The following is a 72,089-nucleotide window of genomic DNA, read 5'->3' as shown; positions in this document are numbered from 1 at the left end:
CTGAACAAATTGTGGTCTATATACGTTATGGAACACTATTATTCTATTAGAAACCAGGAGGAATGGGAATTCAGAGAAGCCTGGAGGTATTTGCATGAACTTATGCTGAGTGAGATGAGCAGAACAGAAAAACACTGTACACACTACAGGAACATGGGGGTGATGATCAACCTTGATGGACTTGTTCATTCCATCAGTGCAACAATCAGGCACAATTTGGGGGTATCTGTGATGGAGAATACCATCTGTATCCAGAGAAAGAATTGTGGAGTTTAAACAAAGACCAAAGACCATTACCTTTAATTTTTTTTAAAAAAAGGTATCTTATTATGTAATTTTTCTATCTCTTATATATATATATATATATGTATATATATATATATATATATATGGAAAAAATATGTGATTTCTCTCTCAACACATTCAATCTTGATCAATGTATAGCATGGAAACAATGTAAAGACTTTCAGGGCAGCTAGGTGGCACAGTGGATAGAGCACTGGCCTTGGAGTCAGGAGTACCTGAATTTAAATCCAGCCTCAGAAACTTAATAATTACCTAGTTGTGTGGCCTTGGGCAAGCCACTTAACCCCATTGCCTTGAAAAAATCTTAAAAAAAAAAAGACTTTCAGACTACCTTCTGTGGGAGGTGGGAGGAGGGAAGTGCCATTGGGGGAAAAATTATAAAATTCAAAAAACAATAAAGATGAGATGAAAAAAAGTCAAAAAATGAATTGTAACTGTGAGAAATAGATGAGCTCATCCATAGAACATAATGTATTATAAACCAGAATATAACAATATTTTGTTTATAACATTTAACACAGAAAGACCCAGAGAACTCAAGCAATGGATGGCAGCAGAATCTAATGTTTCAGCTAAAAAGGTGCCTGAGTGATATAATAGTGAACCATCTCTGCAATAAGGAAGACCTCAGTTCAAATTCAATCTCAGATATTTACTAGTCATGTGACCCTTGATAAGTCATTTAAATTGTTTGCCTAAGACCACTATAGCAGAAAATGGCAAACCATTCCAGTATCTTTGCCAAGAAAACACCATGGACTGCATGGACCAAAGGCTCATAAAGTCAAATACAGCTGAATTACAGCAAATAAACAAATTTCATGTATATTATATATAAGATGGTCAAGAAAGATAACTAGTGAGCTGCCTAAAAGTTTCTGTTTTGAATGTTCTCATTAAAATTTAAAAATATATTTTAAGAAATTGTTTTAAAATTATGCCCCTACTTTGAATTCTTATCTTTGTTTAGTTCATTCATTTTAGCTAACTTTAGTCTACAAATTTATGCTCAGGTCATGGGATTTTATGGTGAGAATTTTATCTTTAGGTACTGGTAATAAACAAAGTTATAAATGATATGAGCCTGGAAGAGGAGCTCCTCAAGCTGCAAAATGTCCAATGTATGATAGGGGAAGCGTGAAGGACAGCTACAGGTATCTGCAGAACAAATGGCGCAGCTGGGTCAAATCAAAAGGAAAGATCAGATGCTGATTTGACTGGTGATAAAAGGAAAGACCAGTGCTATAAAGATCAAAATTGTACAAGAACCTGGAATGTAAGATTGAAGAAACAAGTTAAGCTGGATGTGGTTAAACAGGAGATAAAAAAGATTAAATATCAATACCTTGGGCGAATTCAAATAAATAGGAATGGGTTAATTTAATTTAGATGTTCATTACATATACTACTAAAGACAAGAATTCCTTAAGAAATGGAGTAGCACTCATAGTCAATAAATAGTTGAGAAAAGAAGTACTACAGTACAATTTCAAAAATGACAGAATTATAACTTTGCAAATCCAGGGCAAACAATTCAATACTATATTAAAGCAAGTCTATGCTCCAATCCCTGGTGCCAAAGAAGCCACATTGATGTCTTCTTCCCTACAGAATATCAAGGGCATTGTTTTCAAATTTTCCTTTTTTAATTCTCCCAGAATCTATCAAATCATCTCCCTGATCATCATACCATACTCTTCTCTATTGTTTCATCAATCAGTGGGCTAATGCAATTAAAAATTTCAATCATCATGAGCCCAAATTCAATCATATTCAATTAAATAAATACTGATTCTGAAGTTGGGGCTCTGACTGACTTCTGGGGGAGAACCAAGATGGTGTTGCAAAGCTAGGAAGCTACTAGAACTTTTGCCAAAACAATTTTTAAAGAAGTCTCTAAATAGATCCTAAAGTGGCAGACCTCACCCAAAAAGCTCCCCATGAAAAAACAGTGAAACAATTTTTCAGCTAGCTATCTTGGAGGAACTTCAGGAAAAAGTCTATTGAATTGGTTAAAGGGGAGTATAGCAGTGTAATTGGGAGAACTGGGAAACCAGAGAGAGGTTTTTAGCCAAAGCACAGCTAAGGTCCCTGCTCAGCTCTGCCAGCAGTAAGGGTCCCAACCCCAACTCAGAGAGTAAGATTTTAGACCCTGGGAAACTGGTGCCAGGTTGAGCTATCTTAGTACAAGGAACAAATTGGGAACACTGGAAATGCCAGAGTAGAAAGGGACCAGAACCCCAGTCCCCAGCAAAAAAAAAGCTTGGGACTATACACCTTATATACTACAGGAACAGAGCTCAACTGATAGAATGACCAGAAATTTTTTAAAAAGCACTGAGCAATGACAGCTACTATTCTGATAGGGGTGATAAAAACTCCATCTCAGAAGAGGTAAACAGTGACAAAATGTCTACATGTGAAGCTTCTAAGGAGCTGAAGAAAATAATGAGAAAGAGAGAAAGAAAGAAAAAAACATAAAACAAGTTTTTAAAAAGTGATTATAGTATATACTTTGCTCTGCATTTAGGCTAGCTAGGTTTTTCCCTCTGGATGTGGATGACATTGTCTTTAGCAGGGTCCTCAGTATTGTCCTTGATCTTTAAACTGCTAAGAGCAGCTGCATCCATCATAGTTGATCATCTCACAATGTTCTATTAATGTCTGTGATGTTTTCTGGGTTCTGCTCACTTCACTCAGCATCATGCAAATCTCTCCATGCTTCTCTGAAGTCCAGCTGCTCAAGATTTCTTACCGAACAATTGTACTGTTTTAGAAATGAGTCCTTTATCAGAAATACTAGCTGTGAAAAATTGGGATAAATATAATATTCTAATATTATATTTAATGAAGGATATAATATTATATTAGCATCCACATCCAGAGAAGGAAATACTATGGAGTCTAAAGACAGGATAAAGCTTGCTATTTTTAATTTTCAAAATTTACTTTATGAATTTTGTTTTCCATTTTTTATTTAATTCTTCATTCACAACATGGTTAATATGGATATATGTTTAACATAGTTTTATATATATAAAATATACATTTGTTCTTTCTATTGGAGGAAAGGGAAGGAAGGGAAAAGGAGAAAAATTTGAAATTCAAAACCTTTCAAAAATGATTATTGAAAACTGTCTGCGTATAGTTGGAAAAAGAAATAAATAAAATATTTTTAAAAAAGAAATTGGGGCTGTGAGAAATGAAACTAAAGTAGGGCAATCAGGACCTAGTCCCAGGACATAAGAAATTCAATGGTTTGGTCAAAACATGTTAAAAAAAAAAAACCACTGAGCTCATCACCCAGTTAGAAGGAATAATTTATTAATATCGGAAGCTTTGAGGCTAAGTGATTCTTTCCTCAATCCTCATGGCCCCCAAGCCTCATGTAGGAACAGCCCAAGTGAACTCTTCCCTGGATAGTTTGGAATCTTTTCCCATCACTTTTTGGCCTGCAGAATTGTACAGCTTTCCCTGGATTCCCCAACTTAATTTATCATTAGAAAGTCAATTTGAGATAATGTTTATTGCTTCTTGTTCCCAGATCACTTAATGAAGCTCAATCTAAGGACAAAGATCACTTTATAGCTCTGAATTGAATCCCATCCCTTTAGCACCAGGGATGCTACAATCATTCTTTCATAGTCCTGGACAAAGAAACATTTTAATTCACAGTAACATAAAGCAAATATTAAACATTTGAATTTTTTCCTGAGGTGGCACATTTCAAGCATACCCCACTGAAAGCTTAAAGAAGATGATCAGATAAGAGTGGTTTTGTTTGTTTGATCCTCCCCCACCAGGAGACACATACACAATCAAGTCTTGGGATGTAGATATCCATTAATATAATTTAATGCATTAAGTCAGTAAGAAAAGTAGACTTTTCCTCAAAATTAATTAGTCTCCATAATTAGAAATGCTTTTTTCTTAAAAAAAAGAGAAAGAATGTATTCAATTCCTATCCTAGCCATATAACTTGGGTTATATTTTGCTGACAAACACCACAGTCAACCATGCATAGCTAATGCTCAAAGATATATTAATTACTTCACTTAACAAGCATGCCCACAGACATCAGTAACTGCATCACAGAGAATGGCTGAACACAAAAAAAATCTCTTTATTAAGATGCTATTTATCCAACTGAGTTCCTGCCTCAGTCATATACAGCTGTCAAGAAGTCAGAGCCAGGTTGGAGTCAGAGGGACTTGAAATGGTACAGGTTCAGGTAAATTTGAGTTTATAGTGTCATTCTTTCCTGTTTATCTATCTATCTATCTTTCTATCCATCCATCCATTTCTCAATCTTTCATTTTCTCAGGCTGCATTTAGTTCTTTCAAGTCAAAGGTAATGTACCACTTCTAAAAATTGCCCTGCTTCTGTCTGTGACCCTGTTACATTTTAGACTAGAATTTTTAAAGTGGCATAAAGCTCAATGGCAAGACGGTGGGTGTCAAGTTCAATTTCTCCCTTTGACTGTCCTGCTGCTTCCACTTCTACTCAGCCTTTTTTTCTGACCTTGAAAGTATGATTCAGACTATCTAGTGAGACTTCCTCTGACCTTCTTTACATCTCAAAGTTCTTGTCTAGATACCTATCCTCTCCTGATTCAGAAGCCAAGGAGTCTCTACTCTTTGCCAAGGCTAATTCTTCTCTTATACGGTCTCTTACCTCCTCCATCTATGCTTTTTTTTGTTTATGCACTTCTAGGCTCTTTCTGGATCTGTTTCTCTTCCTCTGTCTATATCTGTCTCTCTGTTTCTCTCTTAGGTGCACATTCACTCTCCCTCTCCAGGTGTTGCAGAGGCTAGAGCACTAGGAGTCAGGAGGACAAAAATCCAACCTCAACCACTTGATTAACTGTGTGACCTTCAGCAGGTCACTAAACCTTGATTGCCTTACACCAGGGTCCTCTCCAATCATCCAAATTCATCTCTGGCCACTGGACCCAGATGACTCCAAAGGAGAAAATTTAGGCTGGTGATTTAGCACAACACCCCTCACTCCAATCAAATTCTAGTATTCTCCATGGCATTACCTCCCTGTTGTCATGGTCTTCTTAGAAAATGGACAAACAGCATCATAATCATTAAAAAAAAGTTCTTTGTTTTACTATTCAATCAAACTGCTCTTCCCTATCTTCCTCTTCATTTCAGAATTTCATCTTTTGGGGAAGTTAGACTATATTCTCTGACTAAGCTTTCATCATACTCTCATCCTACTTGAATTATTTTTCTCAATATTACCAACAGTCATAGCTGCCAAATTCAGTTTCCTATTTTTGCTCATTATTCTACTTCATCACTCTTAATCATCTTTCTTAGGCTTCCACTCTTAGCAAATTCTAGGTTCTCTTGACTCTCACATATCACACTAGGTCTCCACTGACTCCCAGTCTTCTCTTCTTCCTCTATGTTCAAAATTCTCCTAGTCTTTCTCTATGCTATCTCTTGAAAATTTCAATCAATCTCAAGTTTTCAGTTTTCATATCTATATGGTTGACTCTCCAACATAAGATCTTCTCTCTGAACTTTTCTCTCAAGTTCCTGACTCACACATCCAAATGCTTTTCATTATCTTTTTATGACACCGCAACTCCAACATGCATAAACATTAACTGTTTAAGTTTCTGTATGGACACCATTCTCTCAGACACTAATGTTCATAACTTAAGTCATTCCTGTCAATTCTATCTCTTATGTTTGCCTCCTCCTTTGCATTCCTATTGTTATCATTCTAATCCGTGATGTCATAACTTTTGAGCTAAAGATTTCAATTTAACAAACATTTGCTAAATACCTATTATAAGTGACTGTGCTCACAATTCAGAATTCTACTATACAAAAAAAAAATCCTGGCTCACAGAAATTCCTTTTTTGTGGGGGGGGGGGTGTGAAACAAAGTCATTTAGATTAACAAATATAATATAATGTCAAAAAAGGGAAAGCATAAAACTGGGGGAAGGTGGAGGTTGGTGACACCACAGTTTAGCCTGACATGAAGATCTCAATTCTTAGAGGTTGGAGATGAAGAGCAAATCATTGCATACTTGGGGGACTAGTGGTCAAAATGTAATATTGACATAGAGAAGACCGGTATGTGGACCAGAAGGGAAACATCTATCTATCAAGGAAATTTGACTGAAATGTAGGAATATGTGAATGAAGGAGTAATATATGGAATTCCTGGAAGGAAATATGGGAAACTTTATAGACTGTAAATGCCAAATTGAGGAGATGTGATTTTATTTGAAAAACAGAAGGGGACCACCATTATTAGGTGAGAATTGATATAATCAGTCATAGTTAATTTTCACACATCTACTATTTTGTCCAACTAATCCATTCTTTGTTTTACCATATTTATGTTCAGACATGACCATTTCATACCTCTGCTCAGAGACCTTCCATATTTCCTTCTTATGTATCAAATAAAGTCCATGTCCCATAGCTTTGTTCAGGCTATTGGATTTGGAGTTGGCAGACTTCGATTCAAATTATGACTCTGCTACTTCACATAAAACACTGACTTATATTTTCTTTCCTGTCAATTAGTACCTGCACCAAATCCTAGCTCAAAATCCAACAATCCTCTTTGACGCTATCTCTAACATTCCTTTTTCATTGAATTAATATTGTATTTCCACAGTCCTCATGTGGCTTTGTTACAAAGTCACCCAGATATGTGGCATCACAAGATCACTGTGCAAGGCTCTGGAAAGTCTACCAACTACACCTCTTCATTTAGGACATCTTCTAGGAAGGCAGTAAGAACCCTCCACCTAGAATCCTAAGGAAGCTTCATTGCAGAAGTCCAAAATTTCGTTGAAATATGTGACAGATTCAGTGAGAAGTTATAGTGCTCACAGATGGGTTTGTGAGTCCATATTTCTTCTGAGGTCAATATGATTGTTCTAACACAACACTGCCTCTATGCTTCAAATTTGGAGATTCTGTAATGGAGAAGAATCCTTTAGGGATTCCAGTGTCCAGTTCTAGAAAAGGACAAAATCAAAAGAAACACCTTCTCCACCTTAGAAAACATTTCCTTTATCCTCTCTTGTTTCTCACCAATTTCAAAATATCTATCATTTTCCCTGTAGAATTTGACCACTTTCTTCGATGTTTATAAAATCCAGGCACATCCCTGGGTAACTATTGGGTCAAACACTATTTTCCCCTGACAACTGGGGGCAGGAGCTCCCCTTGGAGCAGGTGCTGATTTGCATTGGTACAGGAAATTTCCTCCCTAGGATGTCCCTATAAGAATGAAATCACAGTTATGATAGCAATGAATAAATAAATAAAATATAATAGGAAAGGGGGAGAAAAGGAGAAAACTATCAACCTTCACTACACTTATCTCAGGGCAACAGCTGGCTCCTTGTAATTACCATTCACTGCTCCTAGCTCTACCCATAGGAAACAAGCAGAATAAAATCTAATCTCTTTTAGAAGAGAACCTTTCAAATAATTCAACTAGACATTCAATCAGTCAATCAGCAAGCATATATTAAATGTCTACTGTATGTCAGACCATGGACTAAGTGTTGTGTGTGTGTGTGTGTGTGTGTGTGTGTCTATACATACATAGCAATTTCAACCCTTAAGTGGGGATTGCATTTTTATGGAGAAACTTCTCATTCCCCACTCAAGTCCACCCTTTTTCTTCAACTTATATGCACATGGACAACTCCAAATTTACTCAGCATTTTATCAACCTCCTTAGGATGTCCTGAATCTCAATCCTGTATTTTTACAACATACAATATGTAAAACAGTTTGTTTCTCTAGATGTGATCTGATCAGGAAAGATAACATGGGGTTCACACTACTGACTAAATTGGTATGATATGAAGAGCAAGATGGGACAAGGCCCAAAGAGAAATGAAATCTTTCAATCCCTTTGACCAGCAATTCTGGTTCTAGGCCTATATCCAGAAGAAATCATAAAAAAAAAAAATTCACTGCCACTCTTTCTGTAATGGCAAAGAATTGGAAGTTAAGGGGATGCCCATCCATTGAGAAATGACTAAAAAATTATGGTCCATGAATGCTATGGAATATTATTGTTTTTTATAAGAAACTATAAATGGTCAGAATCTAGAGAAGCATGGAATGATGTACAGGATCTGATATTGAGCAAAGGGAGCAGAACCAAGATTACAATGTACACATTAACAATAACATTGTGAGATGATCAGCCTTGATGGATACAGCGCCTCAGCAGTTCAGAGAACTAGCACAACTGTATTAGACTGGCTGTGGACAATGTTACCCCCATCCAGAGGAAGAAAAACAAAACAAAACAAAACTCTTCAGAATCTGATGGATACTTTATAAAAATGATCTCTTATCTATTTCTTTCCTTTAATCCTAATCCCTTATACCTAAAATGACTAATCTGTAAACATGTTTATCAAAAAAAAAATATATATATATATACAATATTAACCTAATTATTTGCCACTGAGGGGAGGAGGGATGGGAAGGAAACTTTATAATTTTGAAATATACATATGCATATGGATGAATGTCCAAAAAACTTTCAAAACATGTATTTGGAAAAATAGAATATCAATTAAAAATAAAATAAATAAATCAATTGGTCTGATATGGTGGAATAGAATATCAATTAAAAATAAAATAAATAAATCAATTGGTCTGATACGGTGGAAAGGAGATTCTTATTCAGGTCTAATGTCCCTTTTTGAATCCTATAGAGTAAATGAAGACATAGTTACACAGCACAGGTCATATTGATGAAATAGTATTTCTTGTTTTGAAAAAGTTACTAGATGAGTACAACCTGATATTTCCATGGATTTAGGTTTAGACAAACCATTTAACCATTTAACATGCTTTCACATTATCTTTGTAGAAAAGATTGAGAGATATGGTCCATATGTTTATATACATAAGTGGATTAGAATTAGTTTAGGTACCTAAAAGTTGGGAATGGAGTGTTTGTGTGTGTGTGTGTGTGTGTGTGTGTGTGTGTGTGTGTGTGTGTGAAGGAGGCCTTGAAATTTTGTATTTTATGCCATCATTTTATACCAAAGGCTTAGTATTATTTTACAGATGAGCAAGACAGTGGTTAAGCAACTTACCCAGGGTCAGATTTGACCCATATCTTCCTGATAATAAACTCCAGCACTCTATGCATTATGATACCTATATGCAGAATATAAGGTAGTTTGGGAGTGAGGGTAATATGAATAAAGGATTCACATAGTTGTTATGATTCAGCTGCTATCAATTTAAGAGGTAAAAAGGGTCCTTAATGAAGTTCCTAGTGGCTATGAGTTTGCATCTGTGCAGTTGACAGGCAAAAATGACAAATCTCAAATTGGCAAGTGACCAAAATGAGAGAGAACCGGAAAACACACTGAGTGATACAAGCAGGATCTAAAGGAGTTTAATAAGCTAAAAAAGAGATCAAATGAAATTGTGATATTTTCCTATGACTGGAACTCATCTGCAGCATTGAATTCATTTCCAGATGCAATGTTTCAGCTTGCATCCAGCCTACCTTATGCCTTTTTCTTGTGTGATCTGGACTATAATGATCTTCTTCTAATTGCCTTCTTTGCCTGAAAATCTCAACCCTCTCCAATTCATCACCCAAAATGTTTTTTTTTCTAAAACAATTGGTATCCATAAAATGAAAAATATCTAGTGAAGGATAGCCAAGATGGCAAAGAGCCTAAGAAAAATTTTCAGGAGCTAGGGGGTATTTAGCTTATGGTAGTCATACTAGGAGGAAAGTTATATAAGAGAAATGACATACTTCAGTGGAAAGATGTTTAGATATTTAGTCAGAAAATTAGTGTTCAAATCTGCATGTCCTTGGCCAAGTCATTTCCTCACTTGGGGCAACAGTTTTATAATCGAGAAAATAAAAACAATATAGTTAGAAAAGAACCTGAGGAAGATCCAGACTAGATGGGCTTTCCTGGATGACTCTGACCCTTCTGCTTTGAAAGGTTAAGAAGTTGAGATAGTAACAGGTGAAAGGGTGACACAGTAGGCAGTTAGCTAAATCAGATAACTTGATGTACAGTCTTGTAAAAATATCTTCACTTCTCTGACCACACTTAATTATTGAAAACTGGGTTCCTTTCAATGGACTATATAATCTCCAAAGAAGGGATTTCTTTTCAGCTGCAACTCACTGTTGCCTATAAGAGTTTTATAAAGTTAAGGTCAATTTAGTATCGTGTGCCAATCTCTGCCTTTCTGGATGCTTTGTGGAGAGTTTCCTCCCATTTAGAAAGTTCTATGTCCATATATACCGAACTAATTCCATTTTATTTATGACTTTACATGGTACATTAGTATGTTGTACATTTACTATTCTTAATTAATATTAGTAATTTGAGACTTCTTTCCATAGCCTGACTGTTAAATATTTACTGTTAAGTGGAGTGAAACTGCCTATGAGCCTAAAAACCACAGAATATTCAGAAAGCAGGAATCCATGGGGTTTTGCTTAAATTTGATTTGATGCTGGCAAAATACTTAGCACTCCTTTGATGGGACTTCAGAAACCTGGGCCAGAAATAGTCATCAGCTTATTCTCTTTCTCTTTCTCTGACACAACCATTCCCTTCTATCCTATCAGATACTGCCATGTCATCTTCATTCTGTCTCCCACATTTGTCAAATTAATCAATCAATCAATATTTAGTCAGCATCTAGTCTGCTCCAGGGAGGGTGCTAAGCCCTGGGACTAATAGAAGACCCATATTTCTCACATCTGCCCCTTTCTCTACAATCCTTTAGTCTCTACCCTGACTCAGGTTTTCAACAGCTCTGATCTAGACTATAGCAATAGTCTCTTCGTTGGCTTCCTTGCCTGAAAATGTCAACCCTCTTCAATCAATCATCCACAGAAATTATTTCCTAAAGAAGAGGTCAAGCCATATTTGCCTCCACTATTCAAAAAGCTCCAATTGTTCCCTTTGACTTCATATAAAAACAAAATTCTTTAGTATTTAGCACCTTTAATGCCCCTGCACCCACCTACCTTTCTGGATTTATTATATATCACTGCCTTTTCTATAATTTTTGATTCAGTTAAAGTGGTCTTCTTGCTTGAAACTCCATTTTTTCTCTCCCCTTCTCTGAACTGACTGGACTGCTTGTCTACCTTGCCTTTGTTTTGTGATCTCTGTTCCTTAGAATCAAGAGTAGATTTAAAAGCTCGGTTCAAGTGTCTCCTTATGCAGGCAGTCCTTCCTGACCATCCCCCAGATTCTTCATCCCCTCAGCTACCAGACATTTTGATATGTCATAGGTCAGTATAAGAAATAAAATGGGAATCTTGGGGAATTTTGTGGAAGCTGTAAGAAGATAAAGGTCAGCAGATGATACAGAAAAAGTTTAAGGAACTCAGAAATGCATTAAATATATGTCTAATATAATATATCTTTTTGCCATAATAATTTAGAATTCTGTGATTTGAAAAGAGGATCAAAAGACTTTACATGGATTTTCCATATCATGAGAGTACCAGTGCCCCTAACACTGTGATGTAGAAGGGATGAATGTAGTATGCCACTTCCCCTTCAAAAATACCTTTTAATGAATTTAGTTCTATTCTGCATGTGTGTTTATATGTATGTTGGAGTGTATGTAGGTATGTATGTATATGCATGCCTATATAGGTCCATATATGCTTATTCATGTGTATATATAGGTGTTTATATGTATAAAACACATATTACATACATACCCATACATATCTACCTACCTCCCTTTATCTATTTTTCATATCTAGATTTCTCTTCTCTAAATAGGATATAAGCTCCTCAAGGGCAAGGAGTGTTTCCTTTTATTTTCTGTACCCCAGCACTCGGTACATACATGTTTTATTTTCTTGATTCATTCATCGGTACCTTGCTTCTGATATTTCTTTGACAGTTAAGTTTAGCAACTTGACCAAGCAGTCCCCTTGGATTACGAGAACTTCTTTGGCAAGGCTTCCGGAAGGTCATGTCATGTGTTAGAGACGAGGGTGTGGGGTCAAATGGGAGGAAGAGTGGAAAGAGCTAGTCAATGCATCATAAATTCTTTCTTGAGTCCTGAAGATATTTTCATACATTTTCAAGGACCCCCTTATCATTTACACATGACTATTTACCAGAATGGTAATATATAATTTAATATATAGATAGATATAGATATAGTAATATATAATAGTATATAAACTCTAGGTAACTGCTTGTTTCTCTACTGGAGTCAGTATAATCCTGATGGAGTAGGCTATGGAATGGGTTGGGATATGTGCTAAAGGGACAAGGCATCAAAGACAAAGGGAACTCTAATTGAAGATTTTCCTTAAGTATACTTAGACATATTTACGGAGGTAGACTGGAATATAACTCATATAACATGCCTTCCACTGGTCAATCTGTAGGTCAGAGAATTATACCAGTGGCTCATGAGCAAGAAGACGCCAATAAGGGGGGGGGGGGATTTAAATGACCTTCAAAATGCATGCAATCAGAATAGTTTCAATTTCCAAAGAAAGCAGCCTTTATCAACCTGATTTTTTTTAAAAGTGAAAGATAGGGAAAGATTCAAATAAGCTTCACACCATTTCTGAAAACAATTAGAATAAAAGTCTATGGTATCGCTCAGAAGAAAAAGAATGTGTGTCATTTGCTGTCTCATACTTCCTAATGCTTTATGTAAATAACTTGTGTCATTGAGGCATCCTGAAGACTTATAGAACCATTTCAACCAGAATTCTTCAGTTAATTTTTGATATAGTGCTAGATGAAGTTAATTGAAGCCTATGAGAGAACTTAGCAGAACTGGTTTGGTCTCTCCCCCCCACCCCAGTTTTAGAAATTGATGGAGAGGATGAGGCTGAGACATATTGAAAATAGAGGATTCAGTTATCCAAGGAATAAAGCACTTTGGGTGAAGCTAGTATGCTCTCCTGCTTGAGCAATGTGGGTTTGAGTTTCAGGTTTGGGGGTTTCAAACCTGGGTTTGAATCTCAACTGCCATTCACACATTGCCACCATCTAGGATCTAGACCAGCTTTGTCCTGGGGTCAAAGACCTCTTCTGCAGTTCTAAGTTGTCTTGGGTTGGGAAGATAGCTCCCCCTAACCTTCTTTTGCTTTGAAAAGTTATTTTTTAATGTATTTTTCAGGACTTTTTTGGCAAGGCAATGGGGTTAAACGACTTGCCCAAGGTCACACAGCTAGCTATTTATTAAGTGTCTGAGGTAGGATTTGAACTCAGGTCCTCTTGATTCTATGGCCAGTGTTCTATCCACTGTGCCACCTGGCTGCCCTGAAAAGTAATTTTTTTAAAGTTATTTGAAAGGGAAGATTGAGAGAATTCATCTGGTTACTACCTCTCTCCCATCATCTTTGCTTTTCCCCCACAGTATTTTTTCTAAAGTACACACCTTACCAAATCATACCTCTATTAAATAAGCCAGTAACTATCATCTCTAGAATCAAATTTCAGTTATTCTGTTTAGCTTCCAAAATGCTTCAAAACTTTTTTTCTTCTGCCTTTCCATTCTTTTTCCCTTTTCCCACATTCCCTTAATAGTTTATAATCCAGTGATACTTGAATCCATGCTATTCCTTATTGTTCCTTCCTCTGATTCTGGGTGTTTTCACTGGGTGCCCATATGTATAGAACGTTCCCCTATGCACTGCCCCCTGGCCTCCTTCCAGACACAACCAATTTCTATTTTCAGCAGTAGGTTTTTTCCCAATCCTCCCAGTACATTCCCGCTCATATTAATTCTCATTTGCATCATCAATATTTTGTGTGCATAATTGTGTATATGGGTTTGTATATGTGTGGACTTTCTTATAATTTGAAGTTTTTGAGGACAGAAACCACATTTTGTGTGTCCCATCTCCTCCAAATTGATCACACTTTCTGGTCCACTGGAGTAACTTAAATGCAGGGCAACTGGTTTTCAGGTGAAACCATGAAGGACTAATCCTTGAGTCTAGTTTTTCATCTAGTACTGGATCTTCATATTGGGAACATCGCCTAAATCATTGCCTTGTCATATCTCTGCCAAAACTACTCAGTCCCTAGCTGTATTCATCCCCCACTGCAACACAATCCAATTGGTTTATTTACCTTCTCACTTCTCCAAACACTTTACTTCATTTTCTCTATTAGCTTCACTTTCATGACCCTCATCTATCATCTCTGTCTGACAATCACCACATGTAATGTTTCCCAGTTGCCCTTTTAGCAAAGCTTCCCTAATTACACTCCCCAAGTCCCTGTCACTTTGATCGTTACCATAGTCACTCTATACTCATCCTTTCTAGGTTTATGCCCTGAGAGTCAATGGCAGAGTTGCTTAATCACTCAAGTAATGGTTAGATGCTAGTAGTATGTTAGGTCCTATGGATGAGGAAGAGAAAGAGGAAAAGGTAAAGGAAAATGATGGTGGTGGTGGTGGTGGTGGTGGTGACGGTACTGCTGGTGATACCCATTTTCCAGGATAATTTCAGAGTTGTGATTTCTTTAGTGTAGGGGATTTTGACAGGTTAGTTGACTTGTCCAAAGTGTCTGGTTATTACAGAGGCAGTATCTCAGCCCAGATTCAATAGATTACTAGGTCATCTCTCTCTAAATTTAGATGATTTCTTACAGAGAAGTACTCCATCACATTCATATACCATTACTTCTTCATCCATTTCTCAATTGATGGGCATCCCAGAGACTTCCAGGGCAGAGACAAGATGGAGGCATGAAGCTAACATGCTCCCAGAGCCTTTCCCAAGCAAAGATAAATAAAGCCTTTCCTCTGACATTCAAGCTCTGAATCCCATCAAGAAAAAGAGAAGATTCAAAAAATTTTCAAGGGAAGACACCTTAGAAGACCTTCAGTGAAGGTCTCTCTCTTTGGGGGGGAAAAGGGGAAGTAAAGCCAAGCAAGGCTGGAGAACAAGAAAGCTAGTGGGAGGCTTTGAGGCACAGTGCAGTCCCAGGCCTGACAGCTTGACAATGGCAGAGGTCTCAGAAGCTAGATGGCAAGCCAGCAGGGAGGGTCCCAACCCCAATAAGGATCTGAACCCTGGGAACACTGGGGTAAAAGACAGGATTGGTTCAAGAACAAACCAATGCTAAGTCAAAACCTGGACATAAAGAAGGAAACTCAACTCTGCAAAGGCAAGGCCTAGACAACAAAGCCAACATCTTGGCCAACAAGCCAAGGATCAGACCCAAGCTCCAGCAAAAAAAAAAAAAAAAAAAAAAAAAAAAAAAAAGCTTAGATCTATACTCCCTATATCACAGGAACAGAATTAAAACAACAAAGATGAACAGAAAAACTGAAAGAGCACTCACCATAGAAAACTACTTTACAGAAAAAGATGATAACAATGCCATGTCTGAAGAAGAAATCAGTGAAAAATTACTCACAAGGGAAGTATTAAGTCTATAAATTGGACTCAAATACAAAAGCTCATTGAGGAGCTTAGAAAAGAATTTAAAAACCAAAGAAAAGAGGAAGAAGAAAAATGGAAAAAAGAAATGAGAGTCATGCAGGAAAATTATGAAAAATTGCCCAAAGAAATCAACACTGTTAAAAGTAAAAATAACTAACTGGAAAAGGAAAACCAAAAGCTAATTGAAGAAAATAAAACCCTAAAATTTAGACTTGAACAAATAGAAACCAATGAATCTACAAGACTGAAGGATTCCAGTAAATATGGGCTTGGGCAAGCCACTTAACCTCATTGCCTTACCAGAAACCTAAAAAAAACCATCAAACAAAATAAAAAGGATGGGCATCCCCTCATTTTCCAATTCTTTGCCACTATGAAAAGAGGGCTGTAAATATTTTTGAACATAGGGAACGTTTCCTAATTTTTTATCTCTTTGGGATATAGATGCAGTAGTGATTTTGGAGCATGTTTTATTATTAGTTCTATGGAATCCTCCTTGGTTATGAAAGTGACTAGCGTTCCTAAGTTTTTCAAAGTTGTTTGTCTTTACAATACTTTTGTCTTTGGATTGTTCTGGTTCTCCTCATTTTGCTCTGCATTGCATTGTACAGGTCTTCCTGGGTTTCTCTGATCCTTCATCTTTTCTTACAGCACAATGAAAATCCTGTCCTCATTGTATGTCCTCATTTAGAAAGTTTGGGGATTTATTTTCTTGGAATTTATAATTAATATGCATTCCCTCTCATTGCAGTTTCCCTTTCAATACTTGTTTCCTATTCTCTTTTTAAGCCAAACGGTTTTCCATATCCGTATGTGGGTGTGGTTGTCCTTTTTTACAAGATCAAATTGGCATGCAGTTCAAGTGTCTGAAGCTTTTTCAACCTCATTTCTTATTTTTTATAGAATTTTATTTCTGTGCCCCAATTGTAAGATACAAATTTGCCTAACCATCCCCCCTTTTCCATTCAGTCTTTTAAAATAATAAAGACATATTAAACCACTTCCAGGTTTTACCTGATTAGATTCCCTGTATATGATGATGGTAGGATTCAGAGGAGCTGCATGAATTATCTATCTCACATCGGAATGTCAGCAACTTGTTCCTGCTTAGTCCTTTGGAGATTGTTCTTGTTCACCATTTAAAGATTAACTCTTAAAAACTCTTGACTCCTGTGTTTGTATCTCAAAGCTTTATGCAGTGATTCTCTTTTCATCTAGGTTTTGTTCAATTCCAGTTCCTCTAGAACAACCTCACCTTAAGATTAAGGTGTTGGCTATAAACTTAAAAGCTTCGGGTTTTGGAATGTTATTTTCCAAGAAAGTAGTGCCTGCTAAATCACATGAAAATCTGGTTATGTCTCCTTGGTAATTTTATTTTTTCCTTCCTAATTAGTTAGAGGATTTTTTTAACTTGGAAGCTCTGAGTTTTAACTACAATAGTCTGTGTCTTTTGTGGCAAGCAGTTAATTACCTTTCCTATTATTTATTCTAATAATTTTCATTCTTTATCTGATTTTTGTTCCATTATTGAATTCATTGCATTTACAAAAATATTTCAGCTCTTTTTAACATTTTTGCTTCATGTTTTCCTTGAAATTCCAGTTGAATTTGTACCCATGTTGTGTCTCTGTCTGAGGATTTGTAAATGCTTTGGTATCATTCTAATTTTCTAGGTTTGTGTCTTGAGAATCTTTAACATTATAATAACTTTTTATTGGGTGATTATTTTGTGTATGAGTTCTTATCCTTCCAACCTACTCTATGACTTCAGACTTTATATTAGGACCAACCTCTGCATCCTTCTGAAAAGACTGACTGGTCTGGTCTGGTTCTGCTGCTCATTTTGGGGGGAAATTAAGCGTTGTTTTATTCCAGGATTAATATACCTCAGACTGGAGACCTGCAAGCATTCAGTACTTTCAAAGTAGTCTGATCCAAGGGAAATTCTGATCATTGCCCCATGATCTGAGCCCTGCAATTTCCTAATGTGGGCATGGTTCCTCTGGGATTTCTGTGTTTGCAATTTCTAGAGTCTGCTATTGTACTCAAACACTCTTAGCTAGTTGGAAAATTCTGCTAGTGTAGAATGGAATAATTGTAGGCTCACTAAAGTTGAAATGAACTTGGACAAAGGAGAATATGAGGTATGTGAACTAGCAAAACTATTTCCTCAATTTAGTGATGCATTTGTAGGCAAATATGAAGAGGCTTTAGACTTCCTCCTCTGCAATGCTTTCTCAATAATTTTAACATCTGGCTTTGTGTTTCTTGCTACCTTTGTGATAAAGGTGTTCTGTCATCATTTTCTTTGGAAGTTTTAGGATGTAGACAGTCCTGAAATACTGAAAAAGAGTATGATTACTAATTTATCTCAACTCTCCTGCTCCTCCCTAACCACAGGTTTGGAGTAGCCAGGAGTTTTTTCCTAGGATGTTTTCTCACAAGGCAGTAATGAAACAGTAGCATGGGTAATTGGTACCCAGCTCTTGGCAAGGCAACTGTCAGGAATCCCAATTGCTTTTTTCACCCTAATAAGGGCATGCATCAGCACACGCTTCATTGTGTTTCTCAATTTTAAAGGCTCAGAAATAGTTATTAACAGTTCCATTATTATTATCATTAGAGCAGGAAGAGAAGGGGACAGTCAGCAAAGAAACAAACTGTCACTGAGCCTCACCCCTAAACAACAGTGCCTTAGTGCCAGAGGGTCTCTTGAGTCTGGCTGCTTGCAGCAGTTTCCTGGCTCCCATCAACATTATGCCAGGCTGTGGTAGAGATAGGTATGAGAGGAATATGAGAGAGAGATACTTATCTCCCCCTTCTTCATGCCAATGTTCAAATTATAAACCAGGTCACAGTTTATTCATAATAAGAAAAAAATGTTAAAGATAGATAGATGATATTTATATATACACATATGCATCTATATATACATATATATATAGAAAGAAGAAAGATTTATAGTAGATAGAGCTATATTCATCTCTTTATCTATCATCTATTCATCTCTATCTATCTGTTGTTATTGAGTTATTTCAACTGTGTCTGATTCTTTGTGATCCCATTTGGGGTTTTCTTGACAAAAATAATAAAATTGTCACTTCCTTCTCCAACTCATTTTACAGATGAGGAAACTGAGGGAAATGGGTTTGCATAGCTAGGAAGTTTTTAAGGAAAGATTTGAACTCAAAGAAAAGGAGTCCAAGCCTGACAATCTATCCACTGCACTATTGCCTTATGGTACATACATACATACATATAATACATACTTATATGTGCCTAGATATACATTTCCATATCTGTATCTATATTTCAAATGTGTGTAATTACAACCAAAGATGAGTACCATCCTTTTTTTTTAGAATAGACAATATTATTCAAAACATGGAGGACAGATTAGTCCTAAACTCATTAGGCTAAAGTGGTTCTCTTTGTTCTTAGTTCCTGAGATGTGCACATTCATGAGCATCATTCTAGACACAAAGATGAAAGAGGAAGTAATTAGCAATGCCAGTCCCAACCCTGATGAAGCTTATAATTTTCGAAGAGAACATGTAGACTTTCAAGATCTCAGCAATGGTCCCATGGCATCAAACAAAAAGATACTGAGATAACAGGAAAGGATTCCAGTGTTCTCAAAGATTCACTTGCCATTGCCCTCAAGTCAACAGATCGACTGGCCCCACTCCAGTGACTAAACAGCTCACAGTATGGCTCAATATGCCCAAATTCCCTAGAATGCACCCAACCAAGGGAACATATGACTAGTTGTTCAGGAATTTAAGACTATGGAACTGTTCAGTCTAACTAAAAGGACTCTCCTGGATTTCTTGGCCTCTCCTTCCATCCAAGTCCACCTTCCTTATAACTGAAGTTTACAGCTAAAATCCTACTTTTATCTCCAGTCTTAGTTTGGGGAAGTGGCACAACTTGTCTCATCCTAAAGTGTTAATATAAACATGAACTTGACTGGATTACCACATAATTATAATCCTCTGTGCTTGGAAGAAACAGTATTTGGACTGTATTAATAATCTTGGTCTACCTAAATTTGGTTGACTTTGCCTGAAGGCCAAGGTTCTACATACTATGTTGAATGAGGGTGAGGAGAACATGGTATGAGAGTGTCATTAAGAGCAGGATTTATACCATATACCAAGATAAGGTTGAAATGGATGCATGATTGAGATATTAAGGATGTAACCATCATGAAATTAGGAGAGCAAGGAATAGCTTACCTATCAGATTTATGGAAATTAGAAGAATTTATGAACAAACAAGGTCTAGAGAATATTATGAAATGTAAAATAGATAATTTGGTTATATGAAATTCAGTGAATGTCATTGCATGAACAAAGCCAATGTAACCAAAGTTAGAAGGAAATCAGATAGATAGGAAACTTTTTTTTACAATCAGTGTTAGTGATTGTAATATAGTGAACTCAGTCAAATTTGTTGAGAACAGAAGCTATTCCTCAAATGAGAAATGGTCAAAAGATATGAATAGATAATTTTCAGATGAAGATATTAAAGCTATCTGTAGTCATATAAAAAAGTCTAAATCACTATTAATTAGAGAAATGCACATTAAAACTACTATGAGGTACCAACTCACACCTATCAGATAATGATTAAATGTTGGAGGGGATGTGGAAAAACTGGGACATTAATGCATCATTGATGGAAATGATCCAATCAATCTGGAGAGCAAGTTGAAACTATGTCCAAAGGGCCATGAAACTCTGCATATCCTTAGATTCAGCAGTCCCACTACTATGTCTCCAAAAAGATAAAATGACCCACATGTATAAAAATATTTATGGCAGCTCTTTTTGTGGTAAAGAATTGGACATTGAGGAGATGCTTATCCACTGGGGAATGACTGAACAAATTGGGGTATATGAATATAATGTAATACTACTTACTATAAAAAGTCATGAGCAGGTGGATTTCAGAAAAAAAACTAGAAAGACAATGTGAATTGATGCTGAGTGACATGAATAGAACTAGGAGAACATTGTATACAATATCCAATATAGTGAACAAAGACAGTTTTAAAAGATGTGGAATACAAAATGCCATCCACATCTAGAGAAAGACCTAATAAGTTTGAAATTTGTTTTTTTTTACTGTTTTGTTTTTCTTTTTTGTGTTTTTTTCCCTTTTTGTTCTGATTCTTCTTTCATAATATGACTAATGAAATATGTTAACATGATTGTGCATGTATGATCTAGATAAGATTGCTTGCTGTCTTTGGGAGTAAAGAAGGAAAGAAAGGGGGGGAGGGAGAAAATTTTACAAAACTGAATGTTTAAAACTATCTCCACATATAATTGGATAAAATAAAGTGCTATAAGATAAAAACTAAAAAGAAGTCAATACTTCATTAATAAAATCATTTTAAAAGAGCAAAAATCCATGCTATGTGAGCAACAGAATAATCAAATCAGCATGTTTATCTTAGAAAAGAGAAAACTTAGGGAAGGAGAAATTACCTTGTCTTCAGATAAGTGAAAGGAAGTTATGCAGAACAGTGACTGGGCTTGTTCTGTGCTGCTCCATTGGTCAAAACTATAATTAACCAAAATAAAAACCACATTTATGGTAGACATCAACTAGTTAGAATGTGTGGACAAGATGGGGTAAACCTCAGAAGAAATTGGATAAGATAGTGACAATCCCAGACTCCATGAAGACTATTGGAAGGGATAAAACCAAAGGAAAAAAGGATCTTCTTTTAATACACTCTAAGGTAACATTTGGAAGGCAGCAAGCAAAATGTTGGATAAAGTGGCTTCAGTAAATATAAACTGACTTCAAGTTCTGATCAGATCTATTTAAGCTCAAGGAATGTAAGACATCTGGAAAGATAGTGAGATCCAGACTGTGGATGCAAGCTTAGGAGTTTATATTTTATCCACAAGGAAACTGAAAACTACTAAATACTTTTGAGCAAAATAATAACCTCCAATCCCCCTGTCATTTTGGTAGAGGAAGTTTTATCAATTCATCTATTGTCTCATCCTGAGTTTGAAGTTATGGTCTACCCTGTTATCCTTTTGCTCAGGAGACTATAGTAGCTCCCTATTCACACAACTTCCCTTCATGTCTGCTATGTTCCAGTCAAGCTGTTCCACTTTCTGTTCCCCAAATTCAGCATCTGGTCATCCACTACTATCTTTCCATAATCTGTCTCCACCACTAGAAAGACCCTCTCTACATTGCCCCCTCTCAGAATACCTGGTCCTGTTCAAGTGTCAGTTGATGCACCCCTATGGGTTCTTGTCATCATTTTTCCTGATATTCTCTGGTTAGTAGCAATGTTTCCCTATTAAGACTATCTTAAATTTTGCCTTCTGCCTTCTGTGTGTAGCACTAAGTTTCTTTCTCTCTCTCTCTCTCTCTCTCTCTCTCTCTCTCTCTCTCTCTCTCTCTCTCTCTCTCTCTTTCATTGTTTATAGCCTAAGTGTCCTTCAGTTAAAGTCCCTGGAAGGTCAAACATCTCAGAGGCTGATTCAAAAGAAAGGCCCTCCTATGGATGCAGAATTTTCCAAATAGGACAAATAATTGAATTCAGATGTTTATCTTCAGTACTAAAGAATTTTAAATCCCACCAAACACATATCATAAGGATTACACAGATTTTTTCCCACATATTCTGTTCATTGATTTCTACAACAACCCTGAGTGTAGGTAGGGGTAGCTAATGTTTTGTCCATTTTTGAGAGTAGTAAGTAATCAAAACAACTTTGGGCAATGTCACAACAGAAAAACTAGGTCACAAACTTCATGACTTCTGAATTGAAATCTTGCACTTTTTCAACTAGGTCACAAATAGGAATCCCTCCCAACTTGAAGGAAATAACCATTTAGTCAAAAACATTACTCATAATGACACCCATAATGACATGGGGGGGGGGGGAGCAGATCCTTGTCCACAGAAATGAAGACAACTTCAGTGATCCAGACCATTCAGACAGAGAGGAATTAAAAGCTTTTTCCCCATTCCCACTGGATTCTGGGTCCCTTTGGGTGGAGATGATTGTTCTTGTTGAGGTCATCTTAGGGGTTGGGGCCTCTTTATTTTCATCAGTGGTTTACATCATGAAAAATTCTCTAAGAACCAGAAATAAATTGAGGTGACATTTTTACTTTGATCCACTTTCCATTTTTCAAAGAAAGGAGCTTGTCTCATAAGTCAAGTTCAAGTTTCTCTACTGATAATACTCTGAGTCTTTTCATCTTTGTCATACAATTTTGTGTTGATGCTGACCTTTCACCAAATGATGATCTGAATGCACAGTGACAGTTAATTTTGAGATATTCCCACATCAATATCCAGACATTTCCTCCTGTCTGATAAGATTTCATCCATTTCACTGATTTCATGATGCTATTTAATGCTCATTTCCAGGACTTTCTGGCTTGCTTTGTGAAGAAAGTATTCATGTCATATTAGGCCTGTGGCTTCTGAGCTATCGACAAGCTATTAGGACTTTGAATTTCTTGATCCCCACTCATATTTTGATTCTTTTCATCATCATTCTTTGTGTCTTTCTTCTTAGTAAAAACACTGAATAACACACTGTTTTACTTTGGAGAACTGGTTCAACATTTTAACAAATTTCTGTTTTTTGTTCATTCTCTCCAACATCATGGCTGCTTAGAAGATAATTATTTACCTTTAACCTGAAAAGGCTATAGGCCAAGACCAGCATGGAGGGAGTGTTGGTGCAGGATCTTCTGTTGCATATGAGTGCAGATGAGTAGACTCTGAAACTGAGATGCAACAATGGATGGATTAGTTCTCTGCAGTTAGTGCTAAATTTGGTCTAACAATGAACATCAAGAAAACCCAGGGGCTCCATCAGCCAGCACCACACCATCCAGATATGGAACCATCAATGACAGCAAATGGAGAAGTTCTGAGTACTGTGGACAAGACCACTTTCCTTGGCAGTGTCCTTTCTAGGGAGGTACACATTGACAATGAAGTTGACACTCACATTGCTAGAGCTAGCTCAGTGTTTGGGAGGCTCTGAATGAAAGTGTGGAAGAGAAGAGGTGTTAGACTAAAGGTCTACAGAGCCATTGTGCTGACCTCACTGCTCTAAGCCTGTGAAACCTGGACAGTCTACAGCACCATGGCAGGAAACAGAATCATTTCCATTTAAATTGTCTTAGGAAGATTCTGAAGATCACCTGACTGGAGAAGATACCAGACATGGAGGTCCTTTCTCGAGCTAAACTGCCAAGGATTCCAACATTGCTACAGAGAGCGCAACTATGATGGGCTGGATACATTGTAAAAATGCCACACGTACCCTTGCCAAAAAGCCTATTTTTATAGAGAATTCCCACAGGGCAAGCACTCAGAAGGGGGTCAGAAGAAGTGATTCCAGGATATTCTGAAGGCCTCATTGAAGAACTTTCAGGGCTGCCCAGCATGGTGTGCCCTCATCAGTGAAGGGACTGTGCTCTATGAGGAAGGTAGAATGGAGGCAGCTCAAAGGAAACGTGATATCCATAAGTTTAAAGGACCCACCCCAGGGGTTCACATGGACTATTTGTGCCCAACTTATGGTAGAGCATTCTAAACTCATACTGGTCTGATAAGCACTGGTCGGACACGTTGTCTTTTATCTCAAACAATGATGTCATTTTCTTTCCTCTTCAATAACGAAGGACAAGAACCAACCAACCAACCATTTACCTCATATTATGTTTGCTCAGTTTTTCAGAGGAAACATAAGACAATATCAACTGGTTTTCCTAGCAAAAATTTAGGGTTACCTTTTATCTTGATCAATTTACTTCTTATCTAAGGAGACTCTGTGAACTTACCATTTATTTCTCCTTTCAGGCTTTATTTATAATCAGCATAGCCATGTGATTGTAGTTTTGATTCTAAAATAATGAATCAATTTGTTTATCTTTGGAGGAAGAATTCAAATTCTGTTCTGTTAACTTCCATTAACTAACCCAGACTCCATGCTTACTGAGGTTGCTGCTCCTATAACACAGACTTCAAAACCCCAAGTCACCTATTAAAATTGAACTTTTTAGAAAAATCTCCTTTATGTCTTTCTTCCTCCCTTTTCTTTCTTTCACCCTCTTCCTTTTCCCCTATTTCCTTCATCCTTCCCTTCCTTTCTTTCTTCCTTCTTTCCTTCCTTTCTCCTTCCTTTTCACTTTTAAATCATGTTTTACTTGGTTTAGGGTATGCCAAGGAAAGAAGAGTCCTCTCTCAATGCAAATTCTTACCCTGCTCCACAAGAGTCTTAGAGATTTCTCAGGGATACTTAGAAGTGAAATGACTTGCCCAATGTCCCAAAGCTAGCATCTACCAGAGCTCAGACTGAATTCCTATCTTTCATATAGCAAAGGAAGCCTTCTAATCATAATGCAAAGCAGCCTCACTTAATTATCTATTTCTTACCAATAATTAACAGATCCATAAGAACTGTTTCCCTGGTCATTCTTTCACTATTTCAAAGACTGAAATTATCATCTAATTAACTTTCTCTTTTCCTCTCTTTTTCAACAGACAGAAAATTCTAGAAGCCCTGAAAGGTTAAGTTGCTCCTCACTACTGTACTTATGCCTCAATGGCCTGTTGTTTTTGTGGTTGCTGGTGTTTCTGTTGATAAAACCTGCTTCTTTGGCTTCTCATCTTTATTCCAAGTTCTGAGTTTGGCAGAACTATGGAGAGGGCAGGGTGGCATTTCTAAAACTTCTGAACTAGAAGAAACTTTCAAGATCACTGGGTCCCACTCTCATTTTATAAAAGAGGAAACCAAAGATTGGAGAAGTAAAGTTATTTGTCTCAACTCTTTTAATACTGACTTCCTTTGATCTTACATGAGAGTACAATTCTCTATTTGTTAGCCTCACCTATGCTCATACTATGGATACCAAGATAAAAATCATTTTTTCCCATGAATCTCTTGAAAACTTTTACCCTTTAACTCCAAGGAGTCAGTTCTGCCTTAGTTTATATATCTCACCTGCTTTTCATGGATACCTCTGAAATAGGATTTTTGAGAAGTTCTGACCTGGAAGGGATAATAGAGATCACCCACTTCAAAGTTTTCTTTTAACAGAAAGGGAAACAGAGACTTAGAGAAAATCATTCATCAAATATATACATGTTGATTTACTGCAAGCATAAAAAAATGAAGCCAAATATAGTCCCCATGTGCAGTGATCTTTCCTTTGGAACAGAGCTGTCAAATACATGGCCCACAAAATTCCTCTGTATAATCTGACTCATTAAAGTGTTACTGGGAAATTTTTAGCAAAATAAATAAAACTGCAATAGAACATAGATAATATCAATAGTTGATTTTCTAAATCAATGAGTAGCCTTCAAAGAACCTTATGTAGAGTTTAGTGAACTCTGTTTCTATCTGAATTTGACACCACTGCTTTAGAGATACTCTCTGTCCTTCTGTGGTGTGGCTTTAACCTCTCATTATCTAAAAGTTTTATTAAGAAAAAATTTTGAATTTTAAATATACTTTGAAGGCAAGGTATTCAATTTGCTTTATCATTTCTTCTAAATAAAGCTGTATATAGGTCTCTCTCCATTTACAAATTTCAACAAGGGTCTCCATGTTGGAGTTGAGCCCAGGACATTCCTCATTCCCCATCTGACATTTTATTTCATACTCAGAACTTCATCAATATGCTTCAGCTGCCTTCTCCTGTAACTTCCCCTAAAGTCTTCTCCCTTTGGACTATCCCTCTGTTTCTCCCATTGGTGAGCTCCCCTTGTGGTTTCCATTTTAGGGGACTGGCTAAACCAGTCTTCCTTTACTTCATCTTTCTGACTTTTGACACTTTTGTACTATGCTTGCTGGAATTACCCTCTCTCCTCCCACCCTCTCTTAACCCTGCAATTTGGATTCACCTTCTTTGTGTCTTCCATTTAAATGTAAGCTTCATTTTTCTTGGTTTCTATTCATGTCCCTAGTATTTAACACTCACAATGAGCATTTACTAAATGTCTGTCATCTTTCCTTGACTTGCCCTCCTTTAATAGCTAATATTGTTGGGTGAGGGGCTGTTCTTCCCTTGTTTGCTCCATTTCTTCACTATCTCTTCAATCCTTACCTAACCTCTTCTACCATGGTTTCTATCTTGACTATAAGATTGAATTTCTCGGCAAACTCACCAAGAATATTCTCAACAGGAAGGAATTTTTGTTTGTCTTCATTGCTTTCGTTATTGACCCTTCCTCTGCATTTGAGATTGTGATGCTCCATTCGGTCTTTATATATCTATGTTCATTGTTTGGAAGTATAAATATGTTCTATGCATGTAGATCTGTAGTAAACACATGTGCATATATGTTCATCTGATGATGTGTACAAATATTTTATATGTATCTATATACATTCATACACATGTAGGTAGACTTTTGTAGATAAAGATTCCTATTTCCATAAACTCTATAGAGGTAAACATCTATATCCAACTTCTTTAGCTTTATCTGTCTATATGTAGATCTATGAATGCATATATAGATCTATATCTGTAGATATTAAGTTATAAAGATTTATCTACAAATAAAGATATGTTTTTATGTAGATCTCTCTCTCTCTCTCTCTCTCTCTCTCTCTCTCTCTCTCTCTCTCTCTCTCTCTCCTGTATATCTAAATCTATACATTTTTTCCTCAGGCCATAGATGGTAATTTGCCACCTTTTATCTGGGTGAAACTCTGGTAACCTCTGGAATATATCAACATATTGAGTACATCATCAGATATGTCTCCCACCTTCCCCCATGACTATTAGTCAAAGCTGAGTGCTGGAGGATGAGGCAGAAACTGAAGAACTGATTTTATTTTAAACACATGTTGAAAAGTGATATTTTTAGAATCCATTGCTGACTTAAAAACAAATACACTATTTCAAAATATATTCAGTTGACTTCTGCTATTTTTCCTCCAGAAAGCAGGGCAATCAACCAATTAAAAAAAATAATGAAACTTCATGACATATAACAGAAATACATGATTTTGAACTTTGACAAAATAAGTTTAGGGAAGACCTGATACTGCAAAGACTTGATTGACTATTCCATTTAGAAAAAAAAATGTGTGAAGGAAATCACAATATTTTTACCAGGAAAGTAAGTATAAATCAATGGCTTTCAAATACTACTGAATAAAATGGAAAAGAATCAAGTTTTGTGATAATTATATGGAAAATAAAAAGTTAATAAGAGATTCAAGAATTAAATATAAATATAAAATGAAAATGGAAGACCCAGGCAACACTCTAATTCTCTAAATAATTTTATAGATGAGAATGTTGAAAACCACAGAAACTCAATGACCTTAACAGGGACATGCATGTAATAAGAATCAGAGAGGGGATAGGAACTCAGATTTTCGCAAGTCCTCATGACTTCCTGTCTATGTCCAATAACATTCTATGCTTTCTTTATGTATGGATATTTAGTCTTCATTACCCAAGGAGAAAGAAATAAGAATATTCCTGACTTCTTTCAAGACTCACTTCAAATAACAGATATTCTGTAGGAGGTCTTCCTGGTCTCCTAGTCACTTAAATCTTTTTTTGTCTAAAGTTAGTTTCCTTATCTTCCATAAGCATCTTGTATAATGAGTTATAAAATAAAACAAGCATTTCAATAACGTAGTATAATAAAAAAGAGGATTTTACACAAAACTGCAAATCTACCATGCACAATATGCTATTCCTTCAAATACAGAATAAAATTATCATGTACTTTTTTCTTCTCTTCCTCTTGCCTTAGAGATGGCTACCATTAGACATTATTGATTTGTATATGTGGATTTGTGTAAAACTTGTATATATTTTATATACAAAAATTTATATATGTGTACAAAAATAAAAATGAATCTTTAAATAAATAAAATTAAAATATATGTACATAAATATATATATGTAAAACTCATAACCTTAAAACTAAATTCTACACATATTTCTATTTATTGGTTCTTTCTCTAGATGCAGATGGTATCTTTCTTCAAATGCCGTTTATAGTTAATTCGGGTGTTTATAATAGAAAAACACTGATTGACTCAAAATCATTCTTAAAATAATATTCCTGGTATTTTATATGTTGTTCTCTTGGTTTTATTCATTTTACTCTTCATTATATCATGCAAGTATTTCCATGTTTCCCCCCTGAAACCATTTAGCTCACCATTTCTTATAACACAGTAGTATTCTAACACATTTACCACAACTTGCTTAGCCATTCCCCAACTGAAGGGCTTCCCTGCATTTTCTAATTCTTTGCCACCCACAGAGAGTTGCTTTACATATTTTAGAACATTGAGGTTCTTTTCATTTTTTCCCTATTCATCTTTGGAAAGAGAACAGGTAGTGGCATTGTTGTGTCAAAGAGTATAAGTAGTCTAATACTTCTTTGGGCATAATTGCAGATTGCTCTCCAAAATGTTTTGATAATTTTAAAATTCCACAAACAATGGATTAGTGTTCTAATTTTTCTGTATCCCCTTCATGATTTGTCACTTTCTCCTTTTATAATTTTAGTCAGTCTGGTAAGCATGAAATAACTTCTCAAAGTTATTTTAATCTGTATTTCTCTAATCTATAATAATTTAGAGTATTTTATATGTTCTAAATTATTTTGATTTCTACATTGGAAACTACCTGTTCATAACCTTTAACAATTTATCAATTAGGGTTTCAATGACTCCAATTCCTATAAATTTGACAAACTTCTAATGACTATTTGTGAATTTCCCTTAATCTTATTTTTACTCCTATTTTCCTTCTTTTACCTCCTTCTGCCTACCCTTATTACCTTATCTTTTCCCTTACCCTCTTCTTCTTCATTTAATCACCGTTCTAATATCATCTCTCCTACCCTCCTCATCTTATTCTATACAACCTTTTAAAAGTCCCTGTTCATTCTGTCCCCTAGTTTTCCCCATCTATTTTTTTTATGAAATAATTACTCCTTTTGTACCTTTGCCTACCCAGTTTTGGTTTTTAGAATCACACCCATTAGGCACAACTCAGCACAACCTTTTTATTAAACTATCCTAGTGATGATAGCATCTAAGGATAGTAATAGCATTTGTATATATCGTAAAGGAACAGCTTAAACTTTATCAATGCCTTGCAATTACTCTTTAATGATTTCCTTATACTTCTTACAAAGCCTTTACCTAAATTTTCCATCAAGTTCTAGTTTGTTTTGTTACTGTTGTACAAATACCTGAAAGTATTTCAGTTCATTGAATGCCCGCTTGGTTTTCATGCAGAACTATGCTCCGTTTTGTTGAATAAGTACGTCTTGGATGCAACTTCAGCTCCTTTGCTCTTTGAAATATCAGGTTCTGAAACCCAGATCTTTTAGGGTAGAAGCTACTCCTTGTTGTAAAAGCCTTGTGTTGTTTCTTTCCACGGAATTTAAAATGTTGCTTTTTTTGTTATTGTTGTTGCCTACAATATTTTCTCGTTAACCTGAGGTTTTTGAAACTTGGCTGTGACATTCCTCTTAGTTTTCTTCCTAGAATTTCTGGTGATAATCAGTGGATTCTTTCAAATTCCACCTTACTTTCTTGATTTAGAACTTCAGGCTGCTTTTCCTTAATTTCGTGTAATATTGCAGTCAACTTGCTTTTTGTTAATCATCACTTTCATGTAGTCTAACAACTCTTACGTTGTCTTTTCTCAATCTTCTCCTCAAATCTGTTGTTTTTCTAATGTTTCAGATTCTCTTTTACTTTTCTAGTTTTCGAGCAATTGCTTTCTTCCTTAAGCATTTGTAACTACTTTGCTAATCAATTTACTTTCTTTTCATAATGTTCTTGGATTGTTTTGATTTTTCCAATTTTTTACTCATTTTTCTCTTATTTCATTTTTTGATTTTTTAAGGCTACTTCTTTTTCTTCTGCAACCTTTTTCCTATTGGTTAGTTTTATTGAATTTCTTTTCCTTTTTTCCTAATTTTTCTTTGTTCTCTCTCATTTTTTTAATTCCTTCAAAATGTTTTCCAAGATTTCTTTTTTGGGCTTGTGATCATTTGATGTTACTCTTTAGTCTTTAGGATGGGAGTGAGTTTTTTAATCTTACTATATTCTTCGGAATATTTACCTAGATATAAATTTATATCAAAGTAGTTATCAATGCTCTAGTGCTTTTTCATTTTTAGAAGCTTAGTAGTATTGTTATTTCATATTATCAAGTTTAAATTTGTGAGCTATGTTGCCCTGTGTCTCAGGCACTTCTTAATTCTGAATTCTCCCCTAGGCTACAACTATAGGGACTCCCTCTTCCCTTTCCTAAGTCCCAGCCATGCTGTTCCTAAAATGTTCTTGTTTCCTGTGGTACCCTCCACTTATTAGACTTGTGCTTGTTCCTCCGAACCCACAGTCATAGCTGGGGTCATGTCTGGTCAGTACTGCTAGGCCTCACTTCTTCAAACAGCAGGATACCTTCATCCTAAATTGCCCTAAGTTGCAGAACAAGATAAGGTAGAATTTGAAAGAATCCACTGATCACCTCCAGAAAGAAATTCTAGGAAGAAAAATAGCCATCTGCTGTTTTGGAGATAAAAGGCTGTAAGATGAAAGTTTCTGCTGGTGTGAGCTAAGTTTCTTAAGGTGACATTTCTTGAGGCTGTGAATGATGTGAAAGTCGAGTTAAGTTTCTTGAGTCCTAGTTTGCGTCTCTCAAAGTCTCCTGTTTCTTCATTCAGTGGAGTCAGTCTGGAGGTGTTTATAATTCACTTAGGTGAATTCTCAGTCTCTGAAGTCTTCTGTGAAGTCATCTTCTTCTCAAGTTGTTCTAGGAGGACAACTGCTCCATTCCTTTACGTTTGCAGGTCTCCATTCATTTCAAGAATATTTTTTCTGTTTGTGAAAGAAATATCAAAAGCCTGAATATTTCTTCCCTACCCTCTCATCTTCCCCAAAAGGCCCTACTCCTGACTATGGTCATATCACCATCTCCCACCAATAGGGAGACTCTGAAGGTAGACCATTCTTTTTCTTCCTAGTATTATAGCATATTATCTGGTATGTAATACAAACTTAATAAATGATTGTTGACTGATGGGTTAGCAAGAGATAAAATCTGCAAGGAGATTAAAAAACCCACCCTGACCATTAGAGCTGGCTCGCCAAATAATAAGAACTTGATGGTCTAAGCAAAGAATGGATGTCGATTTGATGCTTTTTTTTTAGTTTTTTACAAGGTATTAGAGTTAAGTGACTTGCCCAAGGTCACACGGCTAGGTGATTATTATTGTGTCTGAGGTCAGATTTGAACTCAGGTCCTCCTGACTCCAGGGCCAGTTCTCTATCCACTGTGCCACCTAGCTTCCCTCTAATTTAATGCTTTTTTTGTTTTGGTTTGGGGTTTTTTTAGGTTTTTGCAAGGCAAACAGGGTTGAGTGGCTTGCCCAAGGCCACACAGCTAGGGAATTATTAAGTGTCTGAGACCGGATTTGAACCCAGGTACTCCTGACTTCAGGGCCAGTGCTTTATCCACTATGCAACCTAGCTGCCCCCAATTTAACACTTTTTAATGACGATTATGAATGCTAAAAAAATTTAAAATGGAGATTTGCTCAAACTAATACTATATTCAATACTATTCCAATTAACTTAAAAGAGGTCATTCTTGGTTTCTTTGTCTCATCTCTCTCTTAACTAACCTTAATGTTTATCTTTCATTTTCGAGGAAGACTCTGAGGTCAGGGAGGTAATGCCATAACAAGCACTTGAATTGGATTTGAGTGAGGGGGGGCTGTGCTAAGTCACCAGTCTCACTTTCTCCTCCAGTGCCATCTGAGTCCAGTGGCCAGATGTGAATCAGGATGACTGGAAATGGCTCAGTCAGGGAGAAGTGATTTACCCAAGGTCACACAGCTAATTAAAATCAAGTGTCTGGGACCAAATTTGAACTCCTGTCCTGGATCCAAGATCAGTACTCTATCTACTGTACCTCCTAACTACCCCATTAGCCTTAATGATGGAATAGGTTGACACTGTGACCTGGAAAAAATGGAAAAGTTCTCTCAGTGCATCCAGGGCCATCTCTAATCATATCTGACCACTAGACCTGGATGACTCCAGAGGAGAAAGTGAGGCTGGTGATCTAGCACAGCCTCTCTCACTTAAATCCAATTCATGTGCTTGTCTTGACATCATCTCCCTGATGCTGTGGTCTTCTTTGATTCAAATAACAACCTAGCCTTCATCTTAATGGGTGTTGCCTTAGTTTAACTGAGATCTATTGAAGACCTTACCTTAAAAAAGCCAGAGTCCCCCACTACGTCCAGAGTCATCTCCAATCATCCTGATCCATATCTGACCACTAGACCTGGATGACTCCAGAGGAGAAAGTAAGGCCAGTGACTTTGCACAACACACACACACACACACACACACACACTTGCATATCATGGCATCCTCCCTGATGTGGAGAATGAAGGACACAATCATTAGATTTTAAGTGCTTAAAGAACAGGTATTCTTGTTTTCATCTTTATGATGCCATGCCCTAGCATTGAGCTTTATACATAACCCTCCTAGTGATATGATTACTATGGAATCATTATACAGTATTAGTCAACTTCCCTATGAGTGAGCAAAGCCCTATGTCTCCTCACCAACTCTTCTAATTCTGCATCAGCCTAATGGAATTCAACCTAACCTAATCTTGCTTAGTGGAATCAAGCTCTTTGAGGGCAATGGCTATATCATTTTTGACTTTGTATTTCACTCTTAAAAAGTCTTGTTGAATTTTATCAAATTTGTTAAATTTAGTTGGACCTAATATTTTAGAAATCTAATTTTCTTTGCCAGTGAGTTTAATTTTTAAAGAAAAATTCTCATTCCAATCCTTGTCAATCAAACCAAAAAAAAATTTCAAAAGGCAGGACTTTGGTCACCATGATTTTACAAATAGTACACTTGCCTTTATGGTAGGTTTCATAATCAATCCACTTTCATTGATTTCATCAAATAAAATTATTTTTTTTTACATGTCTGAAAATGTCATTTTGACATTACCCTAGTGCCTGACTCGGTTGAGAAAAGCAAACTATGACTACAAAAATTTAAGTTTTTAGGGAAATCTAGGTCAGATATCAAAAGAAAAATTCATCTTTTCTTCTATAATACCAGCTACAGATGGAAATCAATGGGTTCTTCTCCTTAATTTACTATTTTGAGCTTCAGAATTTTGAGAATAATGTTTTGTTTGGAAGATGCATTGTAAGCATTATAGACACTCCCAGGGATACAAAATCACAGAAAATACAGACATGAGAAAGAAGACCTAAAAGGCACTGAAAGGGAAAATATCTCTGTACCAACAATCCCCAAAGCCTCTTTAATAAAGGATATTTAATATAATTATTAATGAAGCCAAAATCAGGATTCTAAGCCATTGTATCCAGGTTACTTCACTTCTTTCTCAGGACACTCAGACTAACCAGCCATTGAATAATTATATGTAAGACTGTTTTCATTAGATAATGTTTCCAGGAGGGCATTTTTAGTGTCTCCCTACACACACACACACACACACACACACACACACCACAGACCCACCAAGGATATAGGAAATCCCTCACAGGCAGCAGTAGGAAGAGTAATGGATCTGAAATTTAATACTAACTATGACAATGACTTTTCAACCATGGAAATGGAGCACTTCCCTTTTCTGAGGTTCAGAATTCTTGTCTGAAAAATGCTAATAATGCTAATCATTTTACCTAGCTTACAAGACTATTATGTAGCTCAAACTTGTAAAGGCTTGCAAAGTGCTGATTAAAAAGAAGCTACCATATGAATTCATATGCTATTATTATTAATGGTAAATTAGTCAGATTATTTATGTTCACAAAATAGAGAATATATACACCTAAATGCAGCCAGAATGTAGAACAGTTTAGATATATTCAAGGGCAAGAGGGAGAAAATGAATGTTTCCAGGTTTAGGCAGACTTGGCCATCTCATGTTTCTCTTTAATCCCATGGAACTGTCTTGATCTCATGAATAGAGACCAATTTTTGAGTGACGAGTCAACAAGTCCCATTCAAAAGGTCACAAAGAGAAGAATACAGAGAGTGACCAGAGTACAGAAATAGACATGTCCAGTTCTTGGAGAAACAGTGAAATTAGAGAAGGTGAAGTAGTATGGGTCAGCAAGAGCAGGTGTAAGACTTGGGTTTATTTGATCCCACCCCACATGAGAGAAGGCAACTCACGGTTGGCACAAGTCATCATTCTTGAGACAAAAAGAGTGATACTCAATTGCCCATTCTCATTATGCCCTTCTCTCTTTTCAAATATAGGAGGAGCTCAATGCTTTCCTCAATATGTAGGAAACCTGTCTTTGTTTCTCAAAGTTGCCTTTTAAAGCCCACTTTCATGATATACATGGCTAGCTATTGGTTTTTATCTATTTGCCTATTATCCAAATGCAGTGCAATAGGTCCATAAAGATATATTCAAGATAAGAAGTTCATTTTTTTGCTGTCGTTATTTAGTCCTTTCAATTGTATCAGACTCTGTGACTTCAATTAGAGTTTCCTTAGCAAAGATACTGGTTTGCCATTTCCCTCTCCGGCTCATTTTGTAGATGAGAAAACTGTGTCAAATAGATTTAAGTGACTTGTCCAGGGTTACATACGTAGTAATTGTCTGAATGCAGATTTGAACTCAGGACAATCAATTTTTCTGACTTCAGACTGAGAAATCTATCCATTGTGTCACCTTCCTTTCTAGCTGAAAAGAAACATACCATTGTTATATTTTAATAGAAAAAATAAAAACAAAGCAAAAACCCATATACATCTGGGAAGTTGGAGCTATGATGGAGAGAATCATTGATTCATGTGTTATAAGTTCACAGATAGAGACAAAAATTTATAAAAAGGCCTCACCAGAAAAATGAATCAAGAACACCAGGAAGACATAGATGGGGAATTTGTAACTGGCTAGACTGGTTATGGAAGTATGGCATTTTTTAATTCCTATCTTTTATTGATTATTTTTTTCCCATTAAAGGTTAGGTTCCCTTAAAGCTGGACAAATTCTGAAAAGAAACTACAGCTAGTAAAAAGGAGTAATAAAACAACATGAAAGAGTAGTATACAATAGGAAATACGTTGAATAAAAGGAAGTCAACATAGTACCATGTTATTAAGAGAAATACTGCCTTCTCTTCTCCTGATATACTCTGTGTGGGTCCTGAACTCTTTGACTTTGAAAGGTGATTCACATCTCTCTACAAACACAAGACCCCAGAACTGCGTGGTCTGATAGAATCTCTAAAGTTGCCTAGTAGCATCTTTACAGAGTTTTGTATCTGGGTAAGATGCCTTTCCTGCACTGCAGACAGATCAGCTCTAATCCTAACAGATACTGGGAAAACTAAGTCAGAATCAGCCTTGGCAGAATCTGCCCCTCCCAGTTCCAGAATGTTCCTTATTTGGAGTCCAGATTCCTTATATTGGAATGCATTTTTCACTTATGCACAGTAATATAGCTTCTCAAACTTGGGAGAGGTTAGAAAGCTAAAAACTCCTTCAAATAAAGCATCCAAAGAGGTGCTGAGAATTTAGGGTCAGGATGGATATGATTCATTTTAGGTAGCCAACAAAGCTGCAGCTTTGCAGTAGTTAAGCAGTTCTGCCAGATATTATAAATAAATATGGTATGAAATGGAGAAAATTCATAGAAGATATAGGAAAATAATAAACTTTTTAAGGTATAATATCTCTCCCCAGTTTAATGGAAGAAACCAACACTGCAATTGCTAAAAAAAAAAAGTTTAAATTACAGTAATTAACTCTGGCATTGCATGTAATACCAAGAAAAAACTTTCTTATTATACATGTTATGTTAATTATAATTTAGAAGGTTTTAGGAGAAATTAATTATACTTTTTATATGGCTCTGATAATATTCAAAATGTTAAAGATTTGAGGATGTTCAGGAGACTATCTCATGAAGGTTCCAATTAATAAATGTCACTATTACATCCTTTTATTGAATGGCTTTGGCTTCCAGCTCGATGTTCTTTTGACATCAAAAAGCACCAAGTAGTGACTTCTAAGCTTCTTGGAAGTTCTAACAAGATACAGGAATTTTAAAATAGTTATTAAGGATGTGACTCATAACAACCTTTTGCATATATACATTGTTATGAGATTAACAATCTCATCAATTTATTTCAGATGCTCCCTTCACTGATAATTATGTATCCCTGGTAATCAATCCTGTGGAATCTTGTTTACATCCTTGTTCAATCTGACACAAGGCAACCCACAATGAATAGAAAGTCTTCCTTTTTTCCTGACAATGGTTCTTTTATATTGACATTTATCTAATCTAAATGTTATCTAGTCTAAAAATAGTAGTTTTCAATGCCCAGGTTAACTTTTAATTTGACCCTAAAACACACTCTCTCTCTCTCTCTCCAAGTGACAGGAGCTTACAATGTGCCAAGATAGTCCACTTTATTTTTGGAGAGCTTTAATTTCTACTTCTTGTCTGACATCAAGCCAATACCTGCCTTTTTTGCATTTTTCACCTGCTGCTTCCATTGTTATTTGGGGCCAGTGAAAGAAACATAAATCTTGTTCATGAGAGCCCATCAGAATATTACATAGTCATTCTTTCCCTCCTCATACAGCCTTCTCTTTTCCAAGCTATACATATCATTCTTTTAGTCTATGCTCATTTGATATAGGCTCAAGGAATTTCACTATCTTGCTTGGCTTCCTCAAGTCCTTTCTGACTTATCAATGTCTGACTCCAATCATCTTGCCAAGAGCTAAAGAAAACATTCTTGAATTGAGTTTCTGGAAAGTTGCTCTTATCTTCCATTACTAAAATTTCACATAGTTGGACTGGGTCACAGCAGTAGAATTCAGTGTCATGGTCTTTGATCTACATTACTGTGATAGTCATCAGATCTTTTTGTTACCTCATTACAAATTATTTCAATATACTTTTAGTGTTCCCTTTCTCTGTGAAAGTCTGTGTGTTAAGTGCTATGAAGGTTGTTGAGCAAGAATTAGTCACTGTGCTACAAGAGGAAAATAATTGTGCCTTTTATATGGTTCTATCAATTTAAAAATCAACATTTAAAATGTTGAAAAGTATGAGTATTCCATCTCTTTGTGGAAAAGCAAAGTTACAAGATGCTCCCCTAAGAGAATATAAGTAAGAAGTGAAATTACATCAGACAAAAATGAAGGGAGAGTAATCAGTCAGAGAAAAGAGAAATCATCTAAATATGATGAATTCAAAGAAGACTTTAGGTCACTCCAATCATATCACTCTTCCAAATTGAGAAGCAAATCCAAAACTCAAATTTAAAATAAAGCCTGAACCCTAAAAGGACAGAAAAGAACCATGAAAAATGACAATTATGAAGGCTGATTCCATCTGGAGATCACATTCTTTTCATAGCTAAATCCTTTAATGTCATCAAAACTTGACCCATTTGACTCCTTTGCAAATCTCCACTAAACCCCCAGGTTATTAGCAAGCTTTCTTCAAAATGCTGTGGTTTAGCATTCATTCATGTCCAACTCTTCATGATGCCTTTTGGGTTTTCCTAGTAATAAGCTAGAGTGGTTTAACATTTCCTCCTCTAGTTCATTTTATAGATGAGGAAACTGCATTACAAAGGCTTAAATGATTTACCCAGAGTCACATACTCAGTGAGTTCTGAGGCTAGATTTGAACTCAAATCTTCTGACTTCAAGTTCAGCGACGCATCTTCTGTGCCACCCAGCTATGAAGTAACTACTTTTTGAAAACTAATCTGTTTACAAAATATTTCTTCCCAACCCTCAGACCATGAAAACCAGTAGCTGCTAAGAAATCTGAGCCTGGGGTATTGCAAAAGTTGTCTCTGTATGTCTAGTTCCTAGGTTAATTCAATAACAGCATATGGTGGGCAATTCACTGAAAATTAGTTGATTTTTATGTTGCCCTTGTAGATCTGGTTTCTGCTTCCTTTTTAGCTCCTATTGGATGTACTATTTCAGTATTTAATTACCTGAGAGGATAATAATCTCCACATATAATGCCCATTGTCACCTGCTTTTCATTTTTCTCACTGTCCTAAAAGCCCAGAAAGGTTCTCATTGACCATTGTATCTAACTCATACATGAAACTAGTTCCTATGCTACCATATTCAACAAGTGGTTGTCATCATAATTACCATCATCATCATCTTTTTTCTTCTCTTCCTCCTCCTCCATCTTTCCTCTTCCTTTTCTTCTTCCTCCTCTTTCTTCTTTTTTCCTTCTTTCTTCTTCTCCATCTCCCCCTCTCCTCCCTCTCTTCCTCCTTCTTTCTTCTTCTCCTCTCCTCTCTCCCTCCTCCCCCCAATTGTGTATGTGAGTACACATTTTAGACCATGAGATTTACTTTTGTTTTCTTCCTTGACTTTTTTCCCTTAGGAATTTGTAAATTTGCCCCGTAGAAATTTTCTTTCTTTGTTGTTGTTTCTATTGTATGTGACTTGTGTGATTTATATAAGCTAGTTCTCTCTCCCCTGTTTTATTCAGTTTTTAACTCTTTTTGATCACATTTTTAAAACACTGGACAGTTCCATTCTTATCAGCCTTTATTTGGTCTACTGCAACTCTTACCAGTAATCTGACAACTTGGAATCCCATGTATTCAAAAGCATACGTTGTATTGAATAAATTATTATCATTTAACTATAGGATGACATTCACATTAGTGATGAATTCTCACATGTCTGGGATGGTTCTGTACCTTCCTATGTTAAGATAAAGATAAGGAAGGATTAAATTATCTTATGGGGTCTTTTTCAGTATTCTCCCTCCAAAAGATCTGTACTAACAATTAATTCCCTAGACAAGCATAAAAAAAGCAGAAAAATGTCCATTTAGCAAGAAAAAAAAATAAAATAGATTAAGATGCACAGTGATGGTTGCAGTGTACCTGCCTGGAAATCATACTCTCTTCTGTGAATAATACTTAAAGAAACAGAAGGGAGGGAGAGAAAACAGAATTGTAAAATGGATTTCTAGGCCAACCAGAGCTCCTGAATCATTAGCATTTGTCATGAGGAAAAGAGAAACGCATCAGCAATGACAGCAAGTGGCTTTCTGCAAGTCAGCTCTCGTCTGCTTCAAGTTCTCCCTCAGTCCTTAGGTCACCTCCTCAATTTTTGATTTGACTTTGAGCATTATATTATGGCTTCCATCTTCAAGGCCAATAAGAACAGATGTGATCCACAGAGCCAAGTGCTCCCCTCAATTAGTAATGAGCAGAGCAGGAGATTGTGCAGTACTGCTGCAGTTGGAAACATCAAATCTCAAGGAAAATTATGGGGAAATGAGCAACAAAAGATTCCCTGATTGCAAATATAGCCTTTGATCAAAATTCTTGTGAATGAATTATCATGAAATCACGGCAACTCTGAGTTAGAAGGGACCTCAGTGATTATTAAACCAAAGCCATACCTGAAAAAGGATCCTAACTATACCACATTCAGCAATTGGAACAAGACTACATTTCATACATTCAGCTTATTATCTAGACACCAACATTAATATATGAAACTTTCATGAAATGATCACCTATAAAAAGTGAATACATTTCATAAGGCTTTCACATAATATCCACCTGAGTATGTTAAAGTATATTAGCCTGTTTTAAGGTAACACAACATAATTCTTGAAGCTACTAATTACAGTTCATATCCATCTATTTTAGTAATTGGTTAGTGTATTAAGATGTGGGTGAGTATAATCAAACTTAATTACTCAACTGTGGGCTGAAAAGTTCAATTGCTCCAAAGAAAGACTTCTTTCTTTTCTCTTGAAAATTTGAGCTGGCATGGAATGAAAAAGTCTCTATGTTTTATATGCAAAAAAAGAAAAGATACAGAGAGGATGTTCTCTCTTTGATAATGGCTTTTTCCCCCTTAATAACCTGTTGTCTATGTAGAAGTGTAGTATCTTGTATTAAAGACATTTTATTCTGCCTTCTTAAGAGGCCTAATACTTACTCTACCAAACACTCGGGGGAGGAGGTTAAACTTCATTAAAAAAATGTGATAGCAGAATTAGAGGACAATTAACTAGCTTGCAACAACAAAAAAAAAAACACATAACCAAACAGCAGGCAAGTATGTAAATTACCAATTCATTTAAACTATTACTGATTAAGTCCTGAGCTTGGAATCAGGAAAAGCTGAATGCAAATCCAACCTCAGACATATACTGGAGGTGTGATCCTGAACAAAGTACTCACCCCTGTTTGCCTCAGTTTCTTTTTATTTATTTTTTTGAATTTTACAATTTTTCTCCCTAATCTCCCTCCCCACTTCCACAGAAGGCATTCTGTTAGTCTTTATATTGGTTCCACACTATACATTGATCTAAGTTGAATGTGATGAGAGAGAAATCATATCCTTAAGAAAAATAAAATAAAATATAAGAGATAGCAAAATTGCATCATAAGATTACGGAGTTTTTTTAAAAATTGAAGGTAATAAACTTTGGTCTTTGTTCAAGCTCCACAATTCTTTCTCTGGTTTCAGATGGTATTTGTCATCACAGATACTCCAGAACTGTCCCTGGTTGTTGTAATGATGGAATGAGAAAGTCCATCAAGGCTGATCATCACCTCCATGTTACTGTTAGTGTGTACCATGTTCTTCTGGTTCTGCTCATCTCACTCAGCATCAGTTCATGCAGATCCCTCCAGACTTCCCTGAATTTCCATCCCTCCTGGTTCCTAATAGAACCATAGTCTTCCATCACATACATATACCACAGTTTGTTAAGCCATTCCCCAATTATTGGATATTCACTCCATTTCCAATTCTTTGCCACCACAAACAGAGTTGCTATGAATATTTTTGTACAAGTGATGTTTTTACCCTTTTTCATCATCTCTGGGGTAAAGACTCAGTAGTGGTATTGCTAGATCAAAGGTATGCACATTTTATTGCCCTTCGGGCATAATTCCAAATTGCTCTCCAGAAAGATTGGATTGCCTCAGTTTCTAATCTGTAACACAAGCTGGAGAAGTATCACTGCCAAGAAATCTCCAAAAGGGGGTCACAAAGAGTCTACAAATCTGTGGTGCTAATCTCACCTTTGTGAAACCTGGATGGTCTATCAATACCATGCCAACAACTTTAATTGTTCCATCTTTATTGTCCTGGGAAGATTCTGAAGATTAACTGGCAAGATAAGTTACTGGAAACTGAGGTCCTCTCTTGAGTGGAAATGCCAAATATTCAGACTACTATACAAAGCACAACTCCAGTGGACAAAGCACATTGTTTGAATAGCAAAAATATATCTGCAAAAAAAAGACAATTTTATGGAGAACTCTTATAAGGCAAGTGTGCACATGAAAGTCAAAAGAAGTGATTTGAGAATTCTGTAAAAGTCTACATTATCTATAAATGGAAGAAATCTGCTGGAGTGAGAGAAAATTGAACACTTTATCCATGAATCCTGCAGGATATAGGTGCCTCACCCAGCATGAGGCACAAGGTGGGGTAATTACATCAGGTATTATATAGTCTTTAAAAACTCCTTTCCCTCCTACCTGGATTTTTTTTATAGGCTCTCAGAATTTGAGTTATAAGTCTAAGAAGTCCGCCTATCCCATGACATGTCCCTAATATGATTCTCCTCCACATCATATGATGCATGTTATGTTGATGAACCCCAATTGTCACAAGGGGGTGTGTGGGATAATATTCAATTACCTAATTGTGCAAACTCAGTTACATTAGGTCAAGATCTCTAGGTCACTCTCTAGCTCACTGCATTAGTTAAGGACTAGATTCTTCTAATCTTAGGTTTGTCATCTTTGAAATGGGATTAGGAGAACTCTCCCAGTTTTGTGACTGGATGGAGCCATTCCCTCTTTGTAATGGATTTCAAAGGGAGCCTCCCACTGTGAAGACCAACTATACCCTACATTCCTCACAGTCTATCATAAGAATTTTGGAATCATTTATGAGACATGGGAGTCACTGGCACCAGACTACCCCAAATGATGTGCCCACATCAAAGAAGGAACTGTGCTCTCTAAGTAAAGCATATTTGGTGTTGTTCAAAAGATACAGTAGATGGACAAATTTAAAGACATTTCCACACACACAACACTTAAATAGAGTATCTGTGCCCAACCTGTAATAGTGTCTTCTGAGCTCATCTGCCATAATACCCAACATAGTGATATCATTTTGGTCCTCTTCAAGTGTATGAAGGATAATAATTAACATCCCTGTAATTGGTAAACATTGAGGATGAATATGGAAGCAGATGGAAGTTGGAAGGTGGGGGTGAGAAACATAAGGGTGCCTTGGTCTAGGGAGCTGAAACCAAGCAGAGCGGCAATTAAAGAGTGAAGCTAGCTGCAAAGTCCAGATTCTGTTCCCTATAAGGGAAGGCTACGGGTGGGGTATGGGGCTCCCCAGTTCAGCCTTCCAATCATAGGGGAGAAGTTGAGAATGTTGGGAAGGTGTTGAGTATCTCAGGATAAGTTAAATAGCATATGCTGTCTAACTCTGTTTCTCAATAAATGTAGAAGTAAGTAAATGTAACATATATGTAGATATATATATTATATAATATCGATATGTGTATGCATGTGAATAGACATATAAACAATAAATATCCTAAATATACACATACATAGGAAATTATATATGAAGTAATATTTATGATATTAATACAGACATATATGTATGTTTGTTTATATAATAGCACAAAGCTATGTAAAGATAAGGAAAGGACAATAAGATCCATCGGGATTATTAGTGAGAATGAGCAAAAAATGCCTCATTTACGAATTGAAGTGAAGATATGCCTTGAATGAAAATGGAAATTTTGCAGGTTAGCATGGAAAGAGATTGTATTTCTGATTTTTGTAGACCACTTGTTCAAAGTCATGGAGGTGAGAGATGCAGTGATATATATGGAAAACAGCCAATAGACCACTGTGCCTAGAGAAAAGAAATGGGGAAGATAATTATTGCTATAATACTTGAGATATGGGTGAGAGTTGGACTGCATTAGATTCTAACATGAAATCCAATGTCAAGGCATCTTGAGAGATGGAGAGATATGTTAAAAAAAAAAACATTTGATTTTAGGATCGACTTTTACTGATTAAAAACTACAGAGAACAGAGCAGAGGTGACAGAGAGATGGCAGAGCTGGGAATCAGGAGTCAGGATTCCAAAGCTGCCTTATATGCCTAATAGCAAGGTGACCCTGGGCAAGTCACTCTATTAAACTTAGATGATGATGTCACTCACCTCCATAGTACTATGAGGATCAAATGAAATATTATATGTAAAATGCTTAGCAAATATGGAAGTATTATATGACTTGAGCTAACATTGGCAAGAAAGAATGGTGCAAAGGACAGTGTGCTAAATATTTCCAGTCTTAGAATGAGTATTCAAATCCTAGTTCTTTCTGGGTGACCTTGGACAAGTCACTTAACCTGATTCTGCATATTCTCACCAAAAAAAAAAATTAGGTTGATTCCCTGTCAGGTTCCCTGCTTCTACAGCTTTGTTACCCCATGATACTTTGAAATTCATAATAATAATGTACAAGGTCAATTATCAATGGCCCAGCTTCAGATCACAATATAAATACTCAATTGTAAAAACCTAGGAGACACATTCATCTAAAAGATGACTGAAAAAGAAAAGGCTTAAGAGACTAGGTACCCCATGCCCATACTATGCCTTGCACATACATTTGATCCTATAACATTTCTACTAAATCTAGTCCCTGACTTTGGCTCAACTGACTGGCTTACTTCCTCAGTTTTCCCAGTTCCTAGAAGAACCTGAAGATCATGAAACAACCCAAGTCACATTAGGTTCCAGCTCATTCACATGTGTGTTATTTATGTCATACCTAGCTCAAGAAGGTTGGTAATGCAGCATATAGAGGACTGAACCTGGAGTCAGAAAGACCAGGCTTCAAATTAAGCCTCAGGTACTTGCTAGCTGTATGACCCTGGGCAAGTCATTTAACCCTGTGCCTAATTTTCCTCTCCTATACAATGAAGAATTAGCACAAAATGCAGTACTATTTGCAAAGTATTTGGCACAAAGTCAGTACTTGAGAAATGCTGATTACCCGCCCTTCACAACCACAGCAGTCTGCCTATTAGAACATTAAAAAAAAATTTACAGGGCAAATGGAAGATAGTAATTGAATGCTACCCAGATTTACCCAAAACAAATGTCAAAGAGAAAACGAATAAACCAGACTAGAGAGCACGGACCAAGAAGAAAGGCTTTGTTGATCATGTATGTTAGAATTTATCCCAAGTGATCTATTTTCTCTATAGTTAATAAAATGTCCCACTATATATCAGAAAGGAGAGATTAGAGAATGGAATCTGACTCAGCCAAGGAGATAATCCTAATGAGCAGCAGTTCTACTAAATGGCTCCAAAGCTTCAAAAAGTCTGACTCTACAGAACCAGGAGAACATCATACACACTAACAACATGGACTGACAGTCAGCTATGATGGACTTGTTCGTTTCAGCAGTACAATGATCAAAGACAACTTTAAAAGACTAATGATGGAAAGTATTATCTCTATTCAGAGAAGGAACTGCGGAGTTCAAATGAAGACCAAAGGTTATTATCTTCAATTTCTTTTGTTATTATTATTTTTATCTTCAATTTTTAAAAGTTGCTTATGTCATAATTTTTCTCTCTAATGTTTTCTTTCTTCCATTTAGATTTGATTCTTCTCTTACCACATGATCAATATGAATCTATTGTTTAGCATGATTATAAATTGCCTTCTGTCGGGGGAGAAGGAGGAAAGAAAGAGGGGGGGGAATGTAAAACTCAAAACCTTGCAAAAAATGATTGGTAAAAATTACTGTTGCATATTTGGAAAAACAAAATTTTTTTAAATCTGGCCCTAACATTAGATTTTTGTTGTGCAGCCATGTCCTTCATAATTCTATGGACCATAACATGTATGAGACTTTCTTGGCAAAGATACCAGAGTAGTTTGCCATTTTCTTCTCTAGCAGGGTAAAGGAAACCGAGATTAGACTTGCCCAAGGTCACACAGGTAAAAAGCATCTAAAGTCAAAGTTGAACTAAGGTCTTACTTTCTCCAGGTCCAATCCACTTAACTACTTAGCTGACTCGAACATTAGATAGTGAAAAATTTAAGGTGAAAGACAAAGATTAGGGGCATTATGCTTAAAATTCTGTTCTTCCCTATTCCCACCTTCTGTACCAGGATTCCTTATCCTTGGATTCATGAAACATCACACATATCTCTTTACACATAGTCATATACCTATTTACATACTTTATGCATCTTTATACATATATCTATACATATTTATGACTAGGACTACATCTAGCAATCTATCTCTATATCTCTATCTGAAACTCACATGTAGGTATATTATATTTGGATGACTACCTCTGTCTGAAAATATTGCAGTAGGATCACTGTATTTAAAAATCCTTACTTTTTTTCATTGTAATCCTATTTACTTTTTTCCTCTATTTTAAAATATTGTTATTAGAAGAGGACTAGAATCTTCTTCATTCTGCAAAACATATTTATGATTCAAAAATTGCTAAGAACCTCTGTCCAAGAGATTGGTAAGAATATGAAATAAGGAGGTACCAGGGATGGGGAAAAAACCCTCAACAATTTGTGCTACTTGTTGGGAGCTTTCCTTGTACTTGAAACCAACTGGTCTCAAACCTCAAACAATTTGAAACTAAAATTCAAATGAGCAAAACTTATTTGGCCTAAATGCTTTTTCAGCCACAATGATCTCTGCAGTCCAGGTCTCCTTGGCTTACATGGGAAACATCTTTAGATCCAACTAAGAAAGTTCAGTGAAGATGGATTTTATGATGTTGGTAACTAGAGATAAACATGAAACAGAAATCACCATTTTTGCTTTAGTGGATAATATATTCTGGGCTGTAATCTGGGTATAGGACTATTCAGGAGCAAGGAAGGATAAGGTGAAAGAATCTTGTTTATGATATAATTGAATCAGAATGAAAGTGGAGTCTTTTCATTTGTTCTATTGGTTTTATGTAATTAAATGAAATACATTAAAACTGCAGGCATTACTTAAAACCCTGAAATGTTCAACAGCAGTAATTAAATTTGGCACCATCAAAACTGCTATCCAGTGAGATGAAGGATGCTATTTACCCTTATAAAATATTACTGAGAAAAGGAGACATTGAAAGAAAGTCAGACATAGAAATGAGAAAAAGAATGAGAGACAGAGAGAAACAGAGAGAGAGAAAAAAAACAAACATTGAGAGAGAGAGAGAGAGAGAGAGAGAGAGGATGAGAAAAAGAATTTGAGGATAGGAAGAGAGGGAATATAGTTAGTTATACTTTAGTAGATGTTTAAGTGGGAACTTGCCTTTCAATCCTATAAAAATAGAATGGTAGGGAAACATTTTTCATCCAGTAACTATTTTTTTCTTTCAAAATGAAACATACTTTCAAAGTCTGTCTTTTTTTACCCTTCTCTCCATCCCTAATATGGATCTTTAAAACTCAAGATGACTTTAAAATCTTAAATTATTCCATTCCATTATGGTTGTTTAAAATCTCCATTCTTTGAATTGAGTCTTCTATTTAAAAACATCTTTATGCTGGACCCACTGGAGGTGAATCTTTTGTTACCACTCTAATCTCCTTCAATACTGTCTTAGTTTAGATTTGGTTAAAGAAAGACATAATTTTGGTGCCCCTTTGCAATGGCAAATGAACATATGAGTTTTGAATATAAAATGTTGGACTTGGTTGAATGGGTTGAATATTTGTTTTCTGATTGCTTTTTTTCCATGCTCTATTTATTCATCCATTTTTATGTATCTGTTTATTTTGCTGGCAAATAATGGTTTTGTGAATTGAATGAAAAAATATAATGGGAAGTAAGCATGTATAAAACAAAAGCTCCAACTTCTAAAAAAATTAAAAGAATAATTACTTCCATAATTTGTATGATTCATTGTAAAAATAAAGAAAAGAATCTCTTTGAATTACAAAATGTTAAAGGTGGAAAAAACCTTTATGCTTGATAAATCCCTTTCATTTGGCAGATTTCATGGTTACGTCCAAGAGATTTATCTATATTTTATTATTATTCAGGATTTCATAGCATCTCACAAGATCTCCAGTATTCTGTCTGGAAAAATCAAAACAAGAAAAATTCTGGCATATATTGGAGCTATAAACCAACTGCCACAATTATAATCATTCAAATGTACTGTTACTATGTACATTCCTATGACAATAGGTCTTTGTGATACTGTTATTTGAGGGGACTTATTTTACCTAGGCAGCATATCCACCAGCATCAAGAGAACCTGGCGAGGCTCCATCAGACCTCAGGATTTCTCATTGCTCTCTAACTCTCCAATCATGACTGATATTGTAATCTACATGAGAACAGCTCTTTATGCATTTTCCCTTCACATTATTTTACAAAGCAATTTGCAATAAAATGGGACCCGTCTTATAAATGGCTACCCTAGAATGGTTTGAAGGCATGCTTAGTTACACTAGCTTTGAAAACAAAATCAAGGATTTGCAGCTTGCTTCCTCTCCAGTTTTCTTTCTGCTGGGAGGCAGTTCATCAGAGAGGCTGGAATGAAATTCATAGCATACTTTGGCTTTGGAAGGATCCTTAAGTGCTCTAGAGATGGAAAATATATATGCTTCAGAAACCATTTCCCTCACCTCTGAAATCTTAGGTGGGCAGACAATCTTGGCTCTCAGAGTGAAATATTTATTTGTATTCTCCTTGATTCAGTGATGGTGAAGCCTCTTGAGGCATTTTGTTGGTTGACAATATTAAAGTGAACAGAGGAAACATTCTTCTGGAAATACTAAGGAGACTTTTAATTTGCTCAAGGAGCCAACCTAAGTTTGCCAGTTGCTTTACTGAGAGGGAAGAAAGTCCATCCATTATTCAAGTCATTTCCTCCACATCAAAAAATACCTGGTGTTTGGACACAGGCATTTTAAATAAAACCAAATATACTTCATAGGCACAAAATATAGTTTGCATTTTATGAAATCTAGTTTCCTATATCACCTTGATTGTCTTACAAACAATATTCTACATCCATTTTATTTCATTTCAAGATCAGCATCATGTCTACCTGTGGAGTGAACTGTCATTACTTGTCAAAGTGTCTACCCAACATCACCATATCTTTAATTGATTCACCATTTGCTGATTTATACAGGAGAACAAAGGTATAAGTTCTTTGAAAACCAATAATTACAGCCTACATTGAATGATCAGAGCTGAGGAGATCATCTAGGTAGGCAAGCATTCACCACAATCTTACAGAAATTGAAATATCTCAATGGCAAGGAGACACATTTGGTTAAACTATCCAAATATCACATATACCAGATTTCCTTGTACTCCTTTGCACACACATTTCTTAAGAGAAGATAATCTAAGAGAACATTACCAGGGACAGAGATCCTTCTAACTATGCCATTACAAACACATCTTGTTTCTTGTGCTGCTAGTTACTCATAATCAGTCCCTACATAAATAACAGAATTATGTCATCTAGGAAAAGATGAAGAAATCTATCCCTAATATTGTTATGGGAAGACAGGTATGCTAATTCACTGCAGGTAGAGTTGTGAATTGCTTCAATTAGGATGGGAAAGAATTTAGAATTAAAAAGAAAAATATTTTATTCAACTCTTCCTTTGACACAGAATGTCATTACCATGGTAGTCATTGAGAGCAAAGAATGAGCATTGGCTACAAAAATAAAACAAAACCCATGATGATATCATTTCAGAAAATAAAATAAGTATCCATTTACTGGGAAACAGCTTAAATTGTTTCACATGAGTGTAATAGGATATTACTGCCTTGTTAGAAATAATGAATATTTTTAAAAATTCAGAAAACATGAGACTTATATGATGAGATACAAAATGAAGAAAGGAGAGCAAATGCAAAAAATATGTAAATTATCTCCCACAATATGCAGGAGGAAAATATGAGAGACAACAGATCCATCATCTAACACAACAGATGACATTGGCAGTATATGAATAGAGTTAAAGGATTTGTCCTTTTTTGTTAATCGGTAAGTTCCAAAAGCAGGAAGTGCCAATGGCAATCCTAAAAATTAGTTATAATAGTAAGGAGTTTTACTTCACTATTTTCAGGTAATATATTTCAAAATGGATATATATGTGTGTGTGTGTGTCTCTGTCTGTGTGTGTGTGTGTGTGTGTGTGTGTGTGTGTGTGTGTTTGGAACTGCCTGTTGAGTCAATGTATTATAAAAAATAGAAGTAACTGGCTAATTTTCTAAAATCCCCAAGTCTGTTCATTTTGTTCTCTTCCCTTAAATAGACTGAATGTTACAGCTCCAGTGGAAACGCTGATGTATTCATCTGTTGTCTTGGTCCACCTGCTTGCTGCAGCTCCAGAATGGGCCAAATAGATGGATTATTTCTTGTGTACTACCCCACCTGATTTCACCTTTGTCTGGGGTCAATTATGTTTTTTTTTTAAATCCCATCATTTTGACAATCACTACTCTAGGAATAGGGGCAAAAGTCACTTCATGGAGCCAATCACTACTCCATAGAGATAAGATTTCACAAACTGACAAATATCCCCTATTCCATGAGAAAAAAGAATCAATAAAACTCAGAATTTAAAGGAATCCCATGTTATTTAATCTGACCTCTACTTGAAAAATTATTTTTTTTTCTACAAAAAAAAGCAAGTAACCATCTAATTTTTATTGGAGACTTCCAATGAAGGGAAACTTACTAACTTCCAAGGCAAATAATTCCAGGGCTAATTATTAGGAAGTTTTATTTTATTTTCCAAACATCAAGATTAAATTCAGCTCTTTCTCTTCCTGATTTTTTACTCTAAGATCACACCGATACAATATAATCTTTCCTCTAGTTAGTCCTTCAAATAGCTGAAGAAAGTTGTCATGTCCCCCAAATCTTTTTATATTTATAATTTCAGCCTAATTAACCTCACTTTCTTTGTGTCCTCAGAATGAATCTGAAAATCTTTGCTTTCCTATTTGCCTTCTTTTTGGCATTCTCCAACTTATCAATATCCTTCCTAAAATATAGCACGTCAAAAAGTGCATGTATTGAAACCATGATCTTCTAAGGGAAGAACAGGTAAATTTGTCTTGATATATATTCCACAATGTATCAAGGACTTTGCCAAATCTGGGTGACATGAGGACAAAATGAAGAGGTCTGGCTCCTGAAGGAGCTTGCATTTCAGTTTGTAATTTAATTTTATTGTTGTCTCTCATTTAACAAAATCACTGAAAGTTTTTCATTCCACATTCTCATCTTGGGAGGAAAGAAAGAAAAACAAACAGTAACAAATGTGAATTGCCAAGCAAAACAAATGATCACATTGGCCATGCCCAACAAAAATTCATACATGCATACATACACATGTCTGTACATATAGTCTTTCATTCTTCTTGGGGAGGAGGAAGCATCAACATAAAAAATAAGCAAAGGAAAATAAATCCCCCCTAATCATTCCCTTCTCTTTACTTTACATCTCACAAACTCCAAAGCCAGCAGTCAAGTTTGGGAACTCTTCCCTAGATTCTTGGAATCATTTCCTAATTGGTCTCATTGCCTCTCCCTACCATCTCTTCTCTTTTCAATTCATCTGCCTCAAAACTTTGATATTTTTATTCCTAAATACAAGTCTGATGATGTCATTTCTCTGATTCAAAAGTTTCACTGAATTCATATTCCATGTTGACAAAAATGCAAAATCTTCTCTCTGAAAAGCAAAGCACTTAACAATCTGAATGTGACCTACATTTTGGGCTTATTCTAGATTACTCAGCTTCATGCATTCTTCAAACTAGCTAAACTGCCCCTCTTACTATTCCTCAAACACTTTTCCATCTCTTGGGTGTCTCTACATAAGCTTGGAATCAATAATCTCTGGAAATTTCCCTTTAATGATCTGTTTAAAGCTCTGCTCAAGGGACTCTACATGTAAATTTTCCTAATCACTCACAGCTGTTAAATCATCACTTCCCCTCCCCATGACCTTGCATTTCCTTTGTATATATTTCATATTTGCTAATATCGGTATTCATTGTGCAATCTGCTCTCTTTAGAATGTGAAGTTCCTTGAGAATAGGGAAGAATTTATGTTGCTTTTATGTATTTCTACTGCCTAGGACAGTGTCTGACACTTCATAGTTGCTTAATAAATATTGATTGATTGATTGATTGACATGTTTGGGTTTTTTTAAATAAGTAAATGGCAAATAATTTCCAGAAAGGGAAAAGAATATTAACAGCTAGGGATGGATTGAGGTGAAAAGCTAAATGGTAGAGCAGGAAGTATCTTCAAGAACTTCTCATCCAATCAGTTTGGTTTATAAATGTAAATACTGAGGTCCTATCTCTAGCCTTATAATCCAGATATACATGACCTATTGACTTTATATTATTGTAAAAATGTTCCAGTCTCAATATCTAGTAAAATTGGATAATATTGGATAATAAATTGGACAATAAATTCAATGTTGAAAGGATCCTTATGATTCAGTTCTTATGTTTTACAGATAATGAAAATGAGATATAAACAGGTTGTTAACAGTTTGTCCAAGGTCATGTTGATATATTGCCTAGTTATTCTAAAAGCTAATCCAAGGCTCTTTCTACTGTGCTACAGGTCATGATCACCTCTCATTTTCTCTGTCTATTATTCCTTTACCCACTTTGCTCAAACATTTTCTTTCCTTCTAAAATTGTAACCTATAATCTGTCAGAGCTTCAGGACAGGTTCAAAATATGGCTATGAATTACTGTTTTATACATCCAATGAACTAAATTCAATGAGGTGAAATGTACAAATTATTTTCAGTACCTTTTCTTCAATGTCAAATCTATAATTGGAGCCAAATGGATGAAGCCCCAAGTCTCAAAGTAGTTGACGTCACTGTAAAAATTAAGGGACATATTCATTGTTTACTGGTTCCTATTTTAAGTATTTCTTATATACATATATATATATATATATATATATTATTCATGGGGTAATTGGGAAAATAAAGTGAAAATAAACATAGCCATTTTATGTGCTAGAAGCATGACTTAGCTGCCCACATTAATATGGAATTCCACAAGCCTGGGTCCTGCTGCAAATTTGCCATGAGGGAAAGTAAGAGTGTTAATGGAAATTGAAAATAAGCCCCACAGCACCTGTACTGAACTTTCCCAGGCAGCCGTTTTTATCACCTGAATCATTACTCTAACATCCAAGGGCATGAGAAGGACTGAGGAAACTACATCATGAAGGGGATGGGGTAGGTTTTACTATTAGATTAGTATCTCCAGAACCGGATGATTTGGTCAATAGTCCAAAATGCAGGCAAACCTATTATTGTTGTCGTTGTCTTCATCATCATCATTGTCGATAAATATAGTTATTCAGGACATTGGAACTTAGATCAAAATAACCCTTGAGAAGTTGACTTAACTTCAAGGGCATTGTATAAGTGTATGTACAAAGATGAAACAATATTGGTAAATACAATAGTAACAACTCTCTCTTAAGTGTTGGTGTTTTATACCTATACTTTCTCATTCTTGCAACAATCCTATTGGAAAAGAGTTTATAGAATACCTATTTTTCATATGAGAAAAACTGAGACTTAGAGAAACTATCTGATTTCCCCAAAGAACACACAGATAGTAAGTGCTAAGGCTGCATATGAACTTAATTTTTATATATTTCTTTCATTATATGAAGAACAAATATGATCATTTCAATTTACAAAGATGAACAGTAAATGAAGCTTATCTATGTATTTATTAACTTTCATTCCATATACTTTAGATTTTTCAGCCAGAAAAAAAGAACGAGTTGATGAAGCAAGGCACCAGAGTTCATATCACACAGATTTTAGACACTAGACCTTTAAAGGAATAGAGAACATGGTCAGCTTTTATCCACTTTCCCATATCAAATCAACAGGCATTCAAACATAAGTTGGATTTGTTTGGTTTATTAGAAAGAACAAAACCCTTCTCTGTCAGTTAATACTAATTGTGAGACATAGCTACACCTCTTAACCGTTAGGAACCTTACCCAGAAATTTAGAATCTTTCCCCAATATGGTTATATGCCTTCACTCTACATCCATGCTTGTTTTGTCATCAGACTAAACAGTGACTATACTGTCCACCTGTCCTTTTTATGCCCAGGGATAAGAGTATGTGACATAACTTAGGGGTTGGAACTACCACAGTGTGACCCTAGTCAGACTCTAAGGGTGAATCTGGGATCCCCACACAGCCCTCTTCCATTGTTCCTGCAATGATCACGTTAATGGAAATAAAATTTGGGATCTTAGCCTGAAAAGATGATTCCCTGTGGTGGCCCCTAAAATTTCTTAACTACTACTCAGGCTTCTTATGTCTTAGTTTGAATAGTCAACTCAAACTCAAATATTTCTAAACCCAAGTCCAGAATTACATGAATTCCTCCATCTAATTGCATATGTAGATGAAGTCGACATAAACAGCATACATCTTTACACAATCACATCTATATCTAACAACTCAATTGTATAGAGTACGTTGTGTTTTCTTCCCGATAAAATTATGAGTCTAGTTGTTGGGGGGTTTTTATGGTTTGTTTGTAAATAATCAAATCACAGAGTCAAAATTCCAAGAGATCCCAGCAACCATCAGACAAAATACATTCTTGATTGAATAAGGAAAAAAATAAGGAAAAAAAACATTTTCAAAGTGCTCATTAAGTTCCAAACACTATGCTAAGCATTGTAGATTTAAAAAGCTAGTAAAAAGAAGAGAGTTCCTGCTCTCAAGGAGCTTACATTCTAGCAGGAGGAAACAACACCGAGAAGGGAACTGAAACTAGGAGTGGAGGAGGGAAGAAGGTATAAAATTGCAGTATGATTCTAATGTCCAGAAATCAGAGCAGTAAGTAGCAGAATGTAGTCCCGATCATTTACAGTCCTCATTCCAGAGAGAGGATACAAGAAAAATTGAACAATAGTAGAATGAGTTGACATTACATGGGAATGTTTCAGGATAAGAGGATTGATGGGATACAAGTATATTAAAGAGTGAAAAGGTTCCAGGTGCTGAGAGAAAGATGGTGACTGTGGCATGCAAGTAAAGAAAGGAAAGACAGAAAAAGCCAGTTTTTTCTGGATAGAATTCCCAGCAAGTGTTCATCCCTAGCCTTGATTTAATGTTGTCCAGGGAAGATAAGGTCACTGCCTCTTGTGGCAGCCTACTCCTATGCTGTCTGAGGGAGTCATGATAAATGGAAAAAATTTCAAAGATCAAGGAGTTGTCATGGTATAGAGTAGACCCAGGGGAAACTCCTCATGTCATGTTTATTTATACAAATAACAAGTAAGGAACAGAGTCTAATAGCCATACATTAAAACAAAGGAAAAGCATAAACACAAAAATGTTTTCTTTTTCTTTTCATATATATATAGGTTCAATGGATAGAGTACTAGCCTTGAAGCCATGTTTGGATAAGATTTGATTATTTTGTTAAAATTATTGGAAAAACTGGAAAGCAGTCTGGCAGGAATTGGGTACAGACTAATATTTTACACTATTTACAATGATTGGGTCAAAAGGAATGTATATGACCTAGATATAACAATAGAAATGACAAGAAAATTTGAAGAACATGGAACATGATCTATCAAGTTTATAAATAGCTGAACAATTTGTGAATAAACAAGAGATATACAGCAGAATGAGGTATAAAAATGGATAATTTCATTTATATTAAATTAAAAAGTTTGTGTATAAACAAATGTAGCCAAAATCAGAAGAAAGGCAGAAAATTATGGAAAATTTTATAGACAATTTCTCAAGTAAAGGTCTCATATCTCAATAGCCAAATAAAGAACTTTGTCAAATCTGTAAGGATATGTCATTCCCAAAATAATCAATGATCTAAAGATATGAATACACATTTTTCTGATGAATAAGTCAAAAAGTCAAATAAAAAATGCTGAATACTTATTGATTAGAGAAATTAAAAATAAAACAACCTTCAGATATCATTTTAAACAAATCAGATTACCCAAAATAATTGAAGGAAAGGGGAAAATATTGGAAGGAATGTGAGAAAAAGTGCATCATAAATTCATTATTGGTGTAACTGTAAAGTAATCCAAACATTTTGGAAAGCAATCTAGAATTATTCTGGAAGAATTATTAAACTGCCTATACAGTAGAGCAGCTAGGTGGTGCAGTGGATAGAGCACCAGCCCTGGAGTCAAGAGAACCTGAGTTCAAATCTGGCCTCAGACACTTAATAATTACCTAGCTGTGTGACCTTGGGCAAGCCATTTAACCCCATTATCTTGCAAAAAAAAAAAACCTAAAAACTAAAAAAATGATTAGTAAAAAAGGAAACTAACTATTCTTTTTTGTTGTTTTTACAAGGCACTGAGGTTAAGTGACTTGTCTAAAGTCATACAGCTTGGAAGTATCAAGTGTCCGAGACCGCATTTGAACTCAGGTCTCCCTGACTCCAGGACTATTGCTCTATCCACCATGTCACCTAGCTGCCCCATAATCTATATATTCTAAAATATTTATAGCAGTTCTCTTTGTGGTGTCAAAAAAGTGGAAATTGTGGGGTTGCCTATTAATTGGGGAATGTCTGAACAATGGCTGATTGTTATCATGGAGGAATACTACTGTGCTATAAGAACAGATGAAATTGGTGATTGGAAAAATACATGGATAGACTTGCGCGAAATAATGAAGAATGAAATGAGCAGAACCAAAAGAACACTGTATACAGAAACAGTCAAACTGTGTTAAGAACAATTTTGAGTGACTAAATCATTCTGACTATTATAAATACCCAAATTAACGACAAAGGTCCTAAGAAGGAAGACACTACATCTGGAAAAAGAACTGACAAATAGAAGAATGTCTAGAATGCTTTTACATTTATGGTAGATAAATAACCATAGATCTATATGTTTGTCATATGTATTTAATGGTAGACATCTCTAGGATAGGATGAAGGGAGAAAAAGGGTAAAAGAGAAAGTTATATGATAACTCACACACAAACACACACACATGCACACACACATATATAAAAGGAAAAGCAAGTTGTACATAATAGATTTGATGTTTCTTATTAAATCAACTTTACCATGTTATGGAAGTGCTTTTATTATTTCATAAATTTAAAAAATATGCTTGACTTTGAATTCTGTCTTGATAAGTTATTATCGATGTGATTTAGAAAAATTATTTGTGAGCCTCAACTTTCTCATTTCAAAATGAAAGGGTGGGGTTACATTCAAACTAGGATTCTAGAACAGAAAACAGGATAAATTCATTTTTTATCCAAATAAAAAGTTCTATGTTGCTTTTTCATCTTTTTTTGGAAAGAAGACATTGTGAAAAGAGAAGGATTGAGCTCCCAAACTAGGTAACAGTACACAAAAACAATAAACCTCCCAGACTCTCAGTTCTGTAGGCATATGATGACACTAATAGTCATGGTTGTTAAGTGGTTAGAGAGAGAAGTGTGGAATCAGGAATTCTTGGGTTTAATTTTCATCTCTGATATCAAATGAATATGTGGACATATTGATCCATTCTTAATATCCAAGGAACTTTCTAAGATTAGGGAATTTAGAACAGAGACAAATCTAAATTGTTAGAAGAAGCTTTCTCACCATCAGTTCCCTATACTGGTGATAGATAGAAGAATGGGAAGATGGATGGATGGATATGGGCACTTCAGTATTCTGTGTTCTCAATCATTTTGATAACATGATGTTCCATGTTGATCACAAAATGTCCATTGAATATTTGGAAGGCTACTGTGAGCAATGAAAAGACCCATTGGAAATAGGGTAAGAGGGACTAGTATAATTTTTGGGTAAGAGGACAATGAGAATCTAGTTCAATTGCATTGTCTTGGACAGTTCAGACAGTTTTTGAATCCAGGACATCTATAGACTAGGTAACAGTGAAGTCATTTACAATAGGCCCTATAACAAAATGTTCTAAAACATATGATAGTGGTTAGTATTATAATTTTAAAAAGAAAATCTTACAATGTATCTCTATCTTACCAAAGAGATGATATTTTGTTTATGATCAGAATCAAAGTTTCATATTATAAATTAGCTAGCTATTAGGCAATCAATATTTATAACAGAGATGCACTTATAAAATAAGCTAATCATATTTTAAAAATTACATTAGAAAAATTTTAAATTACATTTTGAATGTTGACCAACCAAAATTATTCTCAAATAATGAAAGAATCCTAAAGAAAAAATGGTTCATATTGGGAGAAATGATGCTATCTCAACAAATATCAATTATTCAATAAATGTTGAGTGCTAACCATATGTAAGCTCCTGAGTAAAAGGGCTTCATGAATAACTCAAGGCCCTCAAGCCCTGAAAGTCCAGTAAGAAAAATGAGAAGTACACAATAAATGTGAGTAAACAAGAGCAAATGTAAAAATTCAATGAGAGTGGTACCAAAGGGCCCTGAGTTTCAGAGAAAGGAGAGCATGATTCCAGTTTCATGGAGGGAGAAATATTTATAAATGACTATCAAAAATTAGTATAGATTTAGAGGTGGAAATGATCTCAGCAATTATATGACCTTACTTAACAACTGGGAAAATTGAGTATGAAAGAGGTTAACTCTCTTTCCCAAGGTCACACTCATAGCAGGTGAGAACTCAAGTCCACAGAGCACAAATCCCACAGTCTTTCCGCAGAACCATACCACTCCCAGTTAAGAGAGTACTTTCAAAAAAAAAAGAGTATTTTCACACCCAAATACAATTACTCTTCTGGGGATCTGAATAAATCCAAGTGATCAAGTCACTTTTTTATGTAATCTTTGTTCTTCATGGGGTGATTTAAGTCTTGACTTGAGAAGTAGGTAGAGAACATTTCTCTACCTGAGAAACCTGGCAAATAACTGCTAAAGCCAGCCTCTCTTTTATAATTTTTTAGGATTTTTTTAGGTTTTTTCAAGGCAAATGGGGTTCAGTGGCTTGCCCAAGGCCACACAGCTAGGTAATTATTAAGTGTCTGAGACCAAATTTGAACCCAGGTACTCCTGACTCCAAGGCCGATGCTTTATCCACTATGCCACCTAGCCACCCCTCTCTTTTATATTTTTAAAAAATAAAGCAATAGCATAACCTTACATTCTCTCCCCCATTCTGTAACTTTATCCACATTCATTTTGAATTAAAACCATTTTTTGGATTTCTTCTCAACCTAGAGCAAATGTTTAAAAGGTAACTGAAAAGTTAGAAGTAAGAAAAAGTAAGCAAGAAGTAGAAGAAGGAAGGAAGGAAGGAAGGAAGGAAGGAAGGAAGGAAGGAAGGAAGGAAGGAAGGAAGGAAGGAAGGAAGGAAGGAAGGAAGGAAGGAGTAAAGTAAAAGTGTGAACAGTTTTCATAGAGTTATATTCATATAAGAGGCAATCCCCAACGGGTCAATAGCTGTCCCACTTACTTCATAGGACCTGCCTTGAATTCCCCCTGTGCTAGCAGTGCCTTTAGGACCTCAGCCATCTTTCTGTCATAATGAGACAAAAAAAATAAATAAAGTAGATGAAAAACTGTAAGCCATTATAACACATTGCCAATGAACATTTACCAATATTGGTGATGTGGATTCTAGAAATTTCTTTTCAAAGGAGGCAATAGTGATGCAGCCACACCCCGCAGGAGGTCCTCTGACCTCCTCTTGGTGGGCACCTATTTAGAGACTCTGGAAGCTCACCTAATAGAAAGTCCAAGGCTGGTCACACATTTCCTAGCTATGCCCCGACCTAATACCTCGAAGGACCTCTCTCCTCACTTCTGACTTCAGTATACAGCCCAACACCTCCTGCCTGAACCCCACACAGATCACTGCCATTTCTTGTGTTTCTTCACCTATATGACTTTATTCAGGGAGGTCCTGATTAGTTCATATAATGAATTCTGCAAAGTGCTTATATTATTCAAGTTTGGACTGCATTTTTCCACTGGACTGGAAGCAATGACCATATTTTACAGATATTTATAGTACCAAAGAGTTGGAATTTTAATAAAGTGACCTCTTCATGGGAATTTCTTTTGGTTTTTTTGTTCTGTCATGTCCAACGTGAGACCTTATGAAGTTTTCTTGGCAAAGATACTGGAAGTGGTTTTTCCATTTTCTTTTCCAGGCCATTTTAGACATACAAGGAAAAGGGGTGGGGAAAGACAAGGAAACTAAGGCAAATGGGGTTCAATGACAGGGTCACACAGTTAGTAAGTGCCTGAGGCTAAATTTGAACCCAGCATGATGAGTCTTCAAGACTCAAGGCCCAGAACTTTGGAGTCACATAGCTGGGCCCCAGCAGTTGTTTTGACTTGATTTTTAAAAATTTTAGACATGTTGTCCTTCCTCCACTAGAGTGTGACCTAGTTTTCTATTGTTATTGAATTCCTAGAACTTTGCCCAGGGTTAGTGGCATGAGATTGTTTGTTTTTTGAATTGAATTGGGCAAAGCACTGAAGGCCTTGGCTCTCATTTTCCCTTATGTCCATCACATTTACACTTACACTTTCACTTTCACTCCCCATTTATGAGGATCAAATGATACAGAAGATTCCCAGGCTTCCTAAACCTTCAAAGCGCCATAACCTTATCAACTCTTGTTCCAGAGGACCCAAACCATGGCAGGCTTATAAATTAAAATGCTTGGCTGTACTGTCTGCTTATAGTTCTTTTTTTCCTTTCTTTTTTTAATCCCACAAACAACTTTAAAATAACCTAAATAATCTAAATTTAAAATAATCTAAAATTGGTGTCACTTTGGCCCAAAATTGGTGTCCATTTTGAAGTCAGATTTGGGAAACTGGTATTTAGTTGTACTTTTCAATGGGGTCATTTTTTGATTTTGTTATTCTGGAGACAGTTAATTCTTTCTCCTTTCCAGGCTAAACACAGACTCCATGGAATAGATTAATATGCCTGAAGTAATAAAAAATGGTTTTGTTCATCTTAGCAAATATTTTTCATTGATTTTAATAATGTGCTCTGCAGTATATATGGTGTGAGAATAAATTGGACACTAGCTTAAATCAGAGAAATAAATCTGCTAACTCAATGACTAGAGTATTAATAGGCATGAATTACAACACTAACTCTCTTAAAATTCAAAGCCTTTGGTCCCCATCAACTAGGCTGATCTTAGAGTAGTATTTTATGATTATCTGAAGGCTTATTAAATTCAGACCAGGAGATTCTTGCATCATTCTCAATCCTGTTTATCACTTAATTGGATGACGTATAAATGCCCTACAAACTTCACTCCTTTGCTCATAGTAATTTATGTCCAAATATGAAATAGAAGAGAAAAAGCAATAGGAAATTCAAGTTGCAAACTCTTATTTCAATAAAAGTCTAGTAATAACCTTGGGTAAATGGGGAAATGGGGCTGGAAGTCATTACTATATCAATCCATTTACTGATTAAATTAATCTTATCTGTGAAATGATGTGGACTCCCAATTACCATACTCATCTTTGGGGCCAAGTCAGTCTAGCTTCTCTTTGCTCTTATTCTAAATCTACCTTGTTACAAATGAGATAGAAGTACTGGTTTTATAAACTGTGCTTCAAAGTTTATTTTCCCTTTGAAAGACAGATTAGATCAGAAATATATTCCCTCAGAAATTGTCAAACCAAGTGAAGAGAAACATCATTGTACTGAAATGAAGTGGTCAAATATCCTGAGGGTTTGATTAGAGTTTATCATTTTGAATTACTAAAATCTTCTCTCTCTCTCTCTCTCTCTCTCTCTCTCTCTCTCTCTCTCTCTCTCTCTCTCTTAAATTTGCATCAATATCTGCTTAACTTTGTCTAATTGCAGGCACCTTATAAATCAGTTAGTGTCATCATCCACCATCCAGGAAAAATAGCTAATTGCAATTCAAGTCTCAGAGAGGACCCAGACTAAGGGACAAAAGAAAGATTTTTTTTCTCTAATATACATTCATGTCGCTAACAACTATGTCACAAAAGACCAACTCAAAGTCATTTTGTCCAGAATGATTTAATAGGGAATAATCTTTCCTTGTCATTAAAAGAACGAGAAATTAACACAATTAGGTCATTTTGGCTTTTGTTGTTGCCGCCATAATTATCATCATCATGATAATACCATCACCATTACTATCACCATCATTGTTAAAATTGTTATTTTATCTGAAGAAGTCAATTCAAGGAATTCATAAATCCTCACTAATTGACAGCAATTCCTCACTCCCCGTCATGTCAATTTTGTTTTCTCCTATCTTTACTCTTCTTTTCTCTACTATCTTTTATTCTTTCATTTTTTTCTCACTACAGAGAAAAGTTCTGGCATCCAACCACTTCTGGTGATGTTCAAGGTTAGAAATTGAGGGGAAAATATAACTCATAACTTTAAAATCAATGGATTAAACAATCCAATTAAATGAAATAGAGTGACATATAGTGATACACAATGAAAGAGATGTGAATTAGAAAATAAAATACTATTAATTTGTTGCTTATGAGAATATATTATATCAAAAAATAAAGATGAGAGACTAGAAAATATTATGTATGAATACAGAAAGCAAAGAAATGAAAATTTAATATGAATAAATAAAAAAGAAATTTCAATGGTGGTAACATGCAAAGCATACATCAGCATTCACAAAATAAGGAAATTAAATTACTGTTGAAGTAACCATAGACAACTAAATAAATATTAAATATGGTACATATTCTCCAAAAGCATCTAAATTCATAAAAAGATATTTATTAAAAGACATAAATACCCAGTGATAGCAGGAAGAGATATTTCTGACTGTTTTAAGAAAACTAATTCAAAATAAACAAAAGGAAAATATAGAATTTTTAAATTGCTAGAGATATCAGAGAAATAAAATAATTATGTCATTATGAATGTGTCCTCCAAATAATATGCATGATCTTCAGAGCTATATGATATTTTAGAAAATGACTGTGTTGAGGGCACAGAAAAATATAAAATAAATGTAAAAAGGTCAAAATACCAAAAAGTATAACAAAAGGAACTTAATGATCAAATAAAGTGGCCTGCAGACAGTATATGGGCCCAAATGTAGGCTTAGTAATAGAATATAAAAGATAAAGGCAGAAAGAGAAAAAATATGATTTAAAATAATAATTACCAGAATCTTTTAAACACAATTATATTCACTGAAATCAGGAAGCCCTAAGTTTCAATCCAGTCTCATATATGCATCAGCTCTGTGATTCTGAGTAAGTCACTTAGTCACTTTTTGACTCAGTTTCCTCATTTTTAAAATAGGGAGAACACCACCACCCACCTCCCAGCTTTGGTGGAAAGATCAGATATAAAATCTGTAAAGCACTTTCCAAACCTTAAAACATTTTATTATCATTCCTCCCAATTTCCTTTTAACCCTCAATCTGCCATCCTGTGAGGTCTGTGATTGTGAGAGTAAATAATAACTCCCAATTTCCTTTTGAACACACCCTCTGCCCCACTTACTAACACACCATACATATGTGAACACACATATGCTCATTCATATCCATATATATGTGTGTGTGTGTGTGTGTGTGTGTGTGTGTGTGTGTGTGTAATACATACAAGGAAAAGCAAGAAGGTGTCAACTTGTGATTTCAACGCTCGAGAGAAGTTCCAGGTAAGGAAACTTCATCTCTCCATGCAGGTCCACATTTTCACTGTAAATCCCCTGGGAGGGGAAATGACTTATTCCAGAATACAAAGTCATTGTGTTAGGACCAAAGTTTAAATTCAAGTCTTGCTAACTATGTAGTCTACTCTACAGTCCCTGGACCATGATATCCATATGTCTAAATCTAAGTGAAAAACCTAGAAAATAGTTCTTTATCAAGATTCTCCCAGAGAACATAACAAGTACAACAAGGCAAAGGCAAATAAATCCATGCTAACTCAGAACCTGTGCATTGGACCATTGCTAACCAATATGTTCTGCAGTTCCACCGTTGCTCTACAGCCCATTTTGTCGCCCTCTACTATAGCTCCAGCAGGATGGACATTCTCTGGTGATAAGGACTGTTCCCTTTGTGTCTCATGGGGACTGCATGATCTGGCCAGAAATGCTAGGGGGCCACATCTTTATTCCTGTTGGACGTTCAGCCCTTCTACAGACTGGCACGCAGCTGCTAAAGGGGGCAGGTCTCCCTCTCCTCACTGCCTTGTGACCAGGAATCCTGGGCCTAAGTCCTAGCTAGGAGGGTCCACACAAGGAAACCAAGGAGGCAGGGTAGGGGGCAAACACTGATGTCCAGAGACCTTGACAGCACCGAGGACAGTTTTGTTCCAGTCGTGGCAGACTTGGTCCCTGCCCCCCTCTCCGGAGTCACCTCCTCCCTCCGGAGCCTCCCTCTGGAGGAGCTGCTGCTTGGCCACGTAGGGTCTAGACCAATTTGGTCTCTGTTGCTAAGCTGACCTTTATTAGCATAATGACCAGCACTGTTGGACTCCTGCTTATTAAAGCAGCTTAATTCTCTCTACATTTTTTTCTAGGCTGAGGCACTAAACATTCCCAGCCTTTCTTTGTAGCATGTACAAAACGAGCTTTCTATTCCTTGGTTCAATATCTTCTAGCTATTAGCTTATCTTCTTTTGTATATCATGTATTTACTTATGTCATGCTACATAGCTATCTATATATCATCATTTATCTAGAATGTAAATGCTATGGAAATCCAGCTGCCCTCCTTTCTAGCCTTTGGCCATTTTCCTCAAAGGGCTACCACAGTCAGTGAGCATGTGTCTGTATGTGTTTGTGTGTGTCTATGTCTGTGTCTCTGTGCCTATATCTCTGTCACTGTGTGTCTATGTGTGTTGGTGTGTGTCTGCATGCCTATATCTGTCTATGTCTGTGTGTGGGTCTCTGTGTCTGTGACTCTACACCTCCCCCCCAGGCTCAGTGGCTCCCAGACCCAGCCACCCTAGGTGTGCTGCTTCCTCGGTCTGCATCCTTGCCACTCTTTTGTCCTTCACACGTCAGAACTTGTGACTAAAGCAGAAGGCTGACTCCCCTCCCAGATGGAGCAGCCCTCCGCTGTGCTGAAAGGGACCTTCCTTCATCCAGGGCCTGGCTGGGTTTCCCTGCTCGGTGGCTCCCCCTCCACATCCACTGTCTGCATCCTGTTAGCCAGATGTTCTGTAGAGAATGAGAATCCTACCATAATGGACAGCCAGTCCTCCTTGGACAGAGGCTTTTACATCGACTGATCTGTCTAGTTAAAATCCTGAAAGGATGAGGTCATTTCAAACCTGCCATTTCCTCTCTGAGTGGGAAGGAGAATTTTCACATCAGCAGTGAAGGCAGAACATTGTTTCAAGGTTTGTTTGCTTTTTCCCTTTCTTCCCACAGATCTTTACATGTAAAGCACCTGCTTATTCATTTCTATTTCCAATATGTAGAACAGGGGTCGTCTTCAATATGAAATTCAGTAAGACTTTGCTTCCTCCCTATGCACTAATGCAAAGGGAGAATTGGCCAGTCCCTCCACTCAGACCCTTAGGAAGTGGGCCTGAGTAATACATTATTTTTTTAATTTGATTTTTTTAAGGCAATTGGATTAAGTAACTTGCCCAGATCACACAGCTAGGCAATTATTAAGTGTCTGAGGCTACACTTGAACTCAGGCCCTCCTGCCTCCAGGGCTAGTGCTCTATCCATTGCCACCTAGCTGCGCCAGCCCTGAGTAATTTAAATAAATGTAGCCAACTGTCATGGGATCAGAAAGTGTACCCAAGGGATAAATTCAAGGATTATTCTAAGCTTCAAAATATGTGGATTCAGGGAGAGATGACAACAGATTTTTGGTACAGGAGTGGTTTGGCCAATTCACAAGAGGATTGGGGTGTTTATGTTTCTGCTTTCTTGGTGAATTCTTGGGTCAGGTCAGGGAGATACAGGAGCAAGAACTCAAGATTTACAAAATTCAGTTAACCTGATTTTCTATTTCACTTCATTCAAGAAACCTATTTGCTAAAGAATTAAAATGATCACTGACATTTTGTGGGAGTTGCTGAAAACTGCAGGGGAGAGGAGCTATGGATGTACAGTGTGCCCCACAGGATGGAGTTTCATAAAGGGAAGATAGAACATGGAGTGGAGACTGGCTCGTCTTGGGAGTTAAAGAAAACTAGATGTTCAAGCTTCACAAGACATCAGAGCCTTGAGAATTGTAGTCAGGATGATGCTTCCCAGAGAGAGGAAACCTCCTCATGGGAGAGAAGAAAACTATAATTGGCAACAACCATGAATATCTTTCAGAGGACCTAGAATGAGGAATCACCTGAGAGTCAACAACTCTTCTTTTGACTATCATTAACTGATCCAGGGATCTTTGGAAAGAAGAGCTCATTGGAAAATTGGTTATTCAGTTCGACCCCTGAATGATGTGAAATGTAGTTCTGTTCCTTAATCTTTAATAAACAAGTTCATTCTTTAATCCTTGTGAGCACTGTTCTTGTAAGAGGATGGGATTACTAATACACTGCTTAGTATCAGAGAAGAAATCACAGAGAATCACAGGACATAGAATTAGAACCAGAAATACTCTTCAAGGTCATTTAATCCAACTATCATTTTAAATATGAGGAAATAAAATCAAAGTTTCAGTGGCCTTTTCAAAGTCACACAAGTCATCAGTAACAAGAACACATCACATTGAAGTCAATGACTTCTGACCCCCATTACGGCAATGTTTTACTACAGAAAATAGGGCTTTTTATTTTTACCAAAAGACAAGATTTTCAATTTTCTTAAAAGCAAAATAAAAAGCTACAATATAGAGAATTCACTTCAGTCCCATCTCTCTGATTTTAATATTTAATACTTTTGATGGTATGGAAAAATAATTGTATCTCTTTTTATGAATAGAAATGCACGTGATGGGCATAAGTAGCTTCCAATTAATAAGAACAGTATGAGAAGAGGTAAGTTTGAGCCAAGTATGATCTGAAAATGTGATCATGAGGGTGGGGAAGATTTGACTGGGTGACTTGTGCTCCTCTTATAGTCACAAAATGATTTTTAAAAAAAATCTAAAAGAAAGCCCTTGGAAAGTTGGGTGGGGCCTCTTGGGCAGGATTGTTGATTGAACACTGACTAGCATTGCCAAAGCTGAGAGATCTGAATGGGTTGTAATTTGCATCACTGGAGAAAGTATGACATTGCAAGTAGTTTAAAGGACCAAAATACCTCTCAGTTAAATGGGGGTGGCTAAGATGAACTTTAGACATTGAACTCTGTATTAAGAGTCTAGAGCGAACACTGACTTGCTTCAGTTGGTAGTTTACTTCTTATGATTAATTACATCTATTTTCATTGACCTCACTCATCCATCAGAATGGGTGAATTGTGTTTGATCAATAGGAATCCAATAAAAAAAAAGCCTTCCAAAGCTTAAGCTTCCCTGCAAAAGCTAAACAAAAACACTGCAGATGAGGTCAAAGAGAGTAAAAATACAGCTTGAAGCTGCCATTTCTTGAGAATTGTGTGTTCTATTTCATTTAGATGACAAAAACTCCATAAATAACCTACGTACATTCAGAAAGTTCCAGGCATTAGGCAAAGAATGCCTCCTCTCAGAATTCTGAGTGAACATTTATGGAGCTGGCATGGATCCGGGGGTAATTGTTTCTTTATTCTGAAACCCAAACGTTGCTAGGACATGAATAATGCCACAGAAGGAGATGAGAAGCAAGGCAATACATCTACTCTGTGAGCCAAACAGTAGGCACCCAGTAGGCTTCCTTGTGAGTTAAGGTCAGAGTGACCCTACTATTGACTCAGGCTGTACAGACTTCATTAAAGCCATCAAAAAGCAAAAGATTGCCACAGCATGAGAAAAAGAAGAAATTATCAGGAAAGCAAACCTGCTCCCAGTCTGCCAGCATTCTCCCCCCACATTTACTTCTATCACTCTAACACTATAGACAAATGTTATGATCATAGGCATCATCAGGTTCCAAGGTGGACAGTTCAGTACTGTGAATATCCTGGGGACATGCGGGTACTCATATTGGTCATCTCAAGATCCCATTTCTAGCTGATATAGGTACCACAGCACAACCAAATCAATCAATTAATTAAATAAAAGCTCAGAGAATAGAATTTTAAGTTAGCAAAAATCCAGGTTCAAATTTTGCCTCTTATATTGTTATCACGATCAATTTCCTTTCTGAAATCATTTCCTTGATCTGTAAAGGACTATCATACTGCTTCCATTACCCTTGCAAGGATGTTTTAAGAGGCTAAAATGAGATGATACATGGAAACCACTGTGCTGACATCAAAGCACTAAGCACCAGACTCTAAGAAAACAAGCATCAAAATGAGAGGATTAAACTGGTTAAAAAATTGGTAAGGTCTTTATCACTCCAAAATCTGTGATTGTTCAAATCTCAATTTGGAGATGACCTTCAAAAGCTCCTACTCTAACTTCTAGCCTCCAACTGGAAGGCTCTTTCTCCTGCATACTTACCAATGGGTCTAATGTCCAGACTTGAACAAGGTACATACTACAAGGATTTCATTGATTTTAAGAGGACACAAGGGGTGGCTAGGTGGCGTAGTGGATAAAGCACTGGCCCTGAAGTCAGGAGTACCTGGGTTCAAATCCAGTCTCAGACACTTAATAATTACCTAGCTGTGTGGCCTTGGGCAAGCCACTTAACCCCATTTTCCTTGCAAAAAACCTAAAAAAAAAAAAGAGGACACAACATTTTATTAAAGCTATTCCTGAGACCAAGTTTACCTCCCTCATTGCCTGGATCAAGATTACTCTGAGACAGCTTTCTGTGTCTTGTTCTCAAGTTTATCCTACGTCTTTAACTAAACCAGCAGAACAAATAAGAAACAAACAACAAAAACAACACTATCTTAGGTTATCCAAAGTCTGGCAGGACAAACGATACCATTGAAAGGAGACTATGAGGACAAAGGTGATCAGCACTGTCCAACACTTCAAACTTCAATATGGATGAAGACTGAGAAAAGGCCATCAGGTTTCCTAATTAAGAAATCACTGGTAACTTTGGAAGAAGAATTGGAATAATGAAATCAGAAGCCAGTTGGAAAGAATTGACGAGAGAGAGAGAGCGAGAGCGAGAGCAAGAGCGAGAGAGAGAGAGAGAGAGAAAAGAGAAAATGGAGGGAACAGATATGTCTAAGGAGTTTGGCTGAGTAATTGAGGAAAGATAAGAGACTGGAGCTGGAGAAGAGAATTGGGTTTATTGAAAGTCGCTGTTTTGGGGTTTGTTTTTGTTTTTTTTTAAGGATGACAAAGAGTGAAATAAGCAACAGAGAAGAAAACAGTGAATGGGGCAAATAAGAGATTGCAGAGATTGGGAGGATGATCGTGTACTAAATCTTCAGAAGGAGATAGGAAGGAGATGCCATTAAAGGGACATGTAGAGGGATTGTCTTTAGCAAGAATTCACAGAGGGCAATAATAGTAGGAGACAACGGTGATTGATATCAGAAAGTTTTCAAGTGTAAAGAAGAGAAGAGAAAGCTCACAGCCTCACATTTCCATTTCTCAAAGCTAATAATCAAATTAATTGCCAAGATTTTCAATCTGGTGTTCTGTTTATTCAGATCCCTTTCAAGGAAGGCCTAGAGCATCTGCTTACTCCAACGTTAAGGTTAAATATCCTTACCAATTTCCAACTTGCTCAGACCCAGGGTGACTCCTAACCCTCTGGCTTCCCTTCCAGAGTGGGTTCTTAGAGTAGGCACCAGCCAGACAGGCAGGGGTACAGTTCTGGTGGCTCTTAGCAGAGATCCCTGCCTTTCTCTCTGCTCTTGGCCCTCCTCCAGCATGCCAGTCCTCCCAACCTCCACCCCCTCCCTGCCCAGCAACAGGACCAAAAGCCTGGAAGTCATCCAACAAACTGCAGCATGTAGCTGGTTGATCTGCTAGAAATGACAGCCCCTGCTGAATCATGGCTCAATAGCTGAACCTCTCCTTCCAGAGGGTCCAACAGAAAGGACAGAAAAGGCCATTCAGAAAGACACCACTCCCATAATCACATCATTCTGTCCAGGACTCATAAATTTGATGGGCCAGTAGAGCAAGGCTGTTATAAACTGGTCAGGATTGAGGGGAGCAGGAGTCATGATTAAGTAGTTCTCTAAAAGAGACCTGTCCCCTAGACTAGTGGCTTGTTCCATTTACTTCTGGGGAAAAAAATGAAAGGTAAGGAAAGTCCTTAGAGAAAATGCCTTCTAATCTTCCCACCCCCACACATATATTTTACATAGGGAACTGAAATCTTCAGTATGGAAAGGAATTCTATCTAGTCCCAGAGTCAGTTGTGTAGCAAGCCTTGAGCCAGATCTTATGATTTCAGACCCATTTCTCCATTTATAGATGAAATTCAATCAAAAAATATCCTCAGGGCCAGCTAGGTGGCATAGTGGATAGAGCACCGGCCCTGGAGTCAGGAGTACCTGAGTTCAAATCCGGCCTCAGACACTTAATAATTACCTAGCCCTGTGGCCTTGGGCAAGCTACTTAACCCCATGGCCTTACAAAAACAAAAACTAAAAAAAAAAAAGATCCTCCATGCCCACCCCCCCCCCCACAAACTCCCATACATAACTTACATTTTGGGACATCTCTTTCCTATATCTAAATACCCAGTCCCAGATTATTCTGCATTCATTTTATATATTTGCACATATACATGCATGTACATTTTGCCTCCTCTGATAGAATAGAAGCTCAAGGACTTTATTTTTGTCTTTCTAACCCCAAGACCTGGCAGAGGGACTGACAATGACATACAATGTCATTTTAAAAGATGAATTAAATTAAATTACTTAAAGATTGCACTATAGGCTATTTTACCAGATTAAAATATTAACTTGATCCTCATCATAAACTGGAGAAATCGATCATTATTATCCCCATTTTATAGAGAGGTAAACTGAGCTTCCTGTTCATTAGCTTATCTTAGCACATAATGCTCTCCCTTCCCTCTCTCTGCCTTTGTACTTGCCATTATCCATGCTTCAAGGTTGAAATATTTTTTTACCTCTTCCATTCCTCTTAAAATCCCCAGCTCAGTTTAAAGTTTACTGCCTAGATCCACCCAAATTAAGTCTTCATATACTAAACAGTCAGCAGATAAACATTGTAAAGCCTGTCAAATGCCAGGTAAAAAAGACAAGACAGTCCTTACCCTGAAGGAACTCATAATCAAATGAGGGGATGCCAACCTGTAAAAAGAAACTGAAGGGGAGAGGGAAGGAAGGTGAGGACTCACACAATTATGGAATGGTGACTCTGGATGCTCTCCAAAAGGAGGATCAGAGATAAGTCTTCTGATATCAAGCCTCCATGCTTTCCAATAGAGGGAAGAAGGGGTTTCAGAGGCTCCCAAGTGAGGAGGTATGGTCTCAATCCAGAAAAGATCTCAGGATTAAACATCTAATATATAGGTACTGTATTTCAGATACTGTGTAGGAAGCTCCTCCAAAAATTTTTTAAAAAAGTGATTTTGCTTATTTTCATAAAAGGGCCAAGTGACCTTTGACCCTAGGCAGAGGTGACATATTGATCCCAGCAAGTCATCTGCCTGAGATCCCAGAGGAGAGGGAACATATAAGTGACTGAAATAGTTCTGTTCATCCCAAGGCAAGGGCAAGTACTTTTTTGAGGACAGTGACATTGGACAGGCAGAGTTTTCTGATCTGGACAGATTAGACTTCTCTTCCCTCTTGCCTCTGAAGAAGAGAAGTTTGGAGGAAGCCCCTCAGCTGAAGGTTGCATTCCAACTGATCCCCATAATGCTATAATCAAACAAGACTCAAGATCACCCAGCAGAGCCAGGGCTGAAGGTGGTCAGTGCTTTGAACATCAAAAACTGAGCGTAGGGAATTCAGAGGCTCAATTCTTCCAGCAGACTCCATCCTCCAAGAAAAGCCCAGCGTAGCTTGTTTCAATAGACTGGCAGCAAAAATGGTCTGTCTGCTCAGCCCCAACTTCCCAGGGTCCAATGGTCCAATTCAGCTGAGACCATTGAAGAGCCAGAACAGTAGCAAAGAAACTTGCTTGAGAGTCCCGGCCTGGGCAATGGGACACCTAGATGTCATCTTCTGCCCAAAGATACAAAAGCCAGCCCTAGTGA

The sequence above is a fragment of the Macrotis lagotis genome, chromosome 6, assembly GCF_037893015.1.
Source record: "Macrotis lagotis isolate mMagLag1 chromosome 6, bilby.v1.9.chrom.fasta, whole genome shotgun sequence".
NCBI lineage: Eukaryota > Metazoa > Chordata > Mammalia > Peramelemorphia > Peramelidae > Macrotis > Macrotis lagotis.
Note: the sequence above shows the minus strand (reverse complement) of the source record.